The sequence below is a fragment of the Berghia stephanieae genome, chromosome 10, assembly GCF_034508935.2.
Source record: "Berghia stephanieae isolate SIO BIC M18660-M18661 chromosome 10, UCSD_Bste_1.3, whole genome shotgun sequence".
In the NCBI taxonomy this organism is placed as follows: domain Eukaryota; kingdom Metazoa; phylum Mollusca; class Gastropoda; order Nudibranchia; family Aeolidiidae; genus Berghia; species Berghia stephanieae.
Genome location: NC_088369.1, coordinates 35,841,801 through 35,909,380, shown reverse-complemented (window position 1 = coordinate 35,909,380; position 67,580 = coordinate 35,841,801). Strand labels below are relative to the sequence as shown.

The following is a 67,580-nucleotide window of genomic DNA, read 5'->3' as shown; positions in this document are numbered from 1 at the left end:
TTCTTGTGCACGTCAGGAACGTTCTTTTGCGGATGTTCATTTTCTTTAATCTCGCCCTTTTTCGCGACTGAAGCACGAAGAAAGGGAATGTCATCTGAATTGGTAGGCATTTTGTTCGGCTGTTACTCAATTGTAATTTTTATATTCTCGCCATTTACACACCTCAGCTGTTTGTCGGTGTGTAGCAACTGTGTTATTTGGATTTCTTCATCTCTGTACACCTGGTACGCCGTTTATAATTCTCAGCTTTCTATGTCGGATTTTTCAAGCTGTTGCCTATTGCGGATTTCTAGCAGCATGTTTTGCGACTGTTGCTAGCGCATATCCTGATAGAATTGCCACCTTTAATGGTAACATAGAGTGCGGAACTACTATAGGATACATGACCGGACCTTTAATTGGAGGTATACTCTACGATGCGGGTGGATTTGGAACTCCTTTCTACATCATGGGAGGGTTGGTGTTCATTAATGGGCTATTTTTTGTTCAGATATCTACCAGCACCTAAACAGACTATAACAAAAGGGAGAAGAACTATATCGGCTTTTCGTCTATTGAAATCGCCCATGGTCGTTGTTCCAAGTGTAAGTGTTATTGTAGGTGCTATCTCTACCAAGTTCCTCGAACCAACGTTAGCCAATCATCTTTCGCCTTTTAACATGTCGCCAACTCTGATTGGTTTGATTTTCTTCATTCAACCATTTCTCAGCTCTTGCGGTGGGCCTCTATGCGGCTACTTGTCAGATGTGCTCGGTCTACAGTGGCCTATAATGATCGTCATATTCTTTTATCCGTTGGTTTTTTCTTGGCCGGTCCGTCAGTTCCAGGATTAAATTTGGAGATATGGACGGTTGTAGTAAGTCAAATCTTAATCGGATTTGCCTACGAGACAACGGTCATACCAACGATGAAGTGTATGGTGATAGGCGCGTTTGAGGTGGGTCTAGAGGAAAGCTTGGACACATATGGACTCGTCTGCGGCTATTTCAATTCTATCTATTACCTTGGTGAAGCTATAGGGCCGGTGATTGGAGGAATCTTCAACTACAATGCTGGGACAGCCGCTTTGGGGTTTGCAAATATGGCGGTATGTGCCATTTGTTGTGTATTTTTATTTAAGAGATCAAAGCCGCCTCAACAATCCATCGGGGGATAGTAGTTACAGTTAAACACTACTGATGGTTTCAGTTTTAGTCAAGTTCTGACTGATAATAAATGTTAACTAAATTGTTATCGAACCTATATTATCAAAAGCTAAAAATCATACTCCTAACAATGGTCTGCATTTTAGTCAATTGTTTACAAGTTCTGTCTGACAAATATTATTATGTAAAGAATTGATGTAAAAAGTTATAGTAAGTCAAACTACTGGTGGTTTGCATTTTAGTCAATTGTTTACAAGTTCTGTATTTAAGTCAAACTTTACAAGTTCTCACTCACTTTGATCATACCCATGACCAGATTATGATCCACGTCGGCGAGAGAGAGGAGGGGGTAAGGGGGGGGGGGGGGCTAAAGCCTTCCCAATCAATGGCCTTCACTAACATCTCGAATAACGTCAAATCTATCCATTCCTTGATATCCTGTCATAATTTATTTTTTCCTCTTCCATCGTGCCTCGCATAACTTGTATTGCATAAGCTGTCCTGTCTGATCAAATTATGTCCAAACCACGAACGTTTCCTGCTTTTAACCATTGTAAACACTGGTTCATGTCTTCCCGCCAGCGTTTCCACATCTTCAAAAATATCATTATTTATCTTTTCCACGTCAGACGTAGGCCACAAAGGATCTTCCGGCAACAGTTATAAGTTATGACTGACAATAAATTATACAACAAATAGATCCAATAAAAAGGTTTGCCGTACTCTGAAACCCCCCCCCCCAAAAAAAAAAAAAAACAAAACAACACCAACAAAAAACAGCCATAATCTATTAAAATCACCCCCCCCCCCCCCCCTGCCCAATCTTTCAACAAACTCCCATGATTTGTGGTTTAGCTAGTCCTTCGGGTACAAGCTCCCATATTCTACGGAAGCATTCAGTTGAACTTCAAAAAACCAAAAGTCTGCTGTTGGCTTCAGCTGACAAGAAACGGAGAAGGAAAGAATGGAGACTACCTCAGGCCTCACCCTACCATGTGTTAGGGGAGGGGCAAGGTCAGTGTCATTCAATAGTAGATAATTGTGCATGTGGCGCTCTACCCTAGATACGGAGAGAAAATTACAAATTGATTACGGGGGAGGTGGGTTTGGCCCACAAACGACCGAGGTGTTTGGCTTCGGGGAGACCATGATACGACATCAAAGAGAAAAGGCCGCTGGTACTTGGATGGTGGAAATCACAGACAGTGGAAATGGTTGGGGGGTAGTGACAATCAGCATGGGATGTATACAAAGGAGAGGTGATATCCCCCACCCGTAATTGGACAGAACTTTCATTGCTCCGCCTCCTCTTTCTATTCCGGAGTGACGAGATGAGACGAGAGGACGCGAGAAAAAATTGATCACGTGTTCGTTCAGTGTCCGTTCGGTGTGCAACTATAACTTGGTATTCTTAGTATTTTGTCCGTGCCCGACGTCGTCGGAGTCAGTCTCCAGATAGGTTAGCCCTAAAAGACACAGCAAGTGACCTCCTGCCCACCATGGGAGGTTAAAAAAAAACCCCACCCATAAGTAGATGACATTTTCTTCTTTTTTTCTTGTTCTTAAACGGCGCTTGCAACACATTTAGTATATGTCAGCGGAAGAAAATTTGATAGTAAAAAGCTTAAAATTACAAATAAAGCATCGAAGAGAAAGTAAAACAAAGGGGAACTGGGAACAAATAGGGATCAGATGTAGATTCCAAGAGCTTACCACCAATGTACTTAGTTTGAGATCAGCTATAAGTCTCGTCCGGACACTAGCACAAAATCCAAAAAAGAGGAATACACTCAAATGCTTATATTATATATTCAAGATAACAAATATATTAATACATAACAGAGAGATGATTTACAAGGAAAAAAAATACCATCTCCCAAAACAAATAACTATTCATTTGACTGTTTCACTGTTTCCCTCACAGCTTGGACTCCGGCCAGGGCCAGGAAAAAAAACAAGTAATCTCATTCCAAGACAAAGACAGAAAGCATGTTGGATAACAGATATAAATATAAGGGGATAGAAGACACTGTATGTACCTCCCTGCCCGCTATGGGAGGTCAGGATCCCCACCCAGTAAGTAGATCACAGATTCGATAACAAACGAGCAGAAATACAACAACGATGGAAACAGGTGATGACAATAATTCATAATCGGATTTATTTACAATTTGAATAAAGAAAAAAAAAAAAAAAAAACATATGACTCATGACAACTTACAACACGCATCATTTTATCATTGTATAAAAAAATAGTAATAAGACATAGCAAAAATATAAACAGTAATTAATGATAATGATAAACAAATACAACATTCCTTGAAAGTACTTTACATGAGAAAAAAAAGAATATGAAGAGAGAGCATATCGAATGCTTACAACTTCCATAACATAATATATTATAATGTACCCACATTTACATTATAATAACATTCCAAGGAAAACAAATCGTGTGTATCAAATTCGATTATCCGAGGTAAAGCTTTTTACGTCATGAATTCATGAATAATAATAATAATAATAATAATAATAATAATAATAATAATAATAATAATAATAATAATAATAATAACAATAACAATAATAATAATAATAATAATAATAATAATAATAATAATAATAATAATAATAATAATAATAATAATAATAATAACAATAATAATAATAATAATAATAATAATAATAATAAATAATAATAATAATAATAATAATAACAATAATAATAACAATAATAATAATAATAATAATAATAATAATAATAATAATAATAATAATAATAATAATAATAATAATAACAATAATAATAATAATAATAATAATAATAATAATAATAATAATAATAATAATAATAATAATAATAATAATAATAATAATAATAATAACAACAACAATAATAATAATCTACAATTTCATTTAATAATAGATCACCTTAAATGCGAAGTGTAAAGTGACTAAAGCTTGAGATAGAATATAAAGAAAAAAAGTAATGCCTGAACTGATTATACTGTATAATAAAACAATGCATACAAACTAACAGTAGTAGTTAAAAGTAACTTTAATTTAAACTTATACTCGCACTACACGTGTTTGCTTTACTTTTAACAATGTCAGCACCACTTATCATTTTCAATGGCAAAAACTGGTAGTTGACAACAATGTGCGTAGTCTTGTTGTAATGGCGTGGAAAATGATTGGGTGATAAGGATGATGACGATAAAAATCAATTAGAAAAAAATGTAGCAAAAATATTCAAGATTAAAATGTACAAAAATAAGAAAAATACACTGTAAATAATGATAATCAACTTAAAAATTGTAATTCGGTAAAAAAAAAAAAAGTCATTGCTTTCTTGTTAAAGCGCTTCCATCGCTTTTATATCGCATCAGAGCCAATAAAAAATAACTAAACAACTTATAACCCCTGACTTCAACTTGATTCAATAAAACATACACGAGGCAACCCTGATGAAAGTTCGGGTGAGTTTCCTTTTCTTTTTCCCTTTCAAAATTTTGCGTCACTTGATTTCGAGGCCTTGAAACGCCCATTTAAAAAAATAAATCCAAAGCGTGCCGCGCCCCCACCGTACTTTGTCACTTCTTTCCATTTGAGACCTCCTCCCTCCCCAACACACACATACACACTTTACAAATACGTAAAATTTCAATTTTTCAGTAGTAAAAGTAAAAGAGACCTTTTTTCCCCTTTGTTAACATTAACAGACAATTCGTGATGAGACTACGATGATAACGGCTGTGCCTCTATAGAAAAAAGTACGGTCAACGTTTGACGGAAAATGACAAACCTGGCCCACATAAATCTCTCTTCAGGTATAAAATATTATTATGCTTTTTTACACTAATTTTGAAAAAACTATTACAACCCAAAACACATAATCAACACTAAATCTAAAGACATTTTTGAGTTTTGTTAAAACCGGTAAATATAAAATACGTCACCGTCTATTCATGACCAATTCTCCACCAACAAAGTACCGTAATAGGCTTCAACAGTCGTGAAGTCACTTCCCTCGTAATGACGCTTAATAACTGGTTCTAAACAATCTGAACAATGGCGGACGCCCTAATGAAATACTTCGACGAGCATAAAAGTGTATCCAGAGGGAAAAAAAAAAACATTATAAATCTGATCATGTTTTGACTTTTATACCTTCTGATCACATGACATGTGAAAAAGTTCTAGCTTTGTTTAGAACCAAGCTGCTCGTTGCTGGGCGGATGTGACATCCGACTACTGAATTCTGGATGCCCCATCAAACATCAAAAGACGCATGGATCAACCATCCCCCTGCCCACTCTCACCCCCCCCCCCCCCCCCCCCCCCCCCCCCCACACACGTCCTATCCCTAATCATCTAGAGAAAAAAAAAAAGAAAGAAAACTAGAGGAAATCATGATTAACATTTTCATTCTTTATAGTAATTTGATGGATGGTGTATGGCACTGTTAGTGAGCACAAAAGGCCCGAGTGGAACACAGTCTCTGAAAATTCTGAAACAAGGATCTAACACATTCTTATTCATATGGCAATTTCACTTAGATTTCGTTCCAGAGCAACGATAGACTCAATTTTGACCACCTTAGACTAAGACGTGGATTGGTATAAATTAAATTATTATTTATTAAAATCAAAAGGTCAAACATTAACAAATCAGAGTGAGAACGACTAGGCTATGGTTTTTTTTGTTTGTTTGTTTGTTTTTAAGGGTTTTACGGCGCTTGCAACACATTAAGGTCATATCAGCACCAGTAAAAAGGAAGAGAATGGGATAGTTAAAGTTCTAGAATTACAATTAAAGTGCAAAAGAAAAGGTAAGACAAAGGGGAACGGGTTCAAATAGGGAACAGATGTAGATTCCAAGAGCACACCGTTAAAGTACTTAGTTTGAGATCACCTAAAAGTCTCATCCAGACACGAGCACAGGTCCCAACTAAGAGGAATACACTCAAATGTTTACCAATCATATAATATAAAATGTAAACTAAACATAATACAATGCATAACAGAGAGATGATTTACAAGGAAAAAAATATCATCTCCCAAAACTATAACTATACGTTCGACTGTTTCCCTCCCAGCCAAGGAACTCGAGCAAGGATCAGGACAAAACTAAGTAATCTCATTCCAAGACAATGACAGGAAACAATTGGAAAACGGGTATGGGGAGATAGAAGACGCAGCATGTACCTCCCTGCCCACTATGGGAGGTTAGGATCCCCATCCAGAAGTCTTAGGGTATGCTCCTCCATTTAATTTTAATGAAATGCTTATTCTAAAAAAGAAGGTGAAAGAGGAAAACTTGTAGATCTAAAGTTAAAAGCGCCAAAGAAAAAGGGGGACTGGTTCAAATAAGGAACAGAAGATTCTACAAGCAATCCATCGATGTGCCAATTTTGACATTAAAAAGCCCCTTCCAGGTATAGGAAAAAGAATCTGCAATATTCCGAATTTGGAGGTATACATCTGAAATATGGTCAATTTTGGCTTTTACAAAATATAGTGGATAGTCTGAGCTGTATCATGTGCAAACACAGAAAACATACAATTCAAGAATTATCTTGATACATTTTGAGGAAGCGCAGCCATAATAATAGTAGTAATAATAAAACTAAAATAAACTACTTTAAAGAAAGAAAAAAAAAAAAAAAAAGAAATAAAAAGAAAAGAAAAATAAGCCAGCAATAACATTTCATGATGTAAAACAATATGAAAATAAAATAGAAAAACACGTCAAAACTGCAAATTAGTATGATTATGATATAGTAAAAAGCAAAACAAAACAAAAGTCACGTGATACACAGAATGACTCAGATCTGGATTTTAAAAACTCACGATAATTGTAATACCATCATGCAAGCTTGTTATTATTATACTTACAATTGTATGGGGAAAAAAAAATATATTTACAAAATTTACAAGCAAGCTCATTAAAAGTTGGTTATCGACTGTAGATTTCTTCATTGCACTAAAAATCAAAAGCTCTTCAAATCCAAATCTACTTATTATCCTTAGTCATTGCCATAGTGATCCCAAATTTGTGTCAGGACATAATAATACACAGTTATATGCTGCGTACTATTTTGGACACACAAACTAGCAGGAGGTCAGCAGACTGAGGGTCAATGACGATAGTGCAGTTCTCGTTTAAATTGAATGCAAGATGTCACTCACTACTTGTAGCAAATTAATGAAAAATAGGATTTTTGATTGTCATTGTTTAAGACAAATATTGAGCTTACTGAATCTGAGGAGCACTTAACTTTGTAACATAATCTACTTTTGATAGCAATGAAAATGAGGTTGATGATGATTTATGATGACGATAATGACGATGATGATAAATAATTAATCAAAGTATTTACAATTTTTAACTTCACGAGTTTTCAACATCCAATAAAAATGAATGTACACAACCTAATCATACATTTCAACTGTAAATATAGTAGTCTACATCAGGAAAGCAATACGTAATATTAATGAGAATGTGTCATAGAATTTCAACCTGCTTCATTCAGTTATGATCCCGATCCATTACTACAACTACAACCACTATTTATTATTTATTGAATTATCAATGACTCCAACCATTAACATCGTATCACTTGATACAAGCCGGAATAGAAGATAATATTTTTTAAAAAATGACATCTTTTGTTATATTAGCACCTAAACATAGGAAACTAGTACAAAAAAAACACAGTCTTGTACTTTATAATACGTTTATTGTTTTTAAACGAGTTATTAATTTTTGTGAGTACCCTCACTTGAGTTTAAAAAATGATATATTTAAGTTGTATTAGCACCTTAACATAGGAAAATAGTACAAGTACATACTTTTGTACTTTATGTTACTCTTACACTTAGTTATTCTTTTTATTCTACTTAAAGTGGCGATTAATAATTTTATCTTTAACAATTGCACTATGGAAAGGAAAACTAATACCTAAGTAAAGGGAAAACAATTTGACAAGATGAAAAAAAAATTTAAAAATTCTATCATGTTTTCACAAATTCACTGACATATTTGGAGGGGGAAAAAATGACTAACTCCACAGGACAAAGGGTCATCAATGACAATTTCTTACAATAATATTAATCCTATTGCCTATTACACAACAATCGACCATCAGCAAAAACAATTTAAACCACAATTCTATATGTATACATGGCAGGTCTGTAGTCATAGTGAGGACAATAAGTAGAACAGCAACTTTCTAAGTTCCAGTATAATAATAATAGTCATGCATCACTCCTCATTACAAGAATATCAACCAATTGCTTTAAAATGCCTCGGGATGTAAGTCAATTTTTTCGTATAGTTGTAGTTGATCATTACAAACTTCAATGAAACGGTGGACTTTTATACTTTTGTCATTTTTGGATTACTACTACTACTACAATGTCTTTACATCACTAGCCAGCATCTTCCCAAATTTAATTTAGTTTTAGATTATGTTTTTTTTTTTTAACTTTCAATTATTATAACGCAGAACAATTTCACCCCAAAAAAAATTTCTTTAAACTTTTAACGCAGTGATCCATGGACTTACTTCCCGAACATTGCACACCCCTGCATTTGTAAATATGGAAGGGATTAATAAATAAACACACAAATCATTTCACATCAAAGTCCATTTTCAAAATGTCATACAGTTCATACAGTGAAGATTTCTTTACTTGTTTTTTTTTTTTGCCTAGTATTATATATATATATATATATATATATATATATATATATATATATATATATATATATATATATATATATATATATATATATATATATATATGTAAATATATCTATTTTAAGCCCCATGAGGAAAGTTCCGATCCTTGTATGTGTAGTCAGGGGAACATAGGTGTCTTCATATTATAGACAATAAACTTTTATCCTGTGAAACAAACATCATCATGCTATCGTATAATGTTGAAACCGTAAATTTTCCATATGAATTCAACTAAATAGACCATCTTCCCGAAGACAAGGTTTGTTTGGAGTAAATTCTCTGATCCATCTAAACAAAGGCAAATCACATCATAATGTATAATATAAAAGAATGCCGACATTATTAATAAGCCCTTTATTTTGTTTAGGTTTAAACCATTGGACAAAACTTCGATTTCAAACCATTTTGGAAACTTGGAGTTATATTCAGTGTACAGTTTCAATGCTCCTTCCTATTCAACATTAAAGTTCTCCATCTCTATCATAAGTGTAATTATTATATTATAAACATATTCGCTTCCTTGTCAAAATGTTCAATTCAACACTAACAGCATTTCCATGTATGCTATTAAAAATTTGAATAAATATAGTTTTTTTATATTGATATAATCAAGATGCCAGGTTCGAAAACCAGTCCTATGATGAGGAGCCTGTTTGTTGTTTACAAAACTCATCACTGGCCACGTAACTGGCTACATCGGACGGTGAATCAACCGTTCCTTCCTTAGATTTCTCAACCGTATCACCACCATCACCATCTCCCCCATTTCCTTTCTTTGATTGTAAGAGGCTGTCAATCATGAAGCCGCCCCTTCCTCTACCAGCTCCATTACTACCACTTCCTGGCCCTTTTCCACGCTGGGCTACTGACGTGCTTGAAATGACCGGAGTGGTGGTAGAGGCTGTGGTGGTGTCAGGACTGCTGGAACCATCTTGCTTCGAAGTTTTAGCCCGTTTAGCTTTTGGGGCTGATGAGCCTCCATCACCAACATCATCATCATCATCACGATTTTTATCATTTTGGTCTTTTGCATTCATTGGATGATGTTGCTGTGCTAATGGCTGCTGCTGACTGCTGCTATCAGGGACCAGAGGTGTGCCGTTTCTTTGAGGAATGCCAACATTATCTTTGGAGAGGGATGGAGGTGGAGGAAGACCCTCCATCTCAGCTGCAAACCCACCTGCTGGAGGGGGAGTCATTGATTGAGATTCCATGTCGGGGCCCATAAAGGAAGGATGGCCCATGTAGTTGTATGGACCTGGGTGAGGACCTCTATTCATATGGTGTGGATAAGGGGGCATTTGGCCCATTGGATATTGAGGTGGGCCGTAAAGATGCGGACCTCCCTGGCCACTGCCCCCGTGTTGATTATCTGGGAGGTGGGGCTGTGGTGGATGATGACCCATCATATATGGAGCTGAAGGTCCCATCATACCAGGTGGTGGGGGGTGCTGGGGCCCGTACGGTGGTATCATATTGTAAGGAGACCCCATTTGAGCCATTGGGTGATGAGGAGGAGGATGATGATGAAAAGGCCCTGAAGGTGGCATCCCTGGGCCACCTGGCCATGTAGGATTTGGGCTTCGCATCTGAGGTTGTGGTGGCACAGCTGTACTTGAAACTGAAGAAATGGGTGACGATGATGGTAATGAAGACGAAAATTCAACTGAAGAAGGTAGAGATGATGATGATAGTGACGATGATGATGATGATGCTGATGTTGATGTAGAAGAGATTGGCTGTGTTTTTGGTGTATTTTCAGAAATTTCAGTCGGTGCATCATTTGGAGATGTTGCTGAGGACCTCTGTTCTTCCTTGGTCGAAACAGATTCAACAGCAGCAGGTGGAGTAGAGTCACATGCTGTAGAGGATGTTGGAGCTGCAGTGGTGGTCGTAACAGCTGGTGAGGATGAAGATGACGCTACTGAAGATGAAGTTGGTGGTGGTGGTGAAGATGAGGAAGATTTCAAAGAGGGAGAAGACTCTTGAGATTGTTCAGACTTGTTTTCTTCTTCTTTTTTACATTTTTCAGACTCTGTTTTCTCATCACTACTTTTTTCTTCCCCTTCTTTTTTCATTTTCACTTCCATTTCTTTGCAAGGAGCAGCAGGGGTGGAGGTGGTTGTAGTAGAAATAGAAGTAGTGTCAATAGTTTTAGTCACATCATTTGAACTGCTTGTTGCAATGTCTGTGGTAGAAGGTTTGGACTGTGAAGTAGAATCTGTTGATTCTCGAGGATTTTCTAAAGGAACAGCAGATTTAACTTCTTGTTTATCCTTATCTGCTGTGTTACTAATTGGTGTTGTTGTTGCTGGAGGTGTTGGTGTTTTATGCTGGGAATGAGGTGGCCGATCATGTGAGAATGAGTTAGGATTCCCTGCATCATTGAAATTGACTGGGGGGTGAGAATGGGGAGGAGGATATGGATTTGGATAGCTCCCACTGTGTGGATGAGGTGTGGGCATTGGAGGTCTGAACCGTGGATCGTATGGAGCCATGTGAGGTGGTGGACCTGGAGGACCAGTGGAACGAGGGCCCCAGTTTGTGTGTGGAGGCATTCCTGGATGAGGAGGTCCTCCGTATAAATGAGGAGGATAGGGATGGTGTCCGTAGTACTGATGTGGACCTGGACCGTAGTAAGGAGGCATGTGAGGGTTAGGAGGTGGACCTCCACCTTGGCCACTGTGGGCCATGGCCGGAGGCAGACCTTGCTGTTGTTGATGTTGGTGCTGGTGGTGGTGGTGATGTGGAGGGATGGTAGTTGATGCTGATGAAGATACCGATTGTGCATTTGTTAATTCTGTCAAGGTCTTAGTGGTGGTAATGTCAGCCGATGTTGTTACTGAGGATGACGATGATTGTTGTGAAGGTTGTGGTGAAGATGTTTTTGTTGGCTGGTCAGACTCCTTTGAAGTTGGTTGAGGTGCTGGCACGGTTGAAGACTTGACATTTTCATCGTGAGCTTCCTCCTTAACAGATTTGGAGCCAGCAACAGCACTATTGTTTGATTTGATGGAGGCAACATCATCAGAAGTCAAGTTTGATTCTGGGTCTGATTTGGGCTGTTTTTCTTCTTCTTTTTGTTGATCTGATTCCTGTTTTACTTTATCAACCTGTTGCACTGGCTGCCCAGAAGATATTGAAGATGAAGAATCTTGTTTGTGTTGTTGTTGTTGTTGTTGTTGTTGTTGCTGAAGATACTTAGGGGGCCTCCCTGGTCCTCTGTGTTGATTTGTGACGGTTGTTGTTGCACAAGTGGTCTGTGGCATATTGTAATTGAATTGACCAGAGGGTGACGTTGATGATGGTGTCGGGTACTGTGGTCGTTGCATGTGGTGCTGGTAATGAGGATGAGGGTGATGTAGAGGAGGTCGGCCTCTAGGAGATGGAACAATGTTAGTAGGAAGTGGCATGTTGGTACTTCCACTTACAGTTCCTGGCACTATTGTTGGATCTGAGGACGATGGCAATGTAGTTGATGAGGAGGAGGAGGTCGAACTCACAGTTGAAAGTGGTGGCTGTGGAGCTTGATGAAGATGCTGAGGTTGGTGTTGTCCTTGATGTTGTGAACCAGGAGGGTGTTGCTGTGGATGGGCTCCGTATGGATGGTTAGGATGAGGCATTGCACCTGGACCTGCAGGACCCATATGTGGGGGATGGTTTGGCCCACCCGGGCCTCCCATGTAGGGCATTCTGTAGTAAGGATGACCAGGTGGGAAGTATCCACCGTGGGGGTGGTGCTGGTACGGTAGAGGAGCTTGTTGATGGTGAGGCTGATCAGGCAGATGTGATTGTTTCTGACTGTTGTTAAGGTCTTCTTTCTCTCCTCCACCCGAACCTTTTCCAGCTTTGCCAGCCTTACCTCCTCCTGCTCCTGCTTTAGACTTCTTCCCACCTTTGCCTGTTGTCTTTTCCGCTTTCAACATTCCCGCTGAGCGATCATTGTTGTCATCCCCTTTCCTTTCTTCAAATGAATCACTCTTCTTCAAATTTTCAATTTTCACCTGTCCCTGTAAATCCTGCCGTGGTGGTGGAGATTGTAATTTAGCTTTTCCACCATCACCACTACCAGCACTGTCACCAGACGGCGACTGCATACCTCCAGCGACAGAGGAAGGCGGACTGCTAAGATTCCTGGCCATCTGGCCCATACTGGTCAGAGGATTGGTGCCACTTGTAGGTGGTGGTGGGCCATGAGGGTGATGAGATGGTGGTGGTGGTCTCATACCAGGAGGCATGTTGTAAGGTGGTTGCCCCATGACATGAGGTGGTGGGTGTCCGTGCATGGAGTAGTGCGGAGGGTACTGCTGTGGTGGCATATTATGAGATTGTGAAGAGGCATAAGGCATTCTGCCCCCAGGTCCACCTGCAGGACCACCCATGTATTGTCCTTGTGGAAAACGGGGATCACCCCAAGGCTGCTGCGGGTGGGGTGGTTGGTTGGGAGTATCATGCGGAGGACCTCTTGGAGGAAATGAAGCTGGATTCATTGGTGGTCGAGTTGGATGTGGGCCCTGAGGGTGACCTGGTGGCGGTATCTGTCCAGGTTCTAGATTTTGGTGTTGTGGTGGCACAGGGGGGCCTTGGGGTCCTCCAGCCATCCCTTGATTCATGTGAGGACCAGGCGGACCACCATTGTATCCTGGGTAAGGTCCTGGCCCAGCTGAGGGAGGTGCTGAACTGTCTGAACCTGGTTTGGATGGGGGTAGGCCGCCTGAAGGCCCATTGAAATTGGGGGGTACTTGGTTCATTGGCTGATGGGAGGTAGATACCCCAGTATTTACATGCGGGTGTTGCATTGGACCCATTTCTGGTCTCTGAGGTGGTACAGGTCCACCTGGCATAGGGTAAGGATGAGATGTATGATGGTGTGGACGAAGCTGTTGCCGAAGTGGCATTCCTGGCGGTGGTGGTCCACCACCCTGGTGCTGCATGTTGAACATATGAGGTGGATAGTGGTGGGGATGAGGTCCTGGTCCTCCTTGAAACTGAGGATGCGGGTGGGAATTAGGGAGAGGTGGCCCACCTGGGTAAGGAGGCATATTGTACATGTTACCATGGGGAGGCATATTGGGTTGTTGTGCCCCTTGTGGTAAGCTCTGCTGGTTGTTGTCAGGCAATGATGTTGGGGTGGGAGGTGGTATTGCTTCATTTGTTTCAGCTTTTACACCACTTGTCACAGCACTAGATTCATCTTCACTTTCCTCACCTCCAGAGGGAACGTCTAAGAAGTTTGGTATCTTTTTCTTCTTTCCAGCTTTCTTCATCTTTTTCTCTGGTGTTTCTGATGATATGTCTTCCTCTCCTTGTCCTTCTCTACTAACAGCTCGACCCCTTCGCCCAGAAACAGGACTCTTTAAAGCACAGGGAATCTTTGCTCTCTCATCAGCCATATCATTATCATTGTCACCACTTACACGACGCACTTTACCCGGAACAGGCTCGTCCCTGCCTGCAGTACCATCCTCCGCATTATCTGGGTTGTCATAATTATTTGACATAGCTGAAACCTCACCTCGTTTCTTTCCTTTATTTTCACCAGTTTGCTTTGGGCTAAAACCGGGACGCCGTCCTCTTCTTTTGGAAGCTGGCGGTGACACAGAGTTTTCAACAGCCTCGGGAACTGTTTGAGGGGTAAGCTCAGCAGTGGTGTTAGCAACGAGTGCAGGTTGAGTATTCTCAACATTCACAGTACCTTTGATTTCACTTGTATCAGTATTTTCCTCTACTGGCAAGCCTGCTTTCGAATCCACTTTCAAATCAGCCTTTTCCCTATCTTCTTTTTCTTCATCTTTCTGCAGGTTTTTAATTATCGATATAGTCTTTCCTTTACTCACGCCTCCACTTCCATTCTTCTTGCCCCTTTCGTCGCTTTCTTCATCATCATCATCATCAGAATACAAAACTTTTTTCTTCTTTCTGGATTTAGGGGCCCAGGTTTCGTCAGAGGAGTCGTCCTCGTCACTACTAGTTACAGTATCATCATCCGAATATTCTTTCTTCTTTTTAGGCTTTTTCTTTTTGCGTATAGGTGTTCTCTTTTTCTTTTTGCTTGCAGCCTTTTCTCCTTCACTCTCCCTTCTCTTATTAACGAGCTCGCTCAAAATTTTCCTTTTACGAGAGACAGAACTATCAGATAAACTCCCTTCTTCCTCTGTCTCATCATCATCATTTATCACATTCTTCTTCTTTCCTTTCTTGTTAGCTTTCTCCTCTTCTTTCTTCTTGCGTTGCTCTTTTTCTTTTTTCATCTTTCTTGCAAATTGCGAATCTTCTGAGCTGCAGTCAGTAAAACTGGCTTCCTCTTCATCTTCTGTCTCTTCTTCAGTTTCCTCTTCTTCAGTATCCAAGTCATCGTAATTAATTCTACCTCGTCGAGAATTACGAGTTGAACGACGCTTAGAAGCATTTTCATCACTGTCATAGTCCTCCTCATCACCTTCAACAACTGAGAACAAATTTAAAAAGAAAAAAATGTGAATTTGCCTAAATTCAAGTTTGCTATCTCTTATATTAGTAAGATAGAAAATACACAAAAAATAAGTATTTGTATACAACAGCAAACAATTCTACCACCACTGTCCCATATAAGTAGTAAAGATACAAAGAGAAGACTGAAAAACAAACAGCAGATTGAAAATACTTATAGTGATACCAAAAAAACACGATTGGTAACCTATCGTTAAGAAAAATTTGCCAAATACATTTAGGTAAAACAAGAATCTGAGACCTTTTCACACTATCCATTCTTAAATTATCAAAATCAGGTGGCAAACTAGAAATCAGGAAAAATCAGGTCCACCCCTGATTTGTATTTGAAAAGGAAGTTTTTCTGCCCCACACAATCAAACTTTTCGGATCTAATTAAACTAAATAAAAATACAATTTGTCATCAATTAGTTAAACTTACCAAAGCTTTTCCTGTTTCGTCTGCCAGAAACGTTTCGTCTGCTAAACCAAGTCCTCTTTGGCTTCCAATCACCAGAGTCGGAGGAATTCAATTCCTCATCATCAACATCATCCTCTGAGCCTTCTTCCACTTCTGTAGCTTCACTGTCCTCCTCTCTGGAAAAAAAAAACAAAAAACAAATGTAAATATTCACAAGAAAAGGATTCACAATCATAAATTGTTTATTTTGTTTTTAGGAATTTAAAAAGCATTTTGAGGTGGAACCAGGGATATGGAAAATGTTGAGGAGCAAAAAGTCTTCAGATCAAGAATTTAGCTTGGTTTTAAAGTCTACAAACAAAACGTAAGATGGAAAAAAAGTGGTTCAATAAGAAATAAGAAAATATGAAAAATCCATCCATAAGGACACACGCAGTTACCATGACAAAAACATACATTAAAGAGCAGATAGAAAGAAAAGGAAAAAAAAATCTCTAACTACAAATGGAGAAAATCCATCTATAGCCAGGCCGGGAATAAATTGATAACAATTCTCTTAAATATTTCAGTTGTTGCATTGTGGATTTGAATGCAGATGATGTGAATTTTGTAATCAATCTGTTTTAACTGAACATCAAATTTAGAATAGACAGGTGCCATATTTCAAAGGTTTTTAGCACCAAACTATAAAACTATGAAATTAAAACAGTTAAGCAATGAGTACTTTACCATATGTTAATATGTAAATGTCAATGACTTTATCTTATTTCACAAGATTTTTCACAATGAACCACTCAGCCAACAAGAAGTCGACTATCTTTGTAAACGCAATCTGTCATATGCGAGGCGATCTGGGAAAAAAGGTGCGACGACGATGATGCTGATTGATGGTGGTGATACATGGATTTATCTAGTCTGCTGATACCAAGGAGCATAATAGCACTTACTCAGATAGTTTGAACTCTTCACTTTCATCCCCGCTCTCCTCTTCTTCGTCCGACTCCAACACAGTCAGCCTACGACGAGGCTTTCGTTTCACCACAGGAGGGGGCCCCTCCGTGCCATCACGCTTTCTGATTTTCTCTTCATCCTCATCTGAAGCCCCTAGTATATTGGACATGTCTTTACCTCTGCTCCGTCCTGTATGGAGTTCATCAATATATAATGTACAAGACAAAGGCAGCAACTGAAACCATTATTTCATCAGGAAAAAAAAATAATGGGTCGGGTGGGCATACTCAGAGCTGCCAACCCCATCTGATGAGAATGTGTACAATGGGACCTCAAAATGGGGGAGATTTCATAAAAAATGGGTACAATCCTGAAATCGACGGAAACTAACCATTGTGAAAGTAAGAGGAAGGTATACTTTCATAAAGTCACACCGCACAAGCTCAATTGCAGCAACAATGATGTTCCCAAGATTATAATCCAATCCTTTCAGAATTCTAACTCCCAGCATGAAGATCATAATTGGTCAAAAATTATATGAATATCCACGTGGTCACCAAGGTTTCTCAATAGACTAGTAATAATATGAAAACAGTAACACAACATCCATACACTGAAAATGGGTACAATCTTGGGGGAAATGCGTACAAGCGTACAATCGCTGAAAATGCGTACAATTCCGCAATTTTTGCAGTGGGTTGGCAGCTCTGCATACTCCTCTCAAAAGGATTTAATTGATGGCATAAGATGTCTTAAGAAAATAAATGGTACAAACTAGAAAAAAATACGATAAAAAAAAATAATTTAGTCACAAAGATCTTATCAGTGTTTTCATCTATTTTAAAAAATTGATCCCTTGTTGTCCATAAAAAAAGTAAATGAGAAAATTCCGAGAAAAGATTTCAACTTCTATATGTACATTGATTTGGCTATGAATTATTATTATTTTTTTTTTTCACTTAAAATTGATATTTATATTGTAAAGTGCCCAGAGCTTGTGTTTTACACGAGAATGAGCGCTATATAAATGTGCATTATTATTATTATTATCATTATATGTAATTCAAAATAGCAACCATTGGCTTTATCCCATTTTTCAAGACATTATAATAATTGTTAAAAAGAAATGCAATTTTCACTCACCAGGAGGTTTTTCTTTCCGCACTGGTGGATCATCGTCAATAGCATTGCTAATCAACTCATCAAATTCCTTGAATTGATAGCTGACAGCACCTCGTGTACGACAAGTTCGTTTGGCAAAAACTTCATTGTCAGAGCCAACTGCCCTTGATGCCTTTTTGCGTTTGTGCTTCAACTGGCGGGACCGTCTCTGCGCCTGCCTCATGGCCAGTCTCTCGGAACGGAATTTGTGCTGTGGTACCTCTGGATCAGATTCATATGTGGAAGACCCAGACCCAGACCCTGATCCTCCACTTTGTTCTACTTCCCCGTCTTCCTCTTCACCATCCTTGGTTCCATTTTCTTCGACTTTCACTTTTTCTGACTTAAACTTTTGACCATATTTATCAGAAACTGCAACAGGCCTTTCCTAAATTATAAAGAGAATACAAATATTGTTAATTCTAAATATTTTGAAACAAATTTCACATACAAATACCTTCCATGTACATGTTGCTTCAATTCTGCAACTTATTTCAATATTTACACGAATTACAATCAGATTTCTCTCAAGCTTTTGATTTTTGCCTTTTGTGTTTGTTCATTTTATTGATTGTGACAATCCTTTTCAGCTTTTGCTATCTAAAATGTAAATAACATATAGTAAACTTAAAACTATATAAAAAATATAAATTCCTTGAAAAGAGTTTTGTTCGATGGAAATTATTAGGGAGGTGGAAGAATTAATCTTAATTTACTTTCTCACATTGATTAAGTCAAAACTGTTACCAGTTTTGGGGGGCAGCGTGACTCAGCGGTCTGGTCTTTGCTTCGTACCCGCTGCTCTGTGTGACCTTGAGCAAGTCACCTCGCAATAGCTCAATTTGCGGTGCTCCAACTAACGCCTGGGTTATTCCAGTCTTCCCTTGGAATAGACCCTAGAGATAAATTTCCCCTTTGGGATGAATAAAGGGATTTTTTTTTTTTTTTAAATTAAGTTACATATAGTAAATTGACAAGTTGTACATACCCCATGAAGAATGTTGTTGATACTGATTCCAACGTAGGCCAGCCGCTCTTGCCTAAAGTTGTTGAAAGGGGAAAGAAAGAAAAAAGGAATAAAAATTAGGGATAACCCGCAATTCTAAAACATGGCTTTATACACACAGGAGAGAGAGAGAGAGAGCGAGAGAGAGAGAGAGAGAGAGAGAGAGAGAGAGAGAGAGAGAGAGAGAGAGAGAGAGAGAGAGAGAGAGAGAGAGAGAGAGAGAGAGGGAGAGAGGGAGGGAGGGGGGAGAGAGAGAGAGAGAGAGAGAGAGAGAGAGAGAGAGGGAGAGAGGGAGGGGGGAGGGGGAGAGAGAGAGAGAGAGAGAGAGAGAGAGAGAGAGAGAGAGAGAGAGAGAGAGAGAGAGAGAGAGAGAGAGAGAGAGAGAGAGAGAGAGAGAGAGAGAGCACCAACCTTTTGAAAAGCCTGGATTTCTTTTTCAAGGCAACATCAAGGGATTGCAGACAGTCTAAAAGCTTCTCTACCAACTTACACTGTAAATGACAACAAAAACAAAAAGAGTATTACACGAATCATCTCCATATTTACAAAGAGAAAATTCTATCCTTTAAAAGAACCCCTTTAATCCAGATATTAGAAAACACGATCAAAATATTGATTTTGAGATTTTGGTGGAAAAATGATATTTTATTATCTTAGAAATAATATTATTGAAGTCCAACCTCAAAATATACTACTATAAAGGCACAAACAATATGGTCGAAAAGGGTATAGGTAGTAAGAAAAGTGTGAAAAACACGACTTCACAATATGTCATTTTTCTAGGGGTAATGGGATATTGTGTAAAAAATATTTCTCACAATTTTTTTTTCTTGTAGTTTTCTCTCTACTTTGACTGACACTGTTTCATACACACTTTTTTTCTGATGTAACATTCAAATCTAACAGGCCAGTAAATTATCTTTTCCAACATTTTGATGCAGAATTTTTTATTGAAACATCAGTTACCTCAACAGACATTAATAATAGTACAGGTGACATGTTGGTCACCCTATTACTGAGATGTCTCAACCACAAATAATCTAATAAAAATGTTGAGAGGGCAGCTGGTAATAAAGGAAGATCCGTTTCATTTCAAAAACATCCGTTTCATTTCTGAATTTATTATTCGCTTTTACTTTTTAAAATTTCTCAAGCTTTGTTCCTATGAACAAGTGTAAAATAGAAAGAAATAATGATGTTGGAAATTGCGTGTTGAAATCTGATACAAAGAAATGTACATTCTATTAAATAGAGTGTGAAGACATACGATGATAGAAAACATCGTAAATGTGTGTTGGACAACTGGCAGGACAGAAAGAGCCAACATGAGTGCACTGAATGAAACCATAAGAGTCAGTCACAGACGATAACCGCAAATAGGTTTACATATCACTGTCCCATATCACAGTCAATACCTCCCTCCCACCCTCACAATTTAAGACCATTTTTCTAGGCAAGATTTTTCATTTCTGGGCGGTCACTTGAATTCACTGCCTAAAAACTGACAGTGCCTGATATTTATGGGCAGCCTTCAACCTTGCGAACAAAAAATCTTTCTGCAAAAATCTGATTTTTAAGAAAAGAATGAGTGAACCCAAAATGGACAAGGATAATCCTTAAGACTTGTTTCTTTGAATAATCACTTTAAAATGCTTCAGAATTTAATAAACGTAGTTCATATTCACAGTAACCTTATGTATATTTCTTACAAATATGGCAATATCATCAATTTCGATCAATAATTTTGTTTTAAAAATCTGAACCAGTCGATATTTGGCTCACAAAAGATCTGTGAGTACAGACTAAATCATTAAAAGTGACAGGTCTGTATATAAATAACAATGTGAAATTTAATGTAAGCTTCAATTTAATTACGAAAACGGATGGGATGTACATTTCGGGTTTCCCCTTTATCAACAAACAGGATGAATGAAACACTACAGATGAATGAGATGATGTGGTAGTGGCGTTGATAAGATGAACAAACAAAACGTAGATGGGCAGGAAATTTCCATCCCATCCGTTTTCGTAATTAAATTGAAGCTGACAGTCAATTTCACATTGTTATTTATTTCTTCGAGCTTCGAGTAGCAACATTTACATTACCTAGGCCTGTATATGGACAAGAAGACGTGATATAGAACTTACATGTTCACAAGGAGGGCAGAACCAATCTCCATCTGGAATCAACATGAGTGGTGGCCTCAGGCATGCTGTGTGATAACCAGCATCGCATTGGTCACATAGCAAAATCTGTACAGAAATGTAAATGAATATCATATATTCAAAATATATATTTATATAAATAAATACAAATTTGAAAAAAAAAATTTTTTTAATAAAGGAAAAATAAAAATGATTATGAGACGAAAAATGATTTCAGAAGAGAACAAAAGTGTGACATCAAAAAACTGGTTCCAATCTCATTGGATGTGTAAAACCATTCTTCTGGGGGACTGGATACATGCCTTGTGTAATTGATCTTCTGGTTTAGGAGTGATGGCATTTTTTTATCTTGTCTAAATACAATAAAGATTATCCACCCTCCTCTTTAACGTCCTGTGTAATCCTAAAATATGCCTATAATACACCCTGCTACTAAAATAGTTATGCCACCTTATGATTCAATATACAACTTATAATTCATTAATAGTCCTGCTGGTTACATAACTTCCAAGGATTTTGGAACCGGAATAGTAGACGGTGTGACGTCACAACTTTAATAGCATATTGAGAATCAAACCATAATATATTTTGAAAAAATAAATACATAAAAAATGATATTCATATTTTCCTCGAAGCATCTTTAAGTCTTTCTGTAGAGAAAGAATAAGATTGCCTTTAATTATATGCATTACTTCAAAATACTTCAATTATGTTATCAAATTACAGACTAAAAAAAAAAAAAAGATGATTGAAAAGTCTGGACAAATAGTCCCAAGTTTTTAAAGCAAATTAAATCCCAATCCAATATTAAATCGATTTTTTTGAAAAAAAAAAAAAAAAAGAAAAAAAGAAAAAAAAAAGGTTGATAAGTAAAGTACAGAAAATGACACAACATTTCAAATATCCATAGAAGAAGAAAATTACAATGCTAATTTTGTAATAAAACAATGGTCCATGCCAAAATTCAAAATGTTTTAATTAGCCAACATTTAATGTTTCAGTAAATTCTTATTTACCATTTCTGGATGGTTATATTTGCCACACTTGACACAGGGTGTATCATCATTAATGACCTCTTCATTTTCCTCCTTGACTGTGTAAAAAAAAAAAAAATGGGATTCAGAACATCAATTTACAAATGCAGACATAGAAATGAGCGATACAAAAAACTGGCGAAATTTTTCCAACAAATTGAAGACATGAGTTTAAAATGAATGAGTGCAGTATAAGAGAGGAAATTCATAATAGACATATTTATTGAAGTGTTATTACTTAACTCTCTCCTTACCAATCATTTTCAGTATTTTCCCAAAATGGCAGACTACCCAGCAGAAACATTGATTTTTAAACTCAAACTATCTCTCTACAAAACAACTTTATGTTCTTATTAATTAAACAAAGATCATTGTGATGTACAAAATAAATCTGAATAAAAAAATGTATATTATGTCGTAACAAGTGTGACGATTTTGCTGTAAGTGGTAAGGAGAGGGTAAAGGTGCTTTGGTGTAGAAGTAAATGACATGCCAAATGAGCAAGTCATTCATATAAGTAAAAGTGACTTTAAAAAAACAAACAATGCTCAAAAAGTAGGATATACAGAGGATAATGGCACTTTCAAAAAGCCAAGATGTATCTTACTTGTTCGGGCTGCTTGACGTTGAAAATTTCTTCCTTTGGGAAAAAACTCTTCGTCTCCAGACTCTTCCTCAGGAGTAAATGAATCATGAAGAAAATCCTCATCTTGAAATCGGTCTTCCTCGTTGTCAAGATCATCGTCTTCTGTGGGATCCGACTCTTTCTCTGGGGTATCAGGGGTGGGAGGTCGCCTTGACCTAAGTTCTCTAACTCTGGCACTGCGCCGACATGTGGCTGAATCTTCAGCAACTGAGGTTGCCGATTTAGATTGCTGTTTTTTACTATTGGGAGTATTTTTTCCTGCTGCTTTTCCCCCTCTTCGCCCACCTCTAGGGGATGACGTTGCATTGCTATTTTGGATTTGAGGTCTTCCTTTCTTAGCAGGTGTCACTTCCTCCTCAGACAATGCTTCACTGCTGGAATCTGGTTTCTTTTTCTGTCCGAATAATAAATTATGAAATAGTAAAATACATCGAAAATGTCCCAATATTTGGAGAGAAAAAAAAACAATATGAGGATGACTTTTAGATTTCTCACATCTCAAACTACAAGTATCCCAATGTAAATCTATCCTCATAAATCAAAGAGAGAAAAAAAACGAGTTCTCCACATTCCTTGGTATGGAAATTTCTTAGTGTAAGTCATTTAAATTTTTGAATAAAAAAAGAAATAAAAATACAAATTACAATTTGCAAAAGAATCCAAAATGAAAGATCAAAATCAAATTAAAATTCTTTTAAAATTAGTTTGTAAATCTAGTCCAGCTTTTTAGAAATGTTTTCATGAACCGTGATCATTTGACCAAAAGCATGACATAAATTGAATTTAAACAAATTAACATCACTTACCACTTCAGTTCTGTTCTGATTCCAACTCATTTCATACTGGTATGTCATAGTTATGCATGTGAATGATTTATATTAAATTTTAGCCAAATTAAAAATCATTCTTTAAATCTTATCTTTTTGCAAGAGTTTTCATTTCCCCAAGGTAAAATACATATGGGGAAATGATAAGGGGATAGAGCGTTCATTGAATTACATAATTATAAGCCAAATATGATAAAATCATAACTATGACGACAAGCCTAGTTCTGACACAGCCTCAATTTTCTAATTGTTTTAAATGACACAACTACCAAAACGATGACATGCTCAACATTAGTTCCATTACATAACAAATACTCACCAAAGGCCTCTTGCCATTAGTTTGGTCAGAAGTTTCCTCTTCCACATCTTCTTCTGCTTTGTCTTCTGGCTTTTCTTTCGCTACTCCTGATTTTGATCCACCCCTGCCACCGCCTCCTCTTCCTCTTCGACCCCTTCCCCTGCCTCTCCCTCTAACTGGAGCACTTCTTTGAGGTGCTAATGGTTCACTACTGTCATCACTCTCAGAATCTTTCTTGGCCACTCTAGAGGCCAAGCCCCTGGCCGCTGCATTCCTCCCACCTCTTGTTTTTGTAACTTTTGCAATCTGCCTGGCTTTCTTACCGTCTGGCTGTTCATCTTGAACTATTTCATCACTATCAGGTTCTGGTGCACCACGTTTTAATTTTCTTATCTTGGATTGTTTTTGAGGATCTTCAGCTCCATCGTCATCATCATCATCTTTGGATGGGGATTTAACAGTATTTTCATTATTCAGCTCCTCAGACTTTTCTGCTTCCTTACTAGCTTCTGATTTATCTTCTTTCTTCTCTGTAGAACATGACTTTATTTCATCACTTTTATCACTGCTCAGGGACTTATTCTCATCGGCCTTTTCTGAACTATCTTCATTTTTATCGGTTATAGTTTCTACAATTTCAGCTTCTTTTTCACTTACATCTTGGGACTGGGACTTGCTTTCATCTTTTTCAGTTGAAGCCATTTCCTTTTTCTCTGACTCTCCTTTCGCTTCTGAAACTTCTTTGTCTTCTTTTGGCATATCATCCTCCTTTTCATCTTTTGAAATCGAATCTTTGCTTTCTTTTGATTCTGAAACTTCTTTGGATAAATTTGGTATTGAAGCTTTTTCGTCATCAGGAATAGCATTTTCTTCAGCACCTTTGCTCATTGACTTGTCTTTGTCTTCTGGTGTCACATCTTCTTTGCTTTCTTCAAGTGCAGATTTTTTGCTGTCCTCACCAGCACACTGATCTTGGTCTTCTTTGGTGTCGAGTTGTTTCACATTGCCTACTTCTGGTGTTTCTGTGTTCTCCTCAGATGCAGATGACTCTTTACCAACACATTGCACAATCTTTTCATCTCCTTCTTTTGTTTCTTTATCATTCTCAGCTGTAGTATTTTCATTAGTCTCATTTGTTGGAGTTGACTTGATAACATCAGCAGACTCACTCTCCTTATCAACTTTATGTTCCAATATAACACTTTCTGACTTTGTTTTGCATTTCATCTTGGACTCTTCTTTTTCTACGCAATCTTTTGTGGTCCCATCATCTTTATCCTCGCTGACCTTCTTGCTTAATTCAGATTCTTCTACATCATCCGTTGTGCCTTCAACAATCTTCTCCTTTTCACCATCTTCTTGACTAGCTTCAACATTTTGCGATTTGACATCAGTTTTTTCCTCAACATCTTTTGGTGATGACTCTTTGGGCTGCTCTAATTCACCAGTTTTTAATTGCAAATTCTCATCTTTTTTATTTTTGGCATCCAAGGAAGGAGATGTAGTCAACTCTTTACTGTTTTCTTTACTTTCAGTTGCCTGATCTGATTTTTTATCATTCTGATCGCTTTCTTTCACAAATGAGCTGGACACTTGGGATGGTGACTTAGAATTTTCAGTGCATTCTTCAGATGCTTCTAAACTAATAACATTATCACCATCATTGTCATCAAAATCATTTACTTGTTCTTCATCTTCTAAATCTTCACTTGGCTTTACTAATTTCTCTTCCTTTAGATCTCCAGCTGGCTTTGGTGATGAATCATTTATTTTTTCATCAATTCTATTTACATTTGTAGAAGATGACAATGAAGATGATGTTTGTGAAAGAGCTTTCTCTTTGGATTGCTCAGATGAACCAAGTTTGTCAGGATCCTTGACAATTTCGCAATTTTCTGAAATATCTTTTTCCGTTTCAGACTCTTCACTTTTCTCTTTTACACTACTTTTAAGAGATTGCTTATCGTCCTCACAATTATTTTCTTCCCCTGCCTTTCTTTCTTTTTTATTTAAATTAATTTCATCTTTTGTGTCCTCTGATAACTCAGATTGAACTTTGTTATCCATCGGCTTTTGGGCATCAGATGTTGCACTTGGAGAGGGTATACTGACATTACTATCAACTTCCTTTTCACTCTTGTCTGGGTCCATAGCACAATCTGAGGTTTTCTTAGTTGGTTTCTCCTGATCAGACATTTCTTCTACGTCTTTAGAGCATTGTTTTTTTCCATTGGTTTCCTCCGAAATACTCTCACTCTGCTCTTTCTCTGTCTTTGAATTGATTTCATCCTCACACATTTTTTGTGATGATTCGTCATCATTACCAGACATTTCTTTATTTTTGATTTCACTGGAGATTCCTTCTTGCTTGTCTTTTCCACTCACATCTTTTCCCTCGATTTCTTTTGAATTTACTTCAATTTTTAACTTCTTGGAATCTGTCCCACAAGCATCAGCATTTTCACGTTTTGTGCTGCAGATTTCAACTTTCGTTTCTTCACTTGTGTTGTCAATCTTGTCTGCACGCTCGTCCTTTAAGATGACATCAGGCTCCTGTTTTATTTCGCCGTTGACTTTTATGACATCTTTGTTTTCATTGTTTACGGTTTTTACATCTTCTGGTACAGGACTTCCCTCTTTGCTGCTTTGTGATTCAGCTGTGAATGACAAAATAGGGAGCTGACATGTTATAACTCAACACACTCATGTAAGAGAAAAAAACAACAAACCAAACTAGGCAACCTGGGGTAGATTAAGAAGGTATATATTAGCTTCTGCAAACAATGAGCAAAATAACTGTCATCTCCAATAAGAACCATGTCTTATCAAATAAATAAAACATGATATAAGAACACTAGACAGATGAGGATGAAGATGAGAAGAAGTTGCATCTTAATCTTAGAAATATCAAACATTAGTATGACCAGGTGGAAATCTGGAAAATAGATCAAGGCACATAAGGTCAAAGGAAAATTGATAGAGTAAGGTGTTCCAATTCGGACACCCAAACTGGCTCTCTCAGCTCAATGACTTTAATGGATACATGCCAAGAGTAATTGTGAAAATAACTGTTACATGAGTTGCAAACACCATTAAGTTAAGCAAAAAATTTAGGTATAATATATAATACTTGTCCCTTATCAGACTTTACTTGTGTGTCTGGCCATAATTTATGGGACCTAGTCACTTGTCCCAATTCGGACACCCAATGTCCCAATACAGAGCTAAGATGGATGTCAAGTGAGCTTATCTTCACGATTAGGGTGGATTGATTTGATAATAATTACTTATAAAGCCAGTTAAACAAAATGGGAAAGGATCAATGATTACACAAAAATATTGATTAGACAATCTAAATAATCTATGATGTCATAATTTTTTCTCTTTGTAAAAGTGTACTGTATGGGGCACTGTACAATGAGAGGAGACTTCTCTCTTAATAATAATTCAAATTAATTGTTTGCACAGAAAACCAATATTTTGTTACGAAGAACCTTCAAATTAATTAGTAAAACCTTTTAGAATTAAAATTTAAAACAAATAAACAACAACAAATTAAAAAAATTACGTTTGAAGTACAACATCTGGGTGTCTGAATTGGAACAAATGGTGGCAAACGTTTTTAAGATCCATTTTCATATAAATCGAGAATAAAGACATAAATACACTTAGTTTTTGGTTCTAAATGATGATTGATTGACTTCACAAATTTAAATACAAACTGAGAAAAATCCTTTTCAATTGTGCAAATGACTGTAAGATATTTTGAATTCTGGAAAAGCGATGGGAGAAACTCGTACCTGATCTTCTGAGCAAGACGTGGATTTTAAGAAACAGTTCATTTAATTAGATGAAATAGAAAAGGATTAAAATTGGTTTAAATTTATCATGCATTTTTCCTGGCTGTGTTAAATCAGAAACCAGCTCTACGTCATAATTCTTATTAAATTTAGGCATTGATATAGATGGTGAATATGATGGGGTGTCCGAATTGGAACACCCTATCCTTTATAAATCATAGCAATGGTACAAAATCAGTAGTAATCATACTTTCAGCGGGATAATTCAAAAGGACATCTAAGAGGACAGTACATTATAACATTTTAAAAATGGAATATTTCATGCAAAATAATGTTTTAAAGTCGCAGTGATTTTTGCTCTATGACTATTTTCTACCTGATTTGCCTGTCATTAGAAAATATATAGAGCTCTATAATAATTTTTTTTTAAAATAATAACAGGAAACACCACCCTATGATTCAGTCCAATATCAATAATGTTAATTATCAGATAATACCCAAAAAAAAAAATAAAAAATAAAAAATAATTCAAAAACATACTGCTTGTCTTGTCCTCTTCCTTGACATCTGTACTACCACCCTGTTGTAATAACTGTACCAAGCCTGCAAGCTGTTCTCTATCACTGAAAAATAAAGAGTAACAGAAAATTACCAACTATTTTTTTTTCTTCTCCCCAATTTAATTAGAGGTAAAATAATAACAAAACACAGTTGGGATTGAAAATCTGATCTATATAAAAACAAAAAAAGGTAAGAGAATTATAATTTCTGTGTTTTATTCTTAATAACCTTAACCAAATCATGTCTATAAATAAGAGAGAAATGCAATACAATACTGAAGAATATTTAAACTCAAAATGTGGAATCTATCCAACTATAAAGCCAACCAATGAAGACCTGCCACAATAAATCTAAAATATATATAATTCCTTACAAAAATTTCAATTTCAAGGATAAAAAATGTATCAACTACAACAAAAACAAATAATACATTAAAAATTTTTTTTCAATTAACCTTGATTTGTATGAAATATGACCTCATAGGTTTAAATAATAAGTAGCATGCTTCAATTTGGTTTAATTTCCTTTACCGATAGAAATAACAATTCTTCCTTATAAAATCAGAATTTGGATTTTTAAAAACTCTGACTTTGGGAAAATTAGGCTCCAAAAAATCTATATTTATATTTATGTGATGATGTGTCAAACGGTCTTTTTTGTAAAATTCAATACAAATAGATATCAAGATAAATTAGCAGTGGAAGAATGTAGTTTTTATCAGATTCTCTTGGACAAATAATGAAAATGTTTCACAAACTGAGGAAACTATAATTCACAAACTGACCACTTTTCATAATAAAACCATATTTAAGTCTTTTTGAGTCAAAGGTCACCAAAATGACGGTTAGGCACAGTCTATTGTACCAATTAAATCTCCATCGCCACCTCTAACCCAACCATCATCATGTTAAAATGTTTTTCTGACAAATACATATCTCAAGGTGACGCGTTAATTTTGTCTCAATAATCTCAACAAAAAAATCCAAAACAAAAATAAAATTTTTAAAATATAAAAAAAATCATACAATTACACGATCGCAGAAAACTGGATTGTTTAATGGAATAGTGCTGCACGTCACTGAATTGTAAACCTACGAGTGACACAAAGTAGATGGACTCACCTGCAAACCAGCTGCCAAGTGTCTGCATCTTCATCATCTTGTTCTTCTTTATACACCAATAAATTCAAGTCTTTGTCCTATATTTTAAAGAGAATAACACTGACATGAAAGATTTCAAAATGCAATGAGCTTTTTTTGAGCTTTTATATAGCGCAATATCCACTAAACATGCTCAAAGCGCTTTACAAGGGGTCCCTGGCCAACAGCAACAATTAACATGTAGGATGGGACTTGAACACCTGTTAGGCGATACTATAATTTTTTCGGACAAAGACAATGTTGTTAACGGCCAGATATTAATTTTACACCTGAGTACGATGAGAGAATATGATTAAAGAGTCGTTTCCAAGGACTCAACTATGCGCCAATCGAGGCTCGAACCCAGGACTTTCTGATCAGAAAGCAAGTGGCATACCACAGGACCACATAGGCACAATGCAGATCAGATGCCTCGAGGGAAAAAAAAAAAGAAGAAAAAATGACCAGTAAGGGTCAAAAATAGAGGTGTGTTGGTGCAATACTTAACCAACCAGACCTGCTACTCCTCTATCATAAAAAAATGAGAATAAAAATCTTTAAAAATCAGAATTTTTGGTTTTAAAAAAACCCTGGATGGAATAAGTAAGATCACATATTTAACCAAAAGCAAACAAACAACAACAAAATCTTATAAAAATACAGGGAAATATAAACAAAAACAAACAAAAATAATAAAATTTAAAAATTGGAACACAAAGAAAAAAATGCGAAATTTGAAAGTTCCGATTAATTAGGAATAAAAGACAGGGTACTTATTAACATCATAATCACTCCATGCCTACCGCCATCATCTACCAACACCAATCTTTTTAAAAAATAAGTCACACCTCACCAGTGAGTGGAACAAGAAAATCAAACTTACTAAAAAATACCAGTAGGCTTGTCCCTCCTTGTCCCGACCAATGGGAAGGAATCGCATATTTTCTGCCATATTCTCATTGACTTTCTCTTTGAATTTGAGGTTGAAGTCAAATTGACATTCCAATAAATTCTGGAAGGGAGAAAAACAAACAAACATTGAATGAGTATAAAAACACTAAAAAAATATATTTGAAAAAAAGGAAAAGAAAAGCCTTTAACTTCAGTCTTTCTTGGTTACCGTATAAAGAGACAATCATTATACTTATACCCTCCTTGACCAACGAGCAGTGTTACATCTTATTCTACATCCGGCATAAAGTGCTTTGAAATAAACCGGTCTATCCAAAGGTTTCAAGACCAACAAGATTAAAAAGCAGAACTCTTTGGTAAGGACTTGAGCAACACAATTGTTGCCTCAATGGCAATAAACTACATGTACAATTGTAAAACAATTAAAATTAAAACGAAGCTAAATGCAGATGGATGAAATAAATCCAACAAAAATTGCCACAACTTTAATATTTTTTTAATTGAATTTCTTTTAACCCCAATGTGTTTATCCTCTTACCTTGAGAATCCGGAGCTTACATTTGAGATTGGCATGTTTGTATCCATAACTTTCGACTTCCCACGCATCAAACTCTGAGAAGTTGTAACAAAACTGCAAATATAAAATAATAAAATAATAATAACAATATTAATAATAATAATAATAATAATAATAATAATAATAATAATAATAATAATAATAATAACCCAGCATTTTAAGCTAAATTTTTGTCATTCAAAGCAAGCATTTAGATTTTGTGATATTTTTATTTTTAGCATTTCGACAAATGGGCATTAAGATGATAGATAACTAACTGTAATAAATTTAAATCCAGTCCCTTTAACTTCATTAAGCATGCAAAGTAGAATTGTAAATATTCTTCTCACCTTTATAATACTTTTTTCAAATCTGTCTGTTTGGACGTGGGTCCTTCCAATTCTCCTCAACAATCTCACATGTATGTCAATTAGAACTTTGGATACTGAGAGAGATAGAAAGGCACACATGAAATAAGTATTCAGTTTGAATCACATGGTGATGTCAAATCAAATTGTAAAAAAAGGAAGAAAATTTGACAATCAAACTTATGCTAAACCACTTAGTAGACTCAGTGGAATTATTTAACGGCTTCACTCTTTTTAAGTATTTGATGAGTTGGTAATTGTTAAAATGTCTCACAAGATTAATCCTGAAATCTACATCAAGAAATGGTAATAATACATTTAAGGCCACCATCAAGTTTTCATGAACTGGCTATAACTAGAACTTGTAGTCAAGCTGCTTAAATCCAATACCCAATAGCGGTAGAGAAATTATCTGTGGATTGGAGAAGCTCTTGCTTATCAAAATAAAAACAAAAAGATGCCATACAAGACAATCACAAATAGATTGTAAGATTTATCAAGGAAATCATTAAAGTAACTTTCTCATATGCACAAGCAAACTAAGTACATGCTTTAATCATTATTATATTGAGGTTTTCACGAAAGGGTGTGATAAAAGGAGATATTATTTTTGTGATTTTATGTCATGATGATTGACAGGTGGTCGATTCTGTCCAATATCATAAAGTGACAAGTTTGGCCAGTTCAGAAAGAGTGAAAACAACATATAATCAAAAAGGAAAACCGGACACATTGTCTTTACCAAAACAAAAATTTGTTGTTTGAATTAGACAGGACTTTTATAGCATTCTAACTCTCCTATTAAAAAAACTGGAGTGCTTATTTGCAGTAGTACTGCAAATAGTGTTTTAACAGCAAAATCAATATTTGCAGTAAATAGAAGCGCTCTCCAGACCTGAAAACCAGTTCTTTCCCCTCACTGAACACAACACTATCTTCTGTTCAAAATGGCGGTGTAATCGAATGGCTTGAACTTGAAGTTCAATGAGAGAGGTCCAGTGAGTGAGGTGTTGATGGATAATGGCACTGTATTTAGGTCAAGGGAAATTAACAAACTCTTGAGGCAATGGAATGTGTTACCATCGGGCAATGGTATAGTAGAGAGGAACCATCGGACAATACAGGCTGTGGCAGAGAGGGGACAAGTTTCTCCATTGGAGGCTGTGTTTTGGTACAATATGTCACCTAAAAATGGACAAAATGAAACGACAATACCACAATTCGCCTATACTCGGAGGCATCCTAATGTGGATCTGATACGAGATCATGAGAGGCCTACTGTTGTGAATCTGGGTGATGAAGTGTAGATAAAGTTCTGTCTGCACGATGCACTTCGCAATGGACAAAAGAAGTGGTTTCTGGAATCAATTCCAGTAACAATGTCGATGTAGATGGAATGCCTAGGCATGTGTTGGATCTCCGACCAGTGAGGAGGCATCAGATTAAATATTTCCCGATCCAACTGAATACGGTTACCCTGAACGAGATCGGAGGGTTCCTGCTTGGATGCAGACTATGTAATGTAGGTTGGTGGGTTGTGTAAATAAGCATGTGTGACATTCGTTTGAGTTCGTTGCTTGTTTTAGTTAGTAATTCTCCTTAAATTCTATAATGATCTTATAGACCTGCATGTGAGTCCTGACCAAATTGTCTGAACCTCTCGATAAGGTGACTACTGATTAAAACGGGATTTTAGCATAGAGCAAAGAGGGTTGGCCACTTGTGGTCAACATTAAACATACTGCATTGCCTTCAATTTTTATGAAATTGGATATAGACATAGACAAATGAATTTTCTAGATGCCTTCTTTTATTTTTTTGCTATCTAAATTTTGAAAAAGATTTCAAGTTTTAAAATGACATTAGTTTTATCAAATTATAATTTTTGATACAATATGTCAACATTGATTTCTAGCACATCAAAAGAAATCTTGATCTCTGCCCTTTAAAATGATACCAGAGCCGTTCATATACTGTGAAAAATAATGCAACCGCGATTATGTGAAATTGTGTTATTCAAATTTTAACCCAAAGTTGCACTTCACTTTCACTTGTCCAATGGCTAATCAGCACCTGTCTACCTACAGACTGGAATCAATTTGGGCTAGGATTGAGTGAGTTAGAAATCTTGTGAAGCTTGGAGAGAGAACGAGTCTGTTTCAGCAGTGAAAACAGCCGGCAACGGCAGAGTTGTTTTTCCATTTTTTTTCTCTTGTGTTACTCACTTTGACAATGCCTCGCCTCTTTATGAATGATTTTCCTTTGCCACCGTAATCGGACCCCCACAGTAGTTTTTAACCTGGAATAATTGATCTAAAGTGCAATAACCACCCAAATCATTAGACTTTAATCCACTGGCAAAAAAATACAAAATGCAGCACCCGGCTGTGCTGGCTTTCTCACGTATTCCGAAAGAAAATCATCGTTGCAGATTCGAACACCATTCTCAACTGACTTCAGATCCGATGAACGGTCAAAGAATTGTTCAGGCATGATAACAAAAAATAATGTAAAAGAGTAATAGATTAAATATACAACAACAAATCCAGAAAGTTGATTGATAGAGCGAATAAAATTGAAATGTAGCAACGTTCAATTGAACAAACAAAAGTTACTTGAATGGAATACCGAAAGTATGAAAACGAAAGTTAACGAACTGCGCATGCTCGATTATATCGACACACTACTCGTTTTTCAGACAGTGAAGAGTTGCGGTCAAATCGAAGACTAGCAAAGTTTCCCGATAATTGCCGAACGAGCATAACGAGGGCTTGAAAGTGCCGACAATATTGTCGGCAATCCGACGCCCATTCGTCGGCACTTGACTGCTCGCCGCCGGTCGAGTTGGGGATCGCCGACACTCCGACAATTGACGTCACTCGCAATCAGATTACTTTAGCAATAAAAAAATAAGTGATCCGGGAGATCGCAGCGACCGTGATTGTCGGAAAACCAACAATTGTTGGCACACATGCAGGTCTAATCTTAAGTTCAGAGGGACGTGTTGTGTTGTGGTGTTAAGCATGCACAGAGGTTTTTACCTGCGTAAAGGAAGTGGCAGCCTTGGTACCATTTGACACGAAACCGTTAGACATGAACGAAGGAATGTGGGTTTGAGCGAATAGGTGAATATAGAAATAAAGGAGAAAATCGGAAAGGGGCCTCTATCTACACCGAGAATGTGACCTACAATATTCATCAAGTGACCTGAGCTGTCTGAAATCATGATGTCCGCTTGAATATATGGCGCTATCATCAATAATTAAAGCGAGGTCCAGGTAAGAAAAGTACCTACATTTGGTATTGATGAATGAGAATTGAAATTTTAAATGTTTCAATCTTTCATTCGAGTTTGAAACTGAAACTAGATCGTGTTTAGTTTTGTTTTTATTACCTCAAACCAATCCAGGAAAATTTGCCCACCTCTCATACTTGATCATTCCTTCACATTCACATCACCGGCCTCACACTCACAATCACAACTTGTTTGTGACACAAAACAACAAGTTCAATAAATTCAGGATTGACTTTAACAGGACCATAATCTAGTCTAATTCTAATTCCAGATGAAAATCCAATATCTAAATATAGAAGAGTGTTTGAGCTTGTCCAAGGACACTTGTCTAGATTCTATGTCTGAATCTAAATGAAAACGTTTTCAGTTTCAGTTCAGTCTCATTCTCTTGTCTATCCCCACTCACTGACTCCACTACGCCCACCCTGAAGTGAGGCCTATGATCTCTGGCATCATTACTTAGCAGCAGCAGCAACCAATACCAGCATAACCGCAGAAATGTAATGTCTTGCGCACCTGCTTATTTAAACTTAAGCTCAGTAATGAATGATCACAATCTTTTGAGTTTGTGAGTGAGACAATGGTCAAACTCAAACAATGACAATGAAATGGTCAAATTTGTCAACGAAAAAAATGGCAAAAAAAAAAAGTAAAGAGTATAGAGTTACCGGTGTCTGATGTATCTTCGAGATATTTTTCTAGGTCCGAGTAAGACACTTGTGGTAGTCCAAGAATTTCACCATATTTATCCAAAAACGAACAAATGACAGCAAAATTTGGGTCTTTGTGACATTCGCTTTCTGCAACTGACGCCATGTTGCTTGCTGTCTGTTTATGCTAATAATAGCTCAGACGCTGTCTGACCTACTTGTTGTATTCGTACAAAAATTACTAAACGATCATTTTTAGAGATTTTCAATTGATAGTTATTTGAAGATGTTGGTATAGTTTAAAAAACACGTTCATTCGCACAAACAATGATATAATGATCACAAAAATTCGAAAATAACATTTTCTTCCTTTTTTTTTATTTCACCCCCTCCCCCCCCCCACCCCTCCCCCAATCTGAATTGCAAGATTGACAATGTGGCATTTTTAACTCCAAAATTATAATAATAATGATGATGATGATAATTATAACATTTTAAACATTTTAACGGCTTCTCATTTAGCGTATGAAAAAAATCTATTGTTACCTTATCTCGTCTTTTGGATATTATATTTTAATTAAAAACTACGCCTTCTTAAGCACTGCACATTTTGTTAACGTTGTTATCACGCATTGAGAAGGCAAAAGCAAGGCTTTATAGATAGATTTTTTTTTAATTCCCTGAGCTGGAGGGGAATGTGATATTTCTTTGGAAAAGTGACCATCGAGCAGTGTACGAATCAGAGGAGAAAGAAGTACAGTATTATTATTTTTATTCTTCAAAAATATCCGGTGGACATGAAAACCGATGAAAACAAGATCTAGATATGCCAGTTTGGCATTTTAAACTCCAAATTCCAAAACAGTAACTTAATTATTTATTTATTATAATGCGTTCGTTAGTTTGTTTATTGTTTGGGTTGTTTTTGTTTGTTTTTTTTTTTTGTTTTTTTTTTGTTTTTTGTGGGTTTTTTTTTTGTGGGTTTTGTTTGTTTTGGGAGGGGGGGAGTTGTTTATTTTTTTAATTATTTGTGAACGAGCGTCTCAAATCGGTATTATTTCGCCGTGGTTTAGGCACTACATGATGAGTTTCACAAAGGGGGGGGGGGGGGGGGGGGGGGGGGGGTGAGGAGTAGGATGAGGAATATTAAACTTGGGTTAAAGGAACAGAGGAAAATGGTGACTAAACCTCCTAATTCTCTGGTCTTGGCACCTTTTTCACTCGGACATAATAATATTGCCGATATGTGTCGATGGGCTATAATTTTATGACCTCAGTTGTTAAAAACTTTCAATAATAATAAAAAATGATGATGATGACGACGACGAGGATGACCGTGATGGCGATGATGATGATAATGGTGATGATGATGATGATGATGATGATAATAATGGTGATGATGATGATGATGATGATGATGATGATGATGATGATGATGATGATGATGATGATGATGATGACGATGATGATGACGACGACGACGACGAAAACGACGACGACGATGATAATGATAATGATGACAAAAACGACGACGACGACGACGACGACGATGATGATGATGATGATGATGATGATGATGATGATAATGAATGATTTCAAAATAGCTAAAGAAATTGTTTCTAAACAGTTTAAAATATATGATTTGGTCATCAACTATCTTTTCGAGGCCTACCAGTCTGCATATTTCAGGCAACACCATAATACAGGCCAACATACATTTAAATTAACTCCGGTGCTTTGGATGAAAGAAATGATTCTGTTCCTGTACTCTGGATCTGGGTGCAGAAATACTCTTCAACAGTCGTAACGTCACTTCCCTCGTAATGACGCATGGTAGCTTAGTAACTGGTTCTAAACTATCGGAACAATGGCGGATGCCCTTCTGAAATATTTCTCCGACGAGCATAAAAGCGTATCCAAAGGAAAAAACATAATTAATATGATCATGTTTTGACTTTTACACATTCTGATCACATGAAATATAAAAAGTTCTAGCCAGCATGAAGAATAAAAAGTACATATTTTCTTTGTTTAGAACCACGATGGCCGCCGTTGCTGGGCGACGTGACATCAGACTATTGGATCCAATCGACACCATTGAGCACTCGATTCTAGTTCTAGTCAAATGCTTCTCAGACACTTTCCGACTAATTGGAAATATCCTTTGGTGGTTTAAAATCATTGTTTTAGGCTAGTCATCGCCTACAGACAACAATTTGTAATAAAAAGAGCTCCGTGTCCTCCTTTTGAATCGCTTGCCCAAAGAATCTGGTAATTTTTTCCACCTATGCTCAATGCGAAATACTTCACTGGACAGTTACATCTCGGTCGATATCAAACATTGAGAAGGAAGTTAGTACTAGAATGGGGATGATCTATATTACCGTTCCATGTGCTCGAGGTCCTGGGTCACATAAGAATGTGTGTTCAAAGAGACCCACATCGTGAAAAGTGTTCACAGTTTTTGAATTATCTAACATCACGATTGAGCATTTTGTTCAGTTTGACATATGGATTTGTTTACAACTTTCATAAACAAAGCAGCGGGTTTACATTTGTTAAGAAATATAAAATCGTTGGACAGCAACAGATTATGTGATATATATGACTTGGTTGGACGAAAACTTGAATATAGATTGCTCTCATTAGACTTGCAGCTTGCACTATTAATGGGCTCAGGAACATTAATTTGGAAATCAACATCCTTGCATACCAACACAAAAATAAGTATTTACCAATCTCGCACCCGTTCTGTTCTGCAGTAGTAGAAAATTGGAGAATGGACAAGAAGATAGAGAGTCGCCTCTGAGGGTTTTGAAAGAAGATGCCTTTACAGAATCCTGACACTTGGTTGGTAACAGCATATCACCAACGAAGAAATCTACAGACGCACAAGAAGGAAAAACGTTGTGGATGAAGTCAAGCATGGAAATGATGGAAGTGACTGGGTCTTCTTCTTTCAGCTTATCCCGCATTTTTCAGAATTGGCATAATGAATGCCACTCTCCACGCATCTCGGTTCAGCGCATCTTCTTCCTCCAGGCCCAATTCTTTCATATCATCCTTTACCTTATACCACCATCTAGTCTTTGGGCGTCTCCTTTTCCTCTTTCCCGCTATTTGTAAGTCCAAAACTTTCCTTTCCACGTACTCCCCCTCTCGTCTTTTTACATGTCCGAACCATTTCAATATGTCTTCTCTCATCTTTATTGATACATTCTTCACTTCACTCAACCTTCGAATTCGTTCTGAACCATTTCAATATTATATCTTCTCTCATCTTTATTGATACATACATTCTTCACTTCAGCCAACCTTCGAATTAATTCATTTCTCACTTTTTATTTTCTTGTCCAGCCATCTCAACATCCTCATTTCTGCCACCTCAACTTCTTTATCTTGTTTCTTTGTTGTAGCTGCTGTCTCTAGTCCATATAACATTGCTGGTCTTACAACTGTTGTATATATTTCCCCCTTCAGCTTTGCGAAAATCGTTTGCCACACATAACTCCAGTTACCTTCCTCCAATTATTCCAGCATGCCTGTATCCTCTTCTTAACCTCCATCTCATTGCCCCCATCTAATTGAACAGTTGTTCCTAAGTATTTGAATTGGTTTATCTCTGGCACATCCTCTTCTCCTATCTTTATCGGTGGTTCTGCTCTCCGTTGTCCGATGCACAAATACTTTGTCTTCGATCTGCTTACCTTTAATCCCCTCCTTTCCAACACCCGTCTCCAACCCTCCAGTTCCTTTTCCGCCTCAGCTTTTGTAGCATTCAAAAGTACTACATCATCCGCATACATAATGTTCCATGGTGCCTCTCGTCGAATGGGTTCTGTTATTAGGACATCAATTACTATTGCAAACAGCAGTGGGCTGAGAGCAGATCCCTGGTGTAATCCAACTCTTACATTAATTGGATCAGTTGAGCCAACAGCTGTCCTTACCACTGTTTTGTTTCCTTTGTACATATCTTGGATAACTTTGATATATTTTCTCTGTTACCCTCTTTGCTCTTAAAAGTGATTGGGTCATGGACGTTAAATCAAGTTTAAGTCCATAAGATGCAAAAGGCACACCATGCCCATCACCGCAAATCTTATTCATAAACGTTACTTATCACAACACACTATAACTAATCCTGTCCTTCACGTCTATTATGTCATGTGCAGTGGCGGTTCTAGCCTATTTATAGTGGTGGGGCAAAGATGATTCGGTCATATATATATATATATATATATATATATATATATATATATATATATATATATATATATATATATATATATATATTTCAACTTTTAAAAAAATAAAATATTTCAACCACAAATAATCACATTCACAATGAAATGACAATACCAGTAGATTTTAATTATTCCAAACGTAATCAAAAGGAATCACGAAAGAGAATACAACAAAAAAATAAAGCGACGAGACAAAATGCGACAACACCTTGACAATACAAGTCCATTTCGTTCACTCGAAAAATTAAAGAGATGCTTTAATCCCTCAACAGCAAGATTGATATTTCTGTTACATTTTCAGAAGTACGTAGTAACTTAAGTTTTCATCGAGAAGCAACAACCGCGATATGACTCGAGTTTCATTCAGAGCTCAAATTGCATCATTTTTACTGCTCCCTTGGTGGTTAGAATGATTGTGCCGGTGGTGGTAGTGGTTGGAATAGTGGTAGCGGTGGTGGTGGAGGAGGAGGAGGAGGAGGAGGAGGAGGAGGAGGAGGAAGAGGAGACGGTGAGGGAGGATGTAATTATGGTACTGGTTTTGGTTGTGCTGTTGGTTAGAATGATAGTTGTGGAGACGATGACGAAAATTATATGATGATGTTGATAATGTTTTTATTGCTATTGTAGTACTTGGTGTTTATGTTGTTGTTGTTGTTAATGATGATGATAATGATGGCAACGACGATGTCGTCGACAATGATGATTACCGTACGATATTACAAAGTTTATTCAATCTTAGGCTTTCGCCATTAAATCATACAATTTGATGACAACATACATGAAAGTGGAAAAAAATGGTAAATGGAACCAAACAATAAATTGATACCATTAATAACCACAAAAAATACAACAATCGTAATACCACCAACACGTACAATAATAATAATAATAATAATAATAATAATAATAATAATAATAATAATAATAATAATAGTAATAATAATAATAATAATAATAATAATAATAATAATAATAATAATAATAATAATAATAATAATAATAATAATAATAATAATAATAATAATAATAATAATAACAATAATAATATTACCATCATCATTATTACCACCACCATCACCATCATTATTACGTTTCCAATGAGTTTTTCTCGTTTTTTAAAAAATTGATACCTTAATAGACGAAAATTCCGGTGATTTTTTTAAAGGATAGTTAAAATATCTACGATTTTATTAACCCTGAAAACTACGATTTTTATTTTCCTATTTCAAGTAGGCAGGTCTGCTATGACAAGTATCAGTTCCATAGTCAAAAAAAGACAAACAAAAACAAAGTTTACTTAATCTTAGGCTTTCGCCAATAATTAATACAATACAATTAAGACAAAATAATGCTACCAATCTCTCCTCATGCATTCGTTAGACTATAACAATAACGACCGTGTTATCTTTACTCCTTACCCAACCAACCCCCTAGCTTCCCGCCTCTTCATCGCGAACTACCTTATGTATGTATTAGCTTCAGGACGGGCAAGTACGGAATCTGCCCACCCTTCCTTTAAACGTCTTTATTTCCTCTATAGCCTAACTTAGTTAGAATTCAACTCTCTGCTTTCTCAGAAGAGTATTTCTCGTATACTAATTCAATTGTTGAGTAAACCAAAATGGTGGTTGTATTTTATATATTTATTTAGTCGTGACTTCTGAATAAAAGTGTTTTATTAGAGGTAATTCAATAGAAAATACATTGTTGTGCAAAAATATTTAGTCTGGCAATAAAAATACAGCGGCAATTACTTTAAGAATTTTTTTTTAAAAGGAACAAATTAATTTGTTTAAAAAAAACAAAACAAAACAAAAAACAAACAAATAAGACAACAATTTAAATAAATGAATTTTGAGAAGCACTAAAGAAAACGAGAAAAAAAAAAAAAAGAAATAATTTAAATGGATAAACAAATATATTAAAACAACACAAGTTAAAACTAACTTGATATAATATTAGTAAATTGATAAATTTAATTCAATACTGGAACCTTCCCAATGTTATTACATCAATGGTACCAGCACAAGTAAGGCAATAAATAAGAAAAAGTTCGTTTGCCAAAATCTCTGTTTAGTGCTCACTGGTTTATAAGGTGGGCTCATTTGAATTAGCCCGACCTAGAACTAGAGAGGCCAGACAGCAAAATCGTCAGGCGACGTGACGATGAGATGACGATGTGGGCGGAGTGGAGTGGTTGGGGGGGGGGGGGGTGATAAAAAAGAACAGGAGCGTATCCTGGTTTATGCATTACGGGGTGCATGGTGATTCGCAATCTATCAAAAATACATACAAATTGATTTCAGTACGAAGTATCAAGTTCAAGTACTAACTTTTAAAATTATCTAATTTTAATTAGATTATTTCGGACCTGGTAATACAGCTTATAACTTGAAAAAACAGGCTGGTATTTGCCCACCCTGCCCATTATTACCAGCCGTCCCTGGTCATGTGGTAGTTTGTTCCATTCACTTATTGTTCGACGGGAAAACCTGTATTTGTATGTGTTTGTTTGTTCTTGGAAATGACTGGTGGAATTTGTTGGTGTGATGAAGCTTGATCGAATAATATCTGTTTTTTTTAAAAAATGGTTAATGTAGATTGGAATGTTTATGGCTGACTGTTTGCTTTTGATGTCTTAAAATTGATTGAATTTCTGAGAGCTTGTCTACTTTGTGCCACCCAGACCGAACGATTGAGCATTTACATAAACACACACCCACACAGAGGCAGGCACGCATATATATATATATATATATATATATATATATATATATATATATATATATATATACACACACACACACAATATATATATATATATATGTATATATATATATATGTATATATATATATATATATATATATATATATATAATTATATATATATATATATATATATATATATATATATATATATATATATATATATATGGTTGTGTGTGTGTGTGTGCAGGGTTGCCAGTTTGGCATTTTAAATGCCAGATTCCAAAAATCTGGCATTTTTGAAAACCGTTTGGCATTAGAAAAATCATTTGGCATTTGGCATTTTCATTTGGCATTTTCTTTTCTTGTATATTATACTTCAAATGACACCTTTTCTTAATTATTTCTAAACGCGTAAAAACAAACATCTTCACATTTCTTTTTCATTCTTAAAATCCAACCGTGGTGTAGTGGTTTAGCACTCCACTTAGTAGTCAGTAGGTAAATAATTACCCCAACAGGAAATTTAGTATAATTCAAAAAACAAAAACAAAAAAAAAAAAAAGAAAAGAAAAAGAAAAGAAAACACGCAAGCCACCAGGATATGATAGTAAATTGTCTATCAAAAGTGAGTAGTTTTCTTAGTGGGGGTGGGAGTCAACAGACTTTGGCATCTTTTTGAGTGTTTTGGCATTTTTTGAGTCTTCCCCTGGCATTTTGTTGAAAAATAATCTGGCAACCCTGTGTGTGTGTGTGAGTGTGTATGTGCGAGCGTCTTATATGGCGTGCTAACTTATCAGTATCTGCCAAAAATATGTAGTTGCGCAATATTCATGGATTGTCCACTGAGTCAGGATAATCGAACTAACAACAAGGTACTAGGAAATCATTCAAGACTTGCTATACACTGACAAGGGGGGGGGGGGGGGGGGGGGGGGGGGATCACCAAGTTTTGTTTTAAATTATACACTAATTTTAATAATAGGTCAATGGTTCGTTCCAAAAGCCCCCTTTCAACTTTAAATAACCACGCCTACTTCTCTGGTCACATAAACAAAAGTACAAGCCAGTGGAAACAATACTTCCGGGTGGGCAAAGAATGCAAAACTGGGCGATACATACTTATTGCAGTAAAAGCTATTTTCTCTGAACCTAAATTGGGGACAAACAGATAACCATCTTTGTGCATGCTCTTATAAAAAACTTTTGTTATCAGGGTTATTAATTTCTTATTTCATAACTCTCATACATTTTCCAAAATTTTCTTTTTCTTTATGGAATAAAAGTTTGTAGCCGACTACAGAGGCAACCAACAGATCGTGATTTTTATCAATCTTGTATGGCCCATATTTTGACCATCACTTTATGAGAACTTGGATAGTTGTGGGGTCTGCTGTAAACTTCGCTTTGAATTGTCATTTTTTCTGTTTGAAGGTTGGCTTTTAAATATATTTCTCTTTCAATTTAATTCATTTGCATTTGATCTTTTTCCCGATACTGATAAATTATGGATCTGTACTCTTGACTATCATGATCAAGAGAACAGAGATAGAGAAGCACAGTCAGGGAGTAATGAATGATTATTATGATTATGATGTCCACTGCCTTGGGCGGCCCAGTAGGAGGACAAGAAATTTACTGGAAAACAAAAGAGAAACGTCGGCTGTGATGGGGTTCGAACTCTCGTATCCACGAGGTGGCATCCTTCGAGGGTTCAGTAGAAAGTACCCTTTTTTCGACATGGTAACTCTTGAATTACAAGATATGAAGTGAATAGAAAAGTGCCAGAAGACAATAGAGAATAAAAATTTTTCGCGGCGGTGGTGGGGTTCGAACCTGCGACCTTATTGGTACGACAACTCCGCCTGGCAGGTGAGAGCGTGGCTCTACCGTGTGAGCTATCAACGAACACAAAAATATTCGTTTCAAACTCAAAGTCATTACTAGATCCCTCTCTCACCCACTTCTTGAGACCGCCGATTCGTTCGTACACACCATCGCGAATAATTTTGACCAGCAGTTAAGCTTAATAGCCAATATTCTCAACACAAACATATAACATAGAAACGATTGAGACATTGAGTATGCTCCGGTGTATGGGGTGAATTTTTAATTCAGAAAAGTGAGTGGAGCAGGCACCCATGTTGGTAACAACAAGATATGAAGTGAATAGAAAAGTGCCAGAAGACAATAGAGAATAAAAATTTTTCGCGGCGGTGGTGGGGTTCGAACCTGCGACCTTATTGGTACGACAACTCCGCCTGGCAGGTGAGAGCGTGGCTCTACCGTGTGAGCTATCAACGAACACAAAAATATTCGTTTCAAACTCAAAGTCATTACTAGATCCCTCTCTCACCCACTTCTTGAGACCGCCGATTCGTTCGTACACCACCATCGCGAATAATTTTGACCAGCAGTTAAGCTTAATAGCCAATATTCTCAAACACAAACATATAACATAGAAACGATTGAGACATTGAGTATGCTCCGGTGTATGGGGTGAATTTTTAATTCAGAAAAGTGAGTGGAGCAGGCACCCATGTTGGTAACAACAAGATATGAAGTGAATAGAAAAGTGCCAGAAGACAATAGAGAATAAAAATTTTTCGCGGCGGTGGTGGGGTTCGAACCTGCGACCTTATTGGTACGACAACTCCGCCTGGCAGGTGAGAGCGTGGCTCTACCGTGTGAGCTATCAACGAACACAAAAATATTCGTTTCAAACTCAAAGTCATTACTAGATCCCTCTCTCACCACTTCTTGAGACCGCCGATTCGTTCGTACACCACCATCGCGAATAATTTTGACCAGCAGTTAAGCTTAATAGCCATATTCTCAACACAAACATATAACATAGAAACGATTGAGACATTGAGTATGCTCCGGTGTATGGGGTGAATTTTTAATTCAGAAAAGTGAGTGGAGCAGGCACCCATGTTGGTAACAACAAGATATGAAGTGAATAGTGCCAGGCGGAGTTGTCGTACCAATAAGGTCGCAGGTTCGAACCCCACCACCGCCGCGAAAAATTTTTATTCTCTATTGTCTTCTGGCACTTTTCTATTCACTTCATATCTTGTTGTTACCAACATGGGTGCCTGCTCCACTCACTTTTCTGAATTAAAAATTCACCCCATACACCGGAGCATACTCAATGTCTCAATCGTTTCTATGTTATATGTTTGTGTTGAGAATATTGGCTATTAAGCTTAACTGCTGGTCAAAATTATTCGCGATGGTGGTGTACGAACGAATCGGCGGTCTCAAGAAGTGGGTGAGAGAGGGATCTAGTAATGACTTTGAGTTTGAAACGAATATTTTTGTGTTCGTTGATAGCTCACACGGTAGAGCCACGCTCTCACCTGCCAGGCGGAGTTGTCGTACCAATAAGGTCGCAGGTTCGAACCCCACCACCGCCGCGAAAAATTTTTATTCTCTATTGTCTTCTGGCACTTTTCTATTCACTTCATATCTTGTTGTTACCAACATGGGTGCCTGCTCCACTCACTTTTCTGAATTAAAAATTCACCCCATACACCGGAGCATACTCAATGTCTCAATCGTTTCTATGTTATATGTTTGTGTTGAGAATATTGGCTATTAAGCTTAACTGCTGGTCAAAATTATTCGCGATGGTGGTGTACGAACGAATCGGCGGTCTCAAGAAGTGGGGTGAGAGAGGGATCTAGTAATGACTTTGAGTTTGAAACGAATATTTTTGTGTTCGTTGATAGCTCACACGGTAGAGCCACGCTCTCACCTGCCAGGCGGAGTTGTCGTACCAATAAGGTCGCAGGTTCGAACCCCACCACCGCCGCGAAAAATTTTTATTCTCTATTGTCTTCTGGCACTTTTCTATTCACTTCATATCTTGTTGTTACCAACATGGGTGCCTGCTCCACTCACTTTTCTGAATTAATAACTCTTGAATTGCACAATATAAGCTGTTACGCTCCTGTACTCTGTGACTCTCTCACTCTCTGACATGGACCGTGGACAGACGCTGTTGCAGAGTGCTAAGGCATGTCTAGTTTCAGTACAGTCACAGAGTGGAACTCAGTTAATACGGGTATAGTTGGACTATCTAGCAAAGAAAAAAACAAACAAAATAAAGTTGTAGCCTAGTCCCGTTATATCCGTGCATACGGCATTTAAATTAGAGGCTGCCTCTATTCTCATCCTGGGTGAGAATAGAAAAACAGTTGAGCTCTCATCCTGGGTGAGAATAGAGGTAGTGGCACCTTCTCGCTTTTCTCACCCCTGTATTAACAAACAGGTAGAATCAGCTTAGCGCCCCCCCCCCCCCCCCCCCTTCTCATGTGACTGCTATTAGTGGTACAGGGTGAACATACATGTCATGCATTTAAAATTTAGACTGGATGGCTTGAGATTATGGGAATCATGTTGGAAATTAATTTGTATACGAGAGTTAATCTCTCTCTCTCTCTCTCTCTCTCTCTCTCTCTCTCTCTCTCTCTCTCTCTCTCTCTCCCTCCCTCTCTCTCGTGAGCGACAAGCTACGCCATCACAAGACATTTGGTCGGCGTGACGAGCCCATTAATGCAAGGGGGTGATAGAATACCACTCACTTAAAGAGAAGCAATACTGAGGGAATTTTTTAAAAACCCACAAGTCACAAGGAACACATTTGTGACCCCCTGCCTGAAACAGTATTAAGTCGGGAATTTCAATTTTTTTTTGGTATCCATTCAAAGCTTATTTCATGATGAAAATTTGATATCAAATTTATAAAATTCTGATTATTCTTTCCGGGATATAACCGTTTGAAGTAGGAAGAGTGTAAAAACCAAGTTTTGAGAAATGAAGTGGCAATTCGGACTCGAGTCTGAATAGGCTCCTGTCACTATTCAGACTCAAACTCCAATGTGCCTGCGCAAAGACAAAGGGCAGGACGACACAATTTTGGTTGTAGGCAGAGGGTGTAACTGAAGAAAAAGAAAAAGAGTTCAGAAGAAATTCTGTTTTGCCCATATCACACTGACTCAGCTCATACTCCTCCTCACATTATCAAAATATGTAATTTTTAAATTACTTATTTTTGTCCTGATTTTATTTGGACATCATGTTATGTTGTTAGAAAAGCTTTTCATTTATATCACAGTTACTTTGACTTGACTTTTGTTACTTTTAAAGAGTTTTAACTCTTTTCTTTTGGGAGGCCTTCTGAAAGCTCCTAATCTCCTAGTGCTAAGGGAAACAACTCAAATATTCCCTCAAAGAATCCTAAGAAAAAATAAAACCTAGTACCTTTAACTAACCCTAATAGGAAAAAAAAAACACCCTATATCAACTTTACTAAGACTTATAACTAACCCTAATAGAAAAAAAATCCTCTGACCTTGAGCTAACCCTAATAGAAGAAAAAAAAACAACCTAGGACTGCTTTGCACTTCCTTTTGATACTTCACAAATCAAAATGGGGTCCGAGAATCAAAACAATGGTCAAATTAGGAAATTTTAAACTTTCACAAATCTATCAAGGTTTGTTCTAGAGTTTTCAAAATGCTTCTATATGATGACAAATTGAATAAATAAATACATGACAAAATTCCACGGTGAAAATACAAATTGAAAGAAATGCTAGCGCTTGAGTATATAAAAAAAACAAAAACAAAAACTATACTGCCATAGGAAACTATTCAGATTGAGTCCAAATATGTGTGTTAACCTGTTGATTGCATATGCCCATTGGAAGTTGAGTCCGAATAGTCATAGGAGACTATTCAGACTCGAGTCTGAATAGCTGCAGCTTTTGAGAAAATCGACTTTCTAGTTAAGGCACCTGTTTCTGTTCTTTTTCTTCTTTTTCTACTTCTCTGGTGATCAAAAATTGACCAGACTAGAAAGTTTTCATTGAAAAAAGAAATAATATGAAATAAAACATGAATAAATAAAAATTAGAAATAGAAACATGACTCTTTCTCATTATGGCCAATTTGGTTACGGATGTGGCTATCTGGCAGTCCTGCCATAAACCTAGTTTGGCCTTACCCCAGGCTCCGAATGTAGCCACTAGAATTCACTCTCCAAAACCGAGTTCATCTTGAAATAATACCACATCAAGATAGTGGGTCACATTTGGATCAGAGTCAGAACTAAAAAAAAAGCCTAAAAAAAATAATCAATCCCCCCCCCCCCCCCCCCCACCCAAAATTAAAAACAAACAAAAAACAAACAAAAAACAGAACTAAACAACAAAACAAAATAAAACCAACAAAACAAAACAAGAATTTTTTTAGTTCAAAGTGGTTAAGTTGATTCTGTATTATAAAAGATTGGTATCAATAGGGTGTGAACAAATGTTATGTTGTTTTTCTGCTGGATCAATTAGCGGATGGTGACCTACTATGAAGCATGAGTCTAAATCCTCTTCTGCCAATTTTCTTCTCACCTTCCTTTCCCATCCATTTTTCCTTTTTCCACATATTTGATTGCTTTTATGAAGTAGAATTTCTCATTCTTTTCGTGTGTATGAATGTTCAGTTAAGAATTGCAAAATTCAGTTCAACTTCCTCATCTCCAACTACCTCTTATAATTAAATAATTTAATTCTGATTCCAAACCAGTGCCCGTCAGTCATCATTCACCATGTCTGAGAAACTCCCTCCTCCGGAAGTCAATCCAGGTGCGCCCCAACCACCCTACCCAACTGGGCAGCCCGGGGGAATGTATCCTCAAGTACCACAGCCACAACCTGGCCCTGGAGGTTACCCCCCACCCCAAGCAGGGTACCCCCAGACTCAGCAACCTGGATATCCTCAGCCTCAGCCAGGGTATCCCCAACCAGGTGGAGATGCCATTGCAATGCAGCCCATGCCAGGAGGTAAGATATGAATGTAGATGAAATGTTTGGCGGCACAGGGATATCTAATCACAATTAGACTTTTTCTTTTAGAAATAGATATATTTGTGGCTCATTGCTTCAAACCTGGTATTATTTCAGGATTAATCAGATCCCAAAAAGTGAATTTTTGAAGAATTAAAATGTTAAAAAATGCAAATTTATAGATTTGCAAAGTTTAAGAAATTATATTTTATTCTCCACCAGCAGCACAGCAGTTTAGAACAGTGGCATTTAATAAATCAACTAATTCAGAGTGCTCATTGCTAGTATAATAGTGTGAACAGCTAACGAGTGGTAGAATATAAACATTAAATGAAGATAACAATATCATATATGGCTAATTGATGTTATATTTTAAAAGACTGTAATACCCTTTTGCAAATTGTGCATTAGAGCCAAAAAATTATGTTCTGCCTCACTCGAATGGTTCCAGACAATTTTAAAAACTGACATCAACAGTATTTGTCACTTTTTCCATACAGACTCTAAATTCACCTCTACGGATACAATATGACAATACCAATAGGTCATATTTGATAAAACCAATACTTGGGATCTTGTAAAATGAAACATTAAAGACTACTCTTTAATTGCTTTAAATCAATGTCCTTAACAGGAGCCCCTGGAGTCCCTGGTGTCCCTGGTGCTCCAGGAGGTGCTGGCTGGGCCCCATCCCCCAACACCCCTTTGGTCAACTGTCCACCAGGCCTGGAATATCTCGGACAGATCGACCAGTTGCTTGTCAAGCAGAAATTGGAAGCAATTGAAGGTAAGTGGAAGAGAAATGTTTAAAAAAAATTTCCCACAGATTACAATTCTTATCGTCAGAGGAAAATGAATATTTATTTTCAGTCACAACTAATACTTACGCTACTCTAAATGTTTTTACGAATGAAATAGTTTCGGCTTTGTTTTTATTATCTTAAATTGAAACATTTTGGATCAAATATATTATGTTCTGAAAGGGGAATTCACCTTAAAAACAAAAGGAAGACGTTGAATTTGTGAGACAGGCTATATAGGTTAGCCAAGATCTAGCTTCAAGTTCTTATGTAAGGCAAATTAATTCCAATACTCGAGATTTATGTAATAATGCCATCCAATGGAAGCAGCTTTTAAGGCAACATTTCCTTGCTTGAAGTCTTAGACTTAAACCTTTTGATCTTTTAGAATTAACCCCCCTCAATGTCAAACATGGGTCAAGAAAATCCTCTGATTCCAATTTCTAAAGGTTGGTACAGTATGTATTAATCTGGATATTAATCGATTATCTAAGACATAACTGATAGAGAATTTTCTTTTTTTTTTTTTTTTAGAAAATGAGCTTTATCTTCGTCTTCAAAGTCAAGTCTCACCACTCTTGTAAAATGGAAAAGGAAATGATCTATTTTCAACTATCAGCTTTAATGCAAGAATTTATTAATAGTTTTGATTTATTTTCAGCGATTTGATCACTTAAAAAAAACAAAACAAAAACAACCTGTTAGCCCAACATTTCTTTAAACCATTATTATGATTTCATATTTCAGCTTTCACTGGATTTGAAACAAATAACAAATATGAAATAAGAAACTCTGTTGGGCAACGTGTCTACATGGCTGTTGAAGGTAAGAACCTTTTTAAATTGATTTTTTATCTTATTTTTCATATTGTTTTCTTTGTTGGAGGCAACTAAACTAGGTGCTTTTTTGTCCTTAAAGTGTCACAAGCTATCATATGTGCTGAATTCAAAAGCCTAGGCACTATGCTACTGAAAATTTTTGTCATTTTAACTTGATTTTGAAATAGACATGGAAATTTATACAATAATGTTATGAAGATCTCAAATTTCTAGGAAGTTGTTAAAAAGTAATGAGGTATTCTAATGAAGGGGCCATTTTGTTAAAACATTTGAATGTATAAATATAAATAAATTGAGACTAAGTTATAAATCTATCTTACAGGAAGCCTATATTATGATACAGTAGTAGTAAATTCACTCATCTTAGAGTTTAACTTTTTTAGAGCGTCTGCTTTACCCCGAAATAATACCAGATCAAGGAGGTAGGTAATATTTCACTAATATGGTTGACATCCTTCATTTCAGACACATGCTGCTGTACAAGGAACTGTTGTGGTGCTTCAAGACCATTTGACATGAAGATCATGGATAACCAGAAGAAGGAGATAATGCATTTGTCCCGACCACTTCGTTGCAGTTCTTGTATATGCCCATGCTGCTTGCAGGTATGATAACTACATTATTGGAATGTTAAACGTGCAGTTTTAACCCTTTTGTCAGAGAGTAATGGAAAACTGAAATTAGTAACTCTGTGATTCAATTTCAAGACAAATACAGAAAGCATGTTTGAAAACAGATATAGGGGGATGGAAGATACAGTAAGTGCCTTCCTGCCCACTATGTGAGTTCAGGAACCCCATCCATATGAGGGTGGAATGAAATTACTTGGTTTTGCCCTGACCCTGGCCAGATACCCTAACTGGGAGGGAAACAGTCAAATGTATAGAGTTTTGGGAGATGATATTTTTTGTCTTGTAAATCATCTCACTGCTATGCACTGTATAATGTTTTGTTTTGTTTACATATTAGATATGATTTGGAAACATTTGAGTGTTTTTCCCTTCGTGGGGACCTGTGATTGTGTCTGGATGAGACTTTTAGGTGATCTCAAACTAAGTGCTTTGATTGCGTGCTCTTGGAATATACCTCTGTTTCCTATTTGAACCAATTCCCCTTTGTGTTATCTTTTCTTGAGTGCTTTAATTGTAAAATTCTAGAACTTTTTACAATCCCAATTTCTTTCTTTTCACTGGTTCGGGTATGATCTTAATGTGTTGCAAGCGCAGTAAAACCCTTAAAAACAAACTGATGATGATGATGGTAGTGGAGCTAAGTCGGGTGACTACTTACAAAGCGGGCTTAAAGGATATTTTAATGTACAGTAACTTTCAAATATATTTTGAAATGGTTACAGTTGTGGGAAGGTTTATTTTGCACTGTTGAAATGACCTTTTATGTTTTATGTTATTTTGTTTGTAACAAACATTTTTACAACATGATAAAGAGATGGCGCTGAGAAGATTGAGAATAATCGAGACATGAAAGCACAGATGCATATTTTTAAATAATTCTAAATTCTTGAAAAAAATAAATAGGCTAGACTTGAGAAAATGTTTTTGATTGTTATTGTATGACATTTTTTAAAAAGTATTTTTGCAACTGAAAAGACACCCTGCTGATTCTGATCAAGAAGAAACATTCTAAAGTGTAATGAGAATTTAAATTAAAGGATCACAACTGAAACCCGATCTGTTTGGTCCTTGCATAAATTGTTTAATCAGCTAGTGAAATAGCAGGTACCCAATTCTATAATTAAATTTGACATTGCATAACAATGGTATTAGGTATATTGACCTATTGTGTTTTATCCCTCTTGGATTCTCAATATGCATTTACAGAAAAAAATGTTATGGTAGATATTGCATTTAAAAACAAAACCATACATAGATTTTTGTTAACACAAATGGTGATAAATGCATAAAAAATCCCTAGATTTATGTACTGTTTGATTAAGCATGTTGTTAAAGATATCAAAAAATATTTCTCCTATTAGCTAGATTTTCTTAAGCAAAATTTTAAAAGATTCATTGGCTTGTTCTGAAAATTTTGAACTTTGTACCTGATTTCTGAACAATGACTTTGATCTGTGAAATTAGCGACTTATTTTGTTTTTATGTGCAGACTCGCATATGGCCCAAAATTTTGAAAATATAGGCCCTGAAGCTCTATATTTAAAATAATGAAATCATGAAATAATATTTATATTTTCTCTTCCAGAAATTAATGGTGGAGGCTCCTAAAGGATCACTTGTCGGTGTGGTTAGACAAGCCTGGAGTTGCTGTCACCCCAAATACAAGATTAACAATGCTGAAGATGAGACTATGCTTCGAATCAAGGGACCCTGCTGTAGATGTAACATCTGTGGTGACATTGAATTTGAGGTAGGTTTTTTTTTTGATAAATCTTTCCAGAGTGAGGTGTAAAAATCTGAAAAGTTGTGTTTGAAATGGGTCAAGCTCGACAGAAAGAAGACTACAGGGAAAAAAAATCATCACAAGAATTGACTGGCGCATGGAGTCATAAAATTCCTTATTACCAGTAAGATTTGTTACTAGAGGGAAGTCATGGCCAATCTAATCATCCAATGAATAGCAAGGTAGTAGCTGGTGAAGGCAATGTAATAAAAAAAACTAGTGATTTTACCTTTCTGTAATAAACCTTCAGACCGATAGGTCCCTGGTTTGATTCCGGTCTGGGAGGCTCAGAGTTAAGTCCCTGGACAGGGCTCATCACTCACATTCTTTCACCATACTGGAGGTGTAGAATGAGAATCTGACCGGTAACAGCATTATCTCTGTCAAATGAAAATGTAATAGTGTCTCGCAGTCTCATCCTCCCATTTTAAGTGGTACAATAGTTTCAATAGTCATGATGTCACTTCCCTCATAATGACGCATGGTAACTTATTAACTATCGGAACAATGGCGGACGCCCTTATGAAATATTTCTCCGATGAGCATAAAAGTGTATCCAGAGGAGAAAGACATTATAAATATGATCATGTTTTGACTTTTATACATTCTGATCACATGACATATAAAAAGTTATAGCCAGCATGAAGAATAAGAAGTACCCATTTTCTTTGTTTAGAACCAGGCTGTTTGCCGTTGCTGGGCAACGTGACATCAGACTGGTGAATCCAATTAGCTCGGAACTCCATGGGCTCATTTTGTGTTTATTGCACTGTATAACAGCTTGAGTTGCTGTGTTGTTGACCAAAGACATAATCCCTCAAACAGGGTAATCCCCAACATCTCCTCGAGGCATGATTTAACTCTCTCCTTACCAGCCATTTTCAGGATTTTCCCCAAAACTTCGCACCCAACTAATAAAAAATATATTTTATATCACCCAAACACAATAGCAGCACGTTTTTGCGATAAATAATTTCTTTAGCAAAACATGCTCTACAACACACTGTTCATTTTCTTAAAATTTTATGATGTACGAGAGAAATTTGAATAAGAAAAATGTTGGTTATATCGTAACGAATGTGACGATTTTCCTGTTGTTGGTAAAGAGAGGGTTAAAATTTTATAAATCTGACTCAAATACAAAGGCCACTGTATATCCCTCAATAAATAAATAAATTAAAGAAACAAAACAATACACAACAAAAATAGAACAAGCCTTGACCACAGTTGCCAAATATAATCTCCTTTATTCAGGTGACCTCCCCTGATGAGTCAACTCATGTTGGTCAGATCACCAAGCAGTGGTCTGGACTGGCCAAGGAGGTTTTCACAGATGCTGACAATTTTGGAGTCACATTCCCTCTGGACCTCGATGTTAAAACCAAGGCTACTGTCCTGGGCGCCGTTTTCCTGATTGTGAGTATTATATCTCTCTGTCCTTACCTTTATCAATAACAATGTGAAATTGAATGTAAGCTTCAATTTAATATATTAAAACAGATAAAATGGACGTTTCAGGTTTCTCATTTATCAACAAAACAGGATGAATGAAACACTGCAGACGAATGAGATAAGGTGGTAGTGGCGTTAAGATTAATAAACAAAAACAAATATATATATATATATATATATATTTGTTTTTGTTTATTCATCTTAACGCCACTATAACATTATCTCATTCGTCTGTAGTGTTTCATTCATCCTGTTTTGTTGATAAATGGGAAACCCGAAATGTCCATTTTATCTGTTTTAATATATTAAATTATATATATATATATAATATAAATAAACAAGTTCACATATTTTTTGCTGATACAATTGTTTCCATGTCCTCCATTTCATCAGTTGATATTAGCGATACTGCAGATAAATGTCGACTGACGAAATGGAGGACATAGAAACAATTGTATCAGCAAAAAATACATGAGTGGCCTTATTTTTATATTTATATTCTCTAACCAACAGTATCAAGCACTCTCGTACCTACAAGTACCCACCAACACTCATATACATATATGTATGCCAAATGAATGTAAATAAGAGTTAATTATATTACTAATATTGAATATGACGACTTATTTATATATTAGATATTTAATTCTAAATATTATAAATTAATTGACATTGCATACTATCTATATAATTGAGAAATTGTATCTAAGCATAAAAGTTACACAGAGCATTTAAATGTTTTTAGAACCTATTAGCTCTTAAACGATACAATATATATTAAAAAAACAACTTATTTTCAATAATAGATAATGCTTATTAGTGCAAATCATTCATTTTCTCCTTTTTTAAAATTCTTCTTTTCAGGATTTCATGTACTTTGAGCATGACAGTGGCGACGTGAAAGATGAAGCTAAGAGGCTTAAATAGACTCCTTGATACGTCTTTCCAAAGGCTGCAAAATCCATCATGTTATCTTTTGATGTCGCTATTATTTTGTTATTGCCAGCATTCTTGATCACTTTGATTGGAATCTATCAGTCTTTTCAAATTTTAGTTTATATTATCAACTCTTGTAATTGACTATTTTTGTTTATGAAGGAACATTTTTGATATCCCGTTTTATGATAGGAAATGATTGGAAATCAGACAATTTTTAAAAAGTTTTTTTTTTCTCTTTCCAGACAATTCTAGTCAATACCTCAGTATTGATACTCTTGTATTTTTTTTAAATTTTGGGTAATGAAAAAGACATTCTTCACTTTATTTCTTGACTTTTTATTTTTAATTTGTGAAGTTAAAAGAAGAAAAGAAGTATGCCTTTCTTTACTCAATGTTAAAAATTTTTATTATAATTTTCTTTATTTTCTCATCAAATTGTTGGCACAGTTCAAATTGGTGGGTTTTTCCTTATTTGGACTTAATCTGTCAATTAAAGCTTTTTTTCTTTTTCGTAAATCACTGAAACTGTTATATATGTATATGACTATCTATTATAATTATATATAACTATCTATTATAATTATATATAACTATCTGATTATCATGTCGTAGCGTTGAGATTTCTTAAACTGAAAAAAAAAAATCCCCAAAAAAACAACATATTGCTTGGATCCAATATTGGTATTAATTTCTCTACTGTTTTGATAATCTCTCTATTAAAGCATAAAACTGAAAAGAAATCAGGCGAGATATTAACAGTCATTTAGTTTTTGTCTACGGTACCTGTTTTTACTTTCTATAATAATTTTTAAAAATAATTTCGCAGTTATATGTCATGTGCGCAAAAAAAAATAAAAATGAAATTGTCTTTCTTTTTCTTTTTTTTTTTCTTTTTAAAGTTAAAAGAATTAAAGTTAGATGTGTATAAATTTGAGTGACCAATCCCGTTAATGTAACTGATTTTATCGTTCTATACTTATACTTTCATTGTAATTGTAATTAAGCTTATTAGATTTCCTGGTTCTGAGGTGTGAAATATATTATGCTGTAGTCAATACCTAGTTCCTTTTTTACTATTGTTATAATTTTCCTTATTTGCTCCATTGTAGAGAGGCGATAAGTAGTTGTAAAGACTCGATGTAAAACATACAATTAGTTTAAGGATAAGTGATAAAAGAAGAGATTGGCATTGAATATTATTATCAGCATAATACTTACTATCGAAATTTGTTTTCCACCATGAATTGAAATTTCATGATTGATGATATTTTGTCTGATTCTTACGTGCAGAACTGTCATTTTATACATTTGTGCGTCAAAAAAGATTTTTAGCTCAAACCCAAGTTACACACAATATGCAGTCAATAATAATCAGTAATATAATAATAATAGTCAGTAATATGAGGGTTAGGGCTTGATGCTGACACAATGAGATATCATTTTTTAAAAATAACCCAACCAAACAACAATTCCCACCAATGGATTTTTGGTCTCTAGGATAAAATTCAAGTAACCTTGAATTTTAACACACTTTATATTCCATAACATTTAAAATTAATCTACATTTATGTTGTTATGAAGACTTTGTAGACTGCTTATATTATTCTCATCTTATGCCAAAAAAAAAAAAAATTTTTAAATGATGATGCAATTTTTGTTTGATAAGATAACGTAGATCTCATGAATAAAGATCATTGCCTGTAGCAAAATGGTTTTATAGTATTAAAATATGTTGTGAACATTTTACCCGGTTTCGATATATTTTTATAAATGAGAGAATATATATAATTCCTTTTGGCATGCTCGTGTTTTATCATCTGGTCAAAATTTGTAGAAGCTTTGTCTTATATCCTTTATAAAAAAACATATTTTGATACCAAAGGCATTATTATTTTTATTGTGTTTTATGAATGATGATGGTGCGTTGTAACAAAAAATTTAATTTGTTTATTAAGATTTATGTTTATAATTCACAGTCAATTGTACTTTTTCAAGAATACAATCCAGAGCCTCTTGTTGCCTAGCATTTACTTTTACGGATTTGTTCAATTTGTTGATCCATGTTTGGGGAAAAGAAATCCTGTTTTATTATTTTTTTTTATACTTTATATCCCATCAAGTAAGAATTCTTCATTTGTAGTGGCAGTGAAAATGATCTCGTTTCCAATAAAAAAACAAAAAACAACAAAAAAATAATAATAATAAAAACAAACAAAAATAAACGAAAAAATCAAAATATTGTGACCCAAAGGCATATGTGGCCGATCGTATTTTAAAGGGATCAACCAGTTAATTGAAATTCAGTTTTTATAGCCACAAAGATGAAACTTGAAGTTAAATTCTATTCGTTACGATGGGGAATAAATACATTTGCAACAGATTCAAAGTTCACTTTTCTTATTTTAATTCTAAAGTCAGTTTTCAGGGTCCTAATCACCCCGACATAATCCCGTTTTGAGACGATGGGTCATCTTATTAGTATTTTTTTTTTCTCTTTCATTAGGCAATAAGAATATGCTGCTAGTTCTAAGAAAATTTATTTGAAAGATCATCTCTTGGAAGAAAAAAAAAAGGGGGTATTAAATATCCAAAATGATTAAATGAAGGTTTTATATCGTCTAAACACAAGTTACTGTACCAATAATGGGTACCATAAAATCGGGCAACTCGGCCACATTTTTGTGATTGGTTTGTTTGCATCATCATCATCATCATTTTTTTTTAAAAAGCTGAATTATGAGTCACTTATTATATTTATAGATTTACACAAATACATTAATATTATTTATATATATATTTATCATTTCGAAGTGTGTTCGGGATGCCAAAACAGTCAGATTTCTTCATCAATCTGCTCATTTATTATTATTGGGTTTTTTATAATATAATTCATATTTGTTTACTCAATGTTACAGTAATTTTTTTTTTCCGTGTACTTTTTTAAAAAAGTGTTAAAAAATACACTAAAATGCATTATGTGGGTAACTTATAACTATGTTAGTCCAATACACTGCATTGTATATATTAGTATTAGTTAGATGCACTTTATATTATTCATTACGCTATAATATATAACTTAAAAGTATATTTGTGTGCAGCTGATTTAATATTCAAATTATCTTTGACCAGCTGGTTTTAGCTGTGATTAAATTTATCACAAATGTTTGAGGATCATTATTGTTTATATGCATTTAGTTGATTTTAAATATGATTAATTATGAGGAGTGTTTTACTTGGTTTGATTTATACATCATATTATTGTATGTGAGATATTTGGCCGAACAAGTTAAGAAAATCGGATGTTTGAACCAGAGAAAGGTCATGTGATCACAGATTCCTTAGATAAACCCTTTTTCTATAAAAAAAAAATAAAAATACATCATTAAATTTTTAAAAAATTCACATAGTGAAGACTTTAATTTCTATCTCAAAGTTATTTCCCTCTACTTAAGTAATGCTAAAGCTTTTGTGATATCCCCTCTGTGGCAACTGCTGTTATTTTTCTTTTCTTTTTAGACCAGTAGGATGTTGTCTGGTGACTGATTAAGATCTGAACAAGTGTGTATGAAAGGCACGTTTCATACCCACTTGTTCAGATCTTTATCTTATACTGGTGCCTGTTCCTTAATTTCTTTAATTTGTCCTGAGACTGAAGCCTTAAATGGTAAAAAAGAAATCAACAAAACACTGGCCATTTGTTAGTTATTCTCTTGGTTGGGTAGCCACAGTCATTAGTGGATCTAACGGGAATTACTCTTATGAGCTATACTAGCATCCCTTTCATAGGGTGGCAAGCAATAGTTTCTATTCATTGCTTCAGACACCAGGATAAACCCAAAATGCAGATGCTAAAAGCACTAGCTTTCTAATTTAAAACTAGCACTATTTTTATTAATAAAATTTTTTTTCCTCCTTCATTCTAGAAATGTTTTCCTTAAAAAATTTTTGGTCACTACGCAATCATTTCGATATGTAATTCTGTAATTTTTGAACATTTTACAATCTTGTATTTTAAAAAAAAAAAAAAAAAAATTTATAAAGAAATTTGATGGGTACTATGTTTTTCCATCAAGATCCTTCCTATGTGCTTCATTCTATCATCCTTTAAAATGTTACTGCTTTTTTCTATAGCCTTTATTCGACAGGGTATGACAGATTTTCCCTCTATCTGTCTCCATCAAGATTATTTTTCTCAATGTTTATGTAACACTCAACATTTTGTACACTGATCGTTTCTAAAATTTCTGTGTTTCATTCTCTGATATGCCTTTTATATAATAAACTACTTTTGATATGTTGTTATCCCTGTTGATGTTGTTGTTGTTGTTATTATTATTATTATTATTATTATTATTATTATTATTATTATTATTATTATTATTATTATTATTATTAGTTATTAATATATTTGTTCATTTTTTTTTCAAATATATCATTATCTGCAAGTTCAACCTATTTTTAGACAAAGAACAAGTATTTGTTTTCTTATATCTACTTAGTACACCTTAACTATGCTAGTGTTTACCTCCTTAGAGCTGAAAAAACATAATGTATGTATGTACTTATACTGTATGTATATTCATTGCTAAGGTTAGTTATAGTTAATAGTCATGAGGTACATTTTCATTGATGCATGTCAACAGTCCTGAATGCCTCTCACGTTTAAACTTCTTATTAATTTACACAGGGACATAGTTCAGTCTATCCTTTTGGCTTTGGAAAACCATGTTAGCTCGGCATATTTTTTTTATGGTCACTTTAAAAGTTGTCATCTAAGATATTCTAGTTGTCATCTAAGATATTCTAAAGCTTGTGTGACACACCAATGGTATCTGGATCTGCTTCTAAATTCTATCTTATTGGCTTCGTGACGACCTGGATTAGACATAAGGCATCCTTTGTTACTTATCGGCAGTTGTTCTAAGAAGGAAGTGAGTTGGACCTGTGCTTGTGTCTGGATGAGACTTTTAGGTGATCTGAGTACTTTGATGGTGTGCTCTTGGAATCTGCACCTGTTTCTTATTTGAACCAATTCCCCTTTGTCTTCTCTTTGCTTGGGTGCTTTAATTGTAATTCTAGAACTTTTTACTTTCCCATTTTATAGATAGAATGCGCTTGGCCAAGGAGTTCACAACATTGCCATCCGGACGTATAAATGACCAACACACAAACTCTGTGTAACCATGAACGTTTATAGTCAGGTTAATACAGTTTAGTGAGAACAACTCACAAACGCGGATGGCAAAAACAATAACAAAGGCCTGAGTGACGTCATCTGCCTACTATCTATACCTTTTTACTGGCGCTGATATGACCTTAATGTGTTGCAGCACCTTAAAACACTTAAAACCAAACAAAACAAATACTTATTGGCAGTTATTCTAAGAAGGAAGTGAGTTGGATTGGGTGAAGACCGTGTTACTGCCATACACTGAAAAAACATTTATAAAATTTTGGAGGAATAAAAAATAAATTTGCCCTTTAAATATTGATCCGATTAGAATGACCATCATCCTATCAAAAACTCTCAAACCTGGGACATCCAGAAGTCACATCTTCCACAAGAATAAGCTCACCTTCTTGTTCACCATTCAAAGAAGCTTTTCTTTTTAGTTTGTGAGCATTAATTACACTGATATCATGTTAAATAACAGTAATGAACATTGTCTAGAATTTGGAGGGTCCATTCTTTTGACTGGTCTAGTGTCGTGTAGTAAAGAGGTGAGATTTGATTTTAGATTCGAAATTCAAGCTTATCCGTTACCTCGTTGTTGTACTGCTGTTGTTGATTTGTTGTGTTTTGAAGAAAGATAGATTTAAGTTGTGAGATGGCTAGAATTTCATTGATTCATTGTTTAAATAATCATAATGATGGTGAAATATTTCATGTTCATCACCATTGATGTTATCGTTGTCATTTACATTAACTTCATCATCATAAATCATTGTAACCAAGGCCATTATCTGTCATCTGCATTTTTTGCCAAATTGGGACATAAAATTTGCCAAAATTTGCCAAAAAAACCCCCAAAAATTTGCCAAGAAATTTGCCAATAAGACCAAAATTTGCCAAAAAATTTGCGGAGGAAAACTAAGCGTTTCAGTAAAAATTAACACGCGATACAGAAAAAAATTATATAAAAGACAATTTATTACATTTAAGGACTTGAGAAATGAAATGACTGTGATTAGCGTTGTTACAAAGATTTTAAAGGATCCTTATCCGTAGAGAGTAGCTTCCCTTGGTTTGGGCCCAGGCAAAGCTGCAACATTTCTCAAGTTCGCACTTTTTTTTTCGTTATTTTGTTTCCGCTTCTTTTTTTTTCCCCAAAATTTCCACGCGATTTGCCAATTTTCCCAAAATTTGCCACGATTTGCCAATTTTGGGAAATTTGCCAAAATTTGCGGATCGCCCTGATATTTGCGGCCGCAAAAAATGCAGATGACGTGCCATTATCATTATCATTTCGTTGTCGTCATCATTATCTTCTCTAACAAGATGTTTGCTGTTAATATTTATCATATAATATTTACATATACCTTTACCCTAAAGATCTGATAAGTTATATTTTCAGTATTCTTGCTTGTAGTTGTGGCCTTCCACTGTGTGCTCAAATAACATTGCAGCACGGAAAACTTGTGAACACTTTTAGTTCAAATTGATTTATATCTCGAACACCTTTAGCTTCAAGTTTGGCTTGACATTGTAAACTAAAATTCAGGGGAATATTGGTGAAACTAATAGTCTACTTAGAAATTGATATGGGACCAAATTAAATAATCTACATCTATTCTAACCTTTTTAAAAGAAAAATAAATTAGAATCAAATCCTACATTTTAGGCCTTTGTTTTTCTAGAATTATGATTTTGTTTTATAAAGATAAACACCTATATATTGCATGTTTGATGATGATTGGTAATAGTATGGTTAAAGTGACCAATACTATTGTTTTATACAAAAGAAAAAAAAAGCCCTTTTTCACTACAGTGTGAAATGAAGATAGAAGCCTCTTGCAGAAAACGGTATTAAATGATGCTGTTGTGCCTATGTGTAGTAGTGTGATTAGATCTGAAATTCACGGTGATCTGGAATTGATGATACGATTTGATCACATGGACCGCAGGACAAGTTAAAGTTTTAAAATTTCCGTGCTGCTCTGTTTACAACCTACATTATGTTTATGTTATTGTTAGTATAGCTGTGAAAACTTTTTTTGTTTTTGTTTGATCCATTGTTTCTTTGTTGTTGATGCTTTTAATTTTTATTTGCCTTATAATAATCAATTGTTTGTGCTGCTCTGTATTTGATATAAATAGTTTTTATAATATCATATATAAATGTTGATACATTATTTTGCTTTGAAGTGCTTATGATTTGTTCTATGTTGTAATGGTGATTACGATAGAAGATAACACGACATATGGATTTATTATTAACCTTTTAAAATGTTAGCTCCTCCTTTAACCAGGTCTCATTGCGACATTAATTATCTCCTTACTGATCATTTTCAGTATTTTCCCAAACTGGCAGGCTTACCCAGCAGAAAAATGGATTTATTAAACTCGAAAAAAGCTCTCTACAAAACAAATTAATGATCTTATTAATTAAACAAAGATCATTCTTCAAAGTTTGTAATGTACAAAATAAATCAGAATTTTAAAAAATGTATATTGTGTTGTAACAAATGTGACAATTTTGCTGTAGGCGGTAAGGAGATGGTTAATTAAAAATTCTGCACTGACGGTCGGTCCCGTACCAGCATCATTTGTGTGATTTTGAGTTAACTTAGGCCTGGCACCAAGGGTTGAATTGCTACTGGGATCTCTTATAATATGAACTAAGTTCTCCCCTGTGTTTTACTTTTCCTGCAAGATGCGTAACCCAAGAGCGTTACATACACGGAATTCATCACATCTATCTTACTGCCCTTTTGTGTTGTGTACCATCTTCCTTTTTATTGTCCTTAAATATCCTTAAAGTGCCACAGGGGCCTTGAAACGTTACATAACACCTAAAAACTTTTAGTTTAAGGCAAATCAGATACACGTGCATATTTGTTTTTGTTTTGCTATCCTGTATTATCATGGTCATACTATTCTTGTTATTTGTTTTTTTTAGAACACAATTGAGACCAACCTTTTTTATAACTTTGACAATTATTTAATTGTTCTTTCTCCTGTTCAAGACAAGACCATAATGTCTGGGGAAAAATATTCAGAAGCATTTTGTCAGAATAAGACTTGAGATTTGTTTATAATTTGGCATTTTACAACCATTACTGCAAATTCTGCTGATTTTATACATGTGTTTTGTTGTATTTGTTGAACTATAATTTAAGTGTTTTTTGATATTATTAAGTTTTTTGATTTGTTTACGCATCCTGTAAAAAAGATCTCTTTCTGCGTGTGCGTGAAAAATTGATGCTGATTCATTGTAATGTGGCACGTCTGAGTGTGACAATTTGTAGCCCTCCACGGCAATGTTGGAATGAACTGGTTGAAGAATTTTTAAAGTTAAAATGATTAGAGCTAGAAAATTTACGTTACGTTTGAAAAACATAAATCATTGTCATCCATGAAAACGTTTTATTTAACTTAACGAATATTATAATTGAGCCTCAGGTTCACCAGTCGTTATATAGTGTTTATAACAATGGATTACATTTTTTATTTTTCGGAGTTAAGGAAGGGGGGGGGGGGGGGGGTCAGAATCAGAATTTTTCTTCTAATCATTTATGATACTTTGCTAAAGCTACAACTCGGTATATGGAAAGATAACTTTATTTTACAAGTCGGTATGTGACATCTTTTTTATTCATATTGAGAGGGAGGAGCTTTTTTTTTTTTTTTATAAGTGTGCACTTGTCTGTGGTTATTGTATGTTTATGTGTGTGTGTGTGTGTGTTCAAGGGGGGTGAGGATGGGGGGGGGGGGGGGGGGGGGGGGGGGTTGTCTTGGCCAGATTTCGAACAATGTTCTCAATTTTGATCACTTTTTAACTCTCTCAATCCTAGAGATTTTTGCAACTTTTCAAAATTGGAAAAAAAATGTATTAAAAATGAGCATGTGCATAGATCGTTTTATTTAACTATCATTAACGTGTAAAAATGAAAAAAAAACAAAAACAAAACATTAGCTTTGATACTACGTCTATAATTTGTCCCAGAAAAATGTAATTATTGGGCATGAGGTGTATAAGTAACCCGGGTAAATAAACAACGGATATATTCGGTGTTAGGGTTGAGTGAGTTAAATTTAATAAGATAGTAATCGTCATTAGATGAGGAGGGTGAACAATAGGGAGGGAGGGGTAGGAGTGTCTCATAAGTCGTGGTAATCTTTTTCTATTCTCTTTGGTGTAACTATTATCATATATTGTTATAACTAACAAAGGCTGTGTGTTTTATTATTATTATATTTGTATCATATACGTCATATTATATTATATCCATTTCCATTATCACTCTTTTCATCTTAGATTTTAACAATTTAATTTGTTGATTTGTTTTTTTTTAATAATAAAAACTTTTAAGTCCACTAATGTACACTTAATAAATATACACAATACATAGTCTATGATTAATAACTTTAGGACTAATTTTTATAGATAATTAATTATAGAAATTAACTTTATGAAAAAGGTTTTTTTTCCATGCAATAATCGAAAGAAAATAAACGAATCTGTCATTTAATATCTAGCTACATACCATAAATGCATGATACTATTGATTATAATATGGTTTATTTTACATTGTGATAAAGAATAATTTGCAAAGGTTTGAGAGTGCACTACAACAATGAGACCTTAACAATTTGGGTCATCAGACATAAGGACAGTAAGATTTCTATATTTCTTTGAAATTTGAGTTACAATATTATGGAATCGTTTATTTTGATTATTGTATGATATGAAACTGTTATAATCACCTTTTAAAGAAAAAAAAAAGAAAACCAAAAAATAAACCCTCCAAAAAACAAACATAAAACGAAAAAAATAAATAAACAGAAACAAACAAAGCAGAAAGAAACATATAGTGTGCGTGATTGAATCTCAAATCTACGATAATTACTAAAATAAATAAATAAATATATAAATGAATAAATGAATAAATAAATAAATAAATAAATAAATAAAGGTTGAATTTAAATGTCACATCCGGCTGTATTGTTTTCCATCCAAATGTAAATATTTTTAGTGAGGCCTGAAAACCGAATGTAATAATTATGGACTTGTTTAAACATTGTGGTATTTGAGAATATTTTGAGTTGGTTTAAGAGTAACGGTTACCTTCACAACTGTATTTCATTCATTCATTCATTATTATTATTATTATTATTATTATTATTATTATTATTATTATTATTATTATTATTATTATTATTATTACTATTATTATTATTATTATTATTATTATTTGTAGAGACTTGGGATTTTACTTGATTAGAAATTTAAGATTCTCTCTTTTTCCTGACATTTCCTTTTCTTTCTTTTCTGTTTCCATTATTTACATGATTCTTCTGTTTTATTATTTGTAGATGGAGGGATTCCTTTTCACAATAAAAACTATTTCAAGGCTCTACTAATTACCAAAAAATAAATAAAAAACCAAAACAAACTTACTTTTGTGTTTATTTTTCTCCTGGGTTTTGACTTAATATAACAGTGAAGCATTTGAACCCCCCCCCCCCCCCCCACCTCTCCCCTGGTGACCTTCTAAAGTGGGCGGAGAGGTCATTATTGCTATGTCTTTCACCCCCCCCCCCCCTCCCCTTTATATGTTTCTCCTTTTTTTAAACATTGCTAACGTTTTTGCTTGGAATTGGCTTTGTTTTGCTCGTTTTGTTGTTTTTTGTTCCCTTCTCCTTGCAGGGATCATTATCTGAGAGGGAGACAGTTGAATGTATGGTTCTTTTTTTTTTTTAAAGAGACGATGTTTAAAATCCTTTTTATCTCTCTGTTATGTACAGTTTTCGTTTTTAGTTTTGAATATGCATTTGGTAAATATTTGGATGTATCCTTCATAGCAAAACCTGTTGCTTGTACCTGGATGTGACTTTTCGGTAAGGCTGCGGCTATTCGGGCTCGAGTCTGAATAGCCTCCTGCGGCTAATCGGACTCAATTTCCAATGCGCTTGTGCAATTAACAGATTATTCAGATTCGGTCAGAATAGTCTTCCATGGCAATATAGCTTTTTTTTTTCTTTCCCCTTTTTTCTCTTTAAAAAAAAAAAGATTATTATTTTAATTATTGATAATTACATTAAATTACATCAAATTGATGCAACTGAAAATAGCAGTAATGGTATAGTAACGTAAGTAGTCTAAACCCCCCTTTATTTGACGAGAAAGACAAAATTATAAATAAAGTGGAAGTCCAATTAGTGACGGATCTAAAGTAAACGTTTTTCTAACAACATAACACGATGTGCACATACAATCAGGACGGAAACAACACATTGTGATAGTGTGAGACGGGTACCAACCATGCTTCTACAGGCTGAAGTTGGGATGAGCTGTGTGTTATATGGGCAAAACAAGCTCTTCTGAACTCTTCTTCTATTTCTATATCAGTTTTCCATCCTCTGCACACTGCCTAGTGTCTCCCCCACCCCCCGTGTCTGCAGATGCATATATTGGACTTTTGAGTCCGAATAGCGATGGGAGACTATTCCGACTCAGTCCGAATTGCCATTTCGTTTAGATAGTGTCTAAATAGGGACATTGGTAGATTGCTCCTGAAATCCCCTGACCTCCCATGGTGGTCAGGGAGGCACTTACTGTACTGTGTTTTCTATCTCCTTATATCTGTTTTCCAACATGCTTTCTGTCTTTGTCTTGGAATGAGATTTCTTGGCTTTGTTCTGTGCCCGGCTGGATGCCCTGGCTGGGAGGGAAACAGTCCAATGTATAGGTAGAATTCTGGGAGATGATATTTTTTTTTTTTTGTCTTGTAAATCATCTCTCTGTTATGCACTGTGTTGTTTTTGTTGACATATATGATTTGTAAACATTTGAGTATATCCTTCTTAGTGGGGACCTGGATGAGACATTTAGGTGATCTCAAACTTAAGTCCTTTGATAGTGAGCTCATGGAACCTACATCTGCTCCTTATTTGAATAAATACCCCTTTGTCTTACCTTTTCTTGGGTGCTTTAATTGTAATTATAGAACTTTTTACTTTCCC

At 35.5% G+C, this 67,580-nt stretch overlaps 2 protein-coding genes across 2 annotated transcripts; one reads left to right on the top strand and one right to left on the bottom strand.

The window, feature by feature from the left end:
* Positions 1–9,400: 9,400 nt before the first annotated feature.
* LOC144981056 (uncharacterized) lies at positions 9,401–35,343 on the bottom strand. Its single transcript, XM_078929151.1, has 16 exons — positions 35,167–35,343; positions 31,186–31,280; positions 30,818–30,910; positions 30,251–30,379; positions 29,350–29,426; positions 28,208–28,290; positions 23,889–26,524; positions 22,704–23,136; positions 22,079–22,155; positions 21,045–21,149; positions 19,308–19,387; positions 18,879–18,930; positions 17,873–18,278; positions 16,726–16,918; positions 15,800–15,954; positions 9,401–15,337 (listed from the first exon to the last, which is right to left on the bottom strand). The coding sequence occupies exons 1-16, from the start codon at positions 35,312–35,314 to the stop codon at positions 9,525–9,527; spliced, it is 10,575 nt and encodes a 3,524-aa protein (XP_078785277.1). The 5' UTR covers positions 35,315–35,343; the 3' UTR covers positions 9,401–9,524.
* Positions 35,344–43,393: 8,050 nt separating this feature from the next.
* LOC144981055 (phospholipid scramblase 2-like) lies at positions 43,394–56,036 on the top strand. The gene is made up of 8 exons (XM_078929150.1): positions 43,394–43,535; positions 48,689–48,945; positions 49,583–49,735; positions 50,496–50,573; positions 51,053–51,192; positions 52,805–52,969; positions 54,257–54,418; positions 55,319–56,036. Exons 2-8 carry the CDS (start codon positions 48,711–48,713, stop codon positions 55,379–55,381), a joined length of 996 nt encoding a protein of 331 aa, XP_078785276.1. The 5' UTR covers positions 43,394–43,535; positions 48,689–48,710; the 3' UTR covers positions 55,382–56,036.
* Positions 56,037–67,580: the final 11,544 nt, after the last annotated feature.

Excerpts from the sequence above, each read along its gene's own strand:
- LOC144981056 (XM_078929151.1), bottom strand. The coding sequence starts at position 35,314 with ATGGCGTCAGTTGCAGAAAGCGAATGTCACAAAGACCCAAATTTTGCT. Across the intron at positions 31,281-35,166 it reads CGAAGATACATCAGACACCG|TATCCAAAGTTCTAATTGAC; the intron begins GTAACTCTATAC and ends TATCTCTCTCAG. Across the intron at positions 18,931-19,307 it reads AAATCCAGGCTTTTCAAAAG|GCAAGAGCGGCTGGCCTACG; the intron begins GTTGGTGCTCTC and ends CAACAACTTTAG.
- LOC144981055 (XM_078929150.1), top strand. The coding sequence starts at position 48,711 with ATGTCTGAGAAACTCCCTCCTCCGGAAGTCAATCCAGGTGCGCCCCAA. Across the intron at positions 50,574-51,052 it reads TGTCTACATGGCTGTTGAAG|ACACATGCTGCTGTACAAGG; the intron begins GTAAGAACCTTT and ends CCTTCATTTCAG. Across the intron at positions 51,193-52,804 it reads TATGCCCATGCTGCTTGCAG|AAATTAATGGTGGAGGCTCC; the intron begins GTATGATAACTA and ends TTTCTCTTCCAG.